Here is a 72089-nt window from a genome sequence, read left to right on the forward strand (position 1 = left end):
GTTTTCTGTGTATTATGTCAAAACCTTTTTCTAAATCAATTAAAGGGTGCAATATTTTTTCTGTTTATCCTAAGTAACTTTCTAGAACCAATAGTATTGACTATATCTCGTTCCTTGACTTCCCCGGAAACCAAACTAATTTTCTCCAGCATATTTCATATTTTTTCAATTCCTGGATTTAATAAGTTCAAAAGGACACTTCCAGAGGAAAAATAGGTGTTCGTGTTAACGTGTGCACTCAAATTTGTTCCTGGTTATGTAATAAATAGAATTTGACCTATCTAAAGTCCTTGGCTATCTCTCACATGCAATGGCCGTAATACGTTGTCATAAAATATACTTCTTGAATTTGTTTACATGGAATTTCCTTATCTCTGCAAGTATGATATCCAAGTTGCGTTTACACAACATAGCTTATCTTAAATTCTCTCTTTTAGAACGGCAAACCACTTTCTGCACCTATTTTTTCTTTAAGTTTGATAATATTTCTTCTGATATTTATATCTTCACAGGGTACTCTTTCATGCGAGCGAAAACAGCCTTATTTTCTGCCAAAAGTATTCTCCCTTTGCTTGTCACCCCTGTGGTTCCACTCATCTCTGATTATTGCAATGATGACGCCCTGACAAATAGTAATTGCATATTTTCAGTAAAACTATGAATAAAGTCAGTAAAATATTTATGTTAACCATAAATTGTAATTATATATCATGATTTTCAATCAATCATGAAGTTAATTTCGATGAAAAATATTACCATCACACGCATGTGAGCTATTATATGGTGAACTGCTTTTCGACAATATTTGCGTTTCTTCAATATATATAGACCGTTCCTTCAATATATATATATATATATATATATATATATATATATATATATATATATGCTTTCATAGACGTAACACGGAAGTGCCGAATAGTACAATACACAGTAACATAGAAACACAAAAAAAGAGAACACTCACACGTATTTTCTTGATATTTCGACGGAAACAATCCGTCTTCCTCTGAAGATATAGAAGTAATGGTAATATATATATATATATATATATATATATATATATATATATATATATATATATATATATATACATTCAAACACGAAATCCCGCCAAACGGCGAATAAATACTCATATATACAGGAACAGATATAAGGAAAAGGGCTAGGAACACATATAAAGGACGAACACAATAGAGGTGGGGAAGGCGGAATCGAACGGATCACAAGAGTAAAAATATTTCCTCAACCGGGACTCGAACACCGGATCTTTCCACTTGCCGGGCGGATGCTCTTAACCACTTGAGCTATCGAGGATAGTCCATTTATCCTGAGATCCGTGGGTCTAATATGTCGCCAAGCGCCCCGATTCTTTCAGCCAAGAGATGGCGTCAGGGGGCTGTTTCATTTCATTTTTTACTCTTGTGATCCGTTCGATTCCGCCTTCCCCACCTCTATTGTGTTCGTCCTTTATATGTGTTCCTAGCCCTTTTCCTTATATCTGTTTCTGTATATGTGAGTATATATATATATATATATATATATATATATATATATATATATATATATATATATATATATATATATATGTACTACCTTGATAAAAAAGTTCCCGGAATAACCACCGTGTGGCGCTCCCATCGTTCCGATTTGAGTTCTGTTTTTTTTCTTAAATTGGTACATCTGTTGTTGATATTCCCTTTAAATCTTAGTGTCATAACTTGACATTTGCAAAAGTTACGTAGCCAAGAGTACATCTATCTCTGTGTGTGTTGGCGATTTTTTACAATTTCAGAAATGGATTTAAATTTGCAACAACGAACTTGTATTAAATTTTGCGTAAAAAACGGATTTAGTGGCGCACGGACGTTGGAAATGTTGGAAAAGTGTTTCGGCAACGATTCTCTAAAAAAAAACGGTGGTTTACCAGTGGCACGAGCGGTTCAGAAGTGGTCGTGAGTCAATCGAAGATGATGAACGCAGTGGCAGACCATCGACATCGAAAGTCGGTGAAAAAATTGATAAAGTAAAAGAAATGTTGGTCAATAACCGCAAATTAACCATCAGAGAAATAGCGGAGGACTTGAACATTGCCTATGGATCCGCCGAAGACATTGTGGTTAATGATTTGGGTTTCCGTCGTGTAGCAGCAAAGTTGGTGCCGAAAGACCTCAATTTCATGCAAAAAAGAGACCGTGTTGACGTCGCAAAAGACATGATTTGCGAGGCTGAATCCGATCCCACATTCATCAAAAGGATCATTACTGGAGACGAGACGTGGGTTTATGAGTACGACACGCAATCCAGACATCAGGCAAGTGAATGGCGTTCACCAAATGAGCCGAGACCAAAAAAACCACGTCGTTTTCAGTCAAAAAAGAAGGCAATGCTGACGGTTTTCATGGATTACAACGGTGTAGTGCATCATGAATTTTTGCCAGAAGGCCAGACAGTAAACAAAGAGTATTATTTGGGCGTTATGAGACGTTTGCGTGAAGCAATTCGCCGAAAGAGACCAGAAATGTGGGCAGAAAACTCGTGGATTTTGCACCATGATAACGCACCGTCGCACAGTGCTATCATTATTCGTAATTTTTTGACGAAAAATGCAACAAATACCATCCAACAGCCACCGAATTCACCTGATTTGGCTCCCTGTGACTTCTTTCTGTTCAATCGAGTTAAAAAACCATTACGGGGAACGCGTTTTAGCAGCCGAGAGGAAGTAATGGAAAAATCGCAGGAAGCACTGATGGACATACCGAAAACCGAATATAAAAAATGTTTCGAGGATTGGATCAAGCGCTGGCATAAGTGTGTTGCAGTCGATGGGGATTACTTTGAAGGGGACAATATAGATTTAGATGAATAAACTTGTATTTTTAATTTTCTGAATAAATTCCGAGAAATATTTGATCAAGGTAGTATATATATATATATATATATATATATATATATATATATATATATATATATATAGACCGCTGCATTTAAGTATAAAAGATTTTGTAGAATTTTAAAACAAAACACATTTGTGGATAATGAAGGTCTGTAAGAATTTATTTCTATCTTATAATCCTGGAAAAGATATTCACACTGTAGATCACAATATATTGTTAAAAAAATTAAGAATATGGACCCAGCGATCTTTGGTTTTTTTATTATTTAAAAGATGGAAAGTTATTCACCAATATAAATAATGTATGCAGTGAAGATCATGAGAATCAGGTGTTCCTCAAGGATATATTCTTGGCCCTTTACTATTTATAATATGCATAAATGACATATTAAAATGCTGTAATTTATGCGAGTTGATATTGCATGCAGATGACTCGGGACTCATATCCTCGTAAAAGAAGCTATTCAGGGAATGGAACTCAACTTAAATTTTATCAGTAAATGGATACATGATAATATTCTCGTTTTCAATGAGAAAAATCCAAAGTCATGTTTGTGAAGCAGAAAACCTCTGACATCATAGATATTCAATTACAGATTCATTTACAATGCTGTCTACATAACCCCACCAATAACTCATGCTGGAAATTATTGACAAAAATATTAACTTAGGTGATCATATGTTTTAAATAAATAACAAATTGGCTTGGCACGTGATTGTAGAGTTCACCCAGTACTAAGACTGACGGCATGTGGAATCAGGGTAATAAGGGGGGCCAGTTCCTTTCCCTGTGCTGGTTATGGTTTCCCAGGAAGAACTGGTACCCGATAAATCATATAGCTTGGGTGGAGCTGCAGGTGCTCAGAGAGGCTTTCCCGGGAATCAAACCCGGACCCTCCGATTAGTAATCCAACGCTTTACCCTTGATAAAAATAGACGTGTCAGGCGTGATATGGTGGAATATCATAATTAATTAAAAATTGCCAATTTTCTGGAATACCGTGACCAGCACGTAACACAATAGTAGAATAGTAATAGTAAAACAATAATATGTATAAAATTTGAATATTTGCTAAATAAATCAACTATTATTTAAAATAACTCTGCATTGAAGGTGCCCTCTAAGTTAACCAGGAGAGGTCCAACTTACAGAAATCCAACTTAAAGGTAATTTTGCTCAACCTTTACTGCCGATGAATATGGATTTCCTGCCATTTTATTCTATTTCCTTTATTTTTCCTACTTATTTACTGAATACTAAATACTTTGGGCATAATTAATTACTGAAACCGAAAGCTATGGTGTTCGGTGCTAAAAATACGAGCGATAAGCATCCCTAAATGTGCAAACGCATTTCTCCCGAACAGCATGTGCATTTGGGCAGAAATATTGATTCTAAAAGGATAAATATAAATATTTTTGCATTGGAGAAGATGAACGAATTGAAATTCAACAGACTATGCAAAAGCATTCAGTTGATTGATCAGAACAGTATTTCTTTATAGGTCGTGCCACATCGCCACTCATTAGGTTTTCTCAAAACGGCCTTAAAACAGTATGATCTGAAAAAGGACACGACTACATTTGAGATAAATGAAGGTTGCTACAGTGTATGCATTACCAGCTATATTTAATTTTCTTAAGGGACACTTAAATATTGTACATTAATGATGGGTTTCTTTTCACTCAAATAATTTCATACTTTTTAAAATGACGGTGATGATAAAGACGGAATTATTTGAAGTCCCTGTGTAATTTGTTTGTTATTACTCTTTTCCGATTAAACGAGTTATCGCTTAACTTTGTTAAACCAATCCTTTCAACTCCTATCATTTTTGGGTAAACACTAGTGTATATAACAACCGTCCAATATTTTAGAAACCGGAAAAACTGGTGGAGAAATCGGACCGATTTTTATCGATTTGCTAAATGAAATAACTACACTGTTATCTCGACTCTAGGTGAATGTATATGACGAGTGGCCGAAGGAATCGAACCATTTCTGCCCAGCGAACTCGAGAGGTGACTTCGGTTACTTCTCATGTGACCAAAACTTCATGCGATCATATTTCACGTGAGTAATACTTTGAAGGGAAATATTTGCAGACGCTGCGCGCATTTCCTGAGCACACGAATTTTAGAGATGATTGAAGCCGTTGACAGTTCCGCCGGGAGCTTGAAAGCCTATCTGTGGATAAATTGACTATTAATGCTGCTTTATTTCCTTGCTTTATGACCTACTTTCATGAAAATGCGTCGAAAAATTCACGTATATGAAGTGCTTATTGGTCGAACGCAGATATATTTATGGTGAACGGATTTTATCACTTGGTCATTAATATCACATTTTATGCATTGACAGTTGAAACTAGAGAAATATTATTACATTTTCTATTAATATGTTTTAGCTTATTTTAGCGACAATTCCAGAATTTGGTATACATAATAGTAATCTTTCCTTTAATTGATAGACGTATCATTCAGAGAGCTAGAAATACGATGATTTATTATGTATAAACCTGACAAGGCAATAAAAAAGGAATTTGTTTGTCTTAGAAAAATGAGTTATGAAAATACAGCGATTGGCTGATTTAACTCGAGGAGATTTTTTCCATTTTAATATTGACGAATTTCGGGAAATACTTTCATTACTTCTCCAAATTTTTTCTGAATTATTTAGCATGAAATTTATTTCAATTTTATGCTATTATTCAAATCAAGGTAAATCAGGTAGCAGTAATCTATATGCGAAAATTCAAATTAAAGAGTTTTAGGGTGAGTCTTTAAAGGGGTTTTGAGAAAATTAAATTATATTAGGTTTTAAAAATACTTTTTGATAGACAATTTACGCGAACATTCAATGATAACATCAGACTGGTCAATTCACGATCTTGGGTGGGAATATGGCAGTTACAGGGTGCGGTGGCAATATTTGATGATTTGAATTAAAATTGTATTGAAACTCAGCAAATTATACTACTGCACACCTGAATATTCAAAAATCCCAAAAATTATTAAAAGTTTTGAAATTATTTATCAAATAGTCTTGAGATGCATTCTAGGTTTTATAAAAGAGTTAAAAGGGGTACAATAATCGTAAGAATAAGAGGAAAACTATTTTTTATGATATATATGCATCATATATATATATATATATATATATATATATATATATATATATATATATATATATATATATATATATATATATATATATATATATATATATATATATATACATATAGGTCGGGTTTCTCTCTCCACCCTTCATCCTTTCTCATTTAACCCTAATGGTGCAAATGACCTCAGCTGTCGGTCGCCTCTCATAAGACCACTAGTAATTAAAGCGTTTCGCGAATAATGTAGGATGAATATCCTTCATTCATTTCAAGAAACTGCGGGAGAAACCTTTTGACGGGGTCATCTGCTAATATGTTTTTCAACGCAACAATTTAAGAGTGTGGAAATCATTCGCCTTGCCCGGGATTCGAGTCCGCATCCCTCGATACCCGGCCGAGTGCTTTGCTCACTTAAACTATCGAGGTTTCCTCTTACGCTCCGAAATTTAGAGGGATTTAAAGGAGCACGATACTGGGACGAAATACTGTGCATACTATGTCACGGACGCCATGCGCCCACGGGGTTAATGCCAACTTTAAGAACTGAGGGTGTTTTACCTTTGACAAATTCCAAGAAACTATTGGAGAACCATTCGCCTTTACTAGGATTCGAACCCGGATCCCTCCATGTTCAGCCAAATGCTTTAGTCAGTTAGCTGATGACTCCGTATACTAAGGTACGCAGATATCTGAATTTAAAGCCACCACAATTTGGCGGTGTAAGCGGACGGACATTCGGGAATTCGGGTTCGATTCCAAGTCAAGGCGAATGGAATATACACTCTGAAATTTTTGCATTGAAATCCTTCAGTAAACATAGCTAACAATTTTTTAATACGTTAAGGCGCAAAATTAATTACTATATCTCTTTTTGATTATCCTTTGGCCACAGAACGTGTTTAAACTGCACAACAGAGGAATATGCGAAGAGGATTTAATTGAGAATAAAAATTTTTACTTTAGGAAATAATGTAATGGGTAAAAATAAGATTAAATATTACCATCGATGAAATCAAAATTAATGTGTTACAAATAAAAAAATAGTGGAGTACAGTAAGACTGACTAAAAGGGTTAACACTCCAAATTGCAAATTTATGAAATAAAATAGGATCATCCCCTTCTTTGGCACAAGCAGCATTTTGTCAAATGGCTTTCACGTTTCTGCTTCCAGAACTTTATTGTGTGATCGTAATTTCCCTCAAATATGACGGGCGCATCGTTAGTAATAATGCGTTTTTTTTCTTTAAAGGCGAGACACTGCAGTGTAGGATGTCCAACACAGGATGGCTCTTGGTCATCCTCTTTTCACTGGCGTGGGCGACCGTTAATGCTGTCACGGACGCCGAGGACAACACCATCACCGTCTCCATGGCGCCTCTGGTCGCAAAAGGTAGATGAGGTTATTGGAGTGCTAGAGGAATGTGTCCATGGAATTGAGAAATGCTATGACGGAATTTGTCAGTGAATTATTGCCAACCACTCGTTGTCTTTACTTCCACGGCATGACTCGTTTCAAGGATTACAAAATCAGTATTTCATTGAGACTTATTCGGCAAGCAGTACGACACACTTCGTTTTAGTCATTATCGCACTGCGCATTGCGAAGGATAGAGAAAAGCTAGACGCATTCACTACTTCCGTTCGATACATGTTTTAAGTTCACGTTTTAGCGCCGGGGGAGTGGGATGAAAAAGGTCGTAGAATATTCAAGGGGCGGCTCTTTCCCAGGGTTATTCGTAATTGCGCCCATATTTTGCGCCGTTTGTCTTCCACTGTTTCAAAATGAATCCGACAATAATTTGTGTAACATATTCACTCATAAAATGTTGTTAGTTTTAAATATTTTCGGGGATATTATGGATCTATAGCTTGAGCATTCTTGTTATTACATAAAGTCACACAAACCGATTTCAATCATCATAATGATAGTACTAAAGTATTAACGGGTAGGATCACGTCAAACTTCAATGAGATTCAGCAGACATTGTCAATATATTATGATTCAATTACATTTCTAGTATCAGAAATTTTCCATTTTGAATGCATAAGACAATTATTTTTAAGAAAATACCTTTTAAACAAGTCGCATTCTTTTAAATCCGTTTACCCATTAACTATGCGGTAAAAAGTGGGTTTTTAAAACAGGGATTCAGATTGAAATTTGAACGTTTTAAATTTCTTATCCCTTAACCATCCAAAAATCTGCAGTTGGTATTCGCAAGGTACTGCGAAGGAGAATACGGCGTCCCAGCCTTAAGCTTTAGGGGAAATCGACAAAATGATATTGAAAAGACCATTATAAAAGAAAATGCAAAATTTCAAATAAAATTTAAAGCGATGAATTAAATCTTAAATACATGCAAAACCTCAAAATGTAAGCTTTTTGTTCCAAATAGAATATTTTCGGGAAAATAATTTAATTGCGACACAATTTTTAAGAAAACACAGTGAATTTCTTTTGGGAAAGTTAATTTCACTGAGAAAATTAATTTAGCTATTTAGCTGTAAAAATGGAAAGGGAATAGGCTCCAAGAATGATTGGAAGACATATGGAAATAATCGTAAATCAATGATTGCCCGAGTTTCAATCACGTCTATAATATCGGTAAAATTTCAAATAGTAGTAAATGTTTCGATACTTTAAAAACGATTGAGCTCTTTTCATCAAATGTATTTTAAACACGTGAAATACTTTTCAGAACATGTTTTCACCTTGCTACTGGAGACCCGATACATACTTCGATATCAAACACGTCCGACTTCCTATATGCACTTACATGTTTACATTTAGATCGATTCCGAATTTGGCCTTAGTCAAATGAATGGTGGTACATGTAATGAAAAATAACCACAGTTATGGTTTGGGTTCGTGTTAAATCGAATTACACAGAATTAACCAATTTTGCCGATTTCCCAATATTCTAATGAATTCTTTCCTACATTTACATCTACATATACACTAGCATCTACATCTACATATAAATCTACATCTGCATATACATTTACATCTACGTTTACATTTACATTCACCGAATACAACCTTGCGATAGGAGTAATCCGAAATCATTATGTTGGTTTTCGCCTGCTTCATCTGTAATAACCTGTCCGGTTGTTGTGATTACAGCTACCAATCGGCATAAATAAATGAGCCATATGAGGCTTAGTCTGGAATAAATTATTACTTTTTCTAGTATTCTACCGATTAAGGTAGGTTTTGGATGAACGCAAGCTACCAAACAGTACAAGAACTATATCTTTGTCTCTCCTGACCAAGTACAATCAGATATTCTGCCCATATATATATAAATAAAACAGGCCCCTCTTCCATTTAACCGAAAGAGTTCCCCCCCCTGATTCTGCATAATTTCTTCATTCCGCCCAACATGCCAGCGTCCTATTCCTAATCCTTCTTCGGTATTTCCAAAATTCTCCCCTCTATCACAGACTTTTTAACATCCCACTTCTCATCAATACGAGACTGCATTCATTTTTTTCTGTCTCCTTACGATTTTTCCCCACAACCCGCTCTCCCCACCCACCCCACCCAGCACTTCATCGGTTTTTCCCAAAGTTTACGAATCTCGAAAGTGTTTTGGATGAAACTGCTCATCATTTCCGTCACCTAAAGTTTGATATATATCGATCATAACTCTTGAAAGTCGAAATAATTTCTCAATATATGAATTCAAAATTTCAAAATTTTGCTCCAAAATATTGCTTTCAAAATTAGCTCCAAACAGCTGCGCCATGAGTAGTCAGTTGCTAATATGAATAGCATTTGAAAATAAATAACCACTTAACCTTCCAGTTGCAAATAATGTTCGCTTTCTCCATCTCTCTTTTATGCAAGCAGCAATTTTCTACGTTTTACTCCTTAACTGAGAGAAAGCAATCAAAGCATTTTATTAATGAATCAAATATTTCAAGTTCCACCAATGACTTATATCAATAATGTCTTTATGCGTCTTACCGGTCTCTTAAATCGATATCTGGTGTGTTAAGATATAATTTTCCAGCCCTTTTATATTCGTACACCTTGAAATAGAACTTTGCGTTTTTACGAGTGTCTAATTGATACGTGTATATTTCGATTTCATGGGGCGTCCTTCAATCAGCGGCATCCGTATCCAATGGGAAAGAGGCTCTCGCAGCTACTTCCAAAGCTAACTACTCGCAAGCCTGCCCTGGAGGCAACTGCACCGTACACCGGGATGAAAAGCGATGGTTGTTTAACGGACCAATTGATAACCAAGAAATAGACAGTCCAATTGAGTCAAGCGACACGGGAAAAGTCGACGCGGAATATGGTGACATGGACTCCGGTAGCAAGAACAGCGCTTTCGGTCACAGCAGTCAGGAGGGCCACAGCGAATCGGATCACGTCAACGAGAATAGCGGTGATGCGGCACTCAGTGACAGCAACTTCGTTGAAAGTAATGACAGAAGCTCTGCAGTTGACCTGCCCACAGCCCCTAAAAACTCCTGGTAAGAACAATCATCCAACGTTTTGATTGGATCACTGGAGATCGCTTGTCGAGAGTCGTTAAAAATCGCGTAGCTTTTGCGAAATGTTGACCGCTGGATTCGATGAATGAATCAGGAGGAGAGCCCGTGATCCTAGAAATGACATACTTACATCGTCATTCTGTGACATCACTCTTCTATAATCATACTTCTCACTAAAATGGGTGCGCTTGCGGCAAATCGCCATCCCCTAACGCCAAGCACCATGTGATACCACTTAGCACCATCTACGTCATTTGCGTGGCAGTACTCCATTGGTCAACTCCAGTAGAGCAGGCAGATTCGTATACCAATTCAGCGGCGCGATTGAATTGGATTAAAAATTGGGAACCAACTTAGGCTAGTTTATTATTTGTGTGATTCGTAAAAATAGTTCTGGTTCCCGAAAATTTACGCGGCTCAGGCGAAGTCGAAGGTACTCAAAAGAATAGAACCCGGACCACCTGTTCAGTATTTCAAAGCTCTTCCCTCTGGAATATGTCTTGCGAGTTACAAGTTGACCGAGAAAATGCGAGATGCCAATTTATGATATCATGTTTGGGCAATTACGAGAAACTGATATATAAGGTGGTGGCTATAAGAAGGATATCTTTTTGTTACCATTGAAAGTATTTTGAATTGCGTTTTTCCGGGTAAAATTTCGAAAATTCACTATCATATCATTTGAAATAAAACTATATATTACTAATTGCATATTAATGTACATAAAATTTAAAAATAGCCAGTGACGACGACATGAATAAAAATAACTTTATTTTATTATAATTTAAATGGCAAAGTTATACTATTTGCTAAGAGAGCAACTAATCAAGCAGTAAATATGACAGAGTCATGCCGGAAACGTTTTTTTTTATTGGTTCAATTAAAATACTGAAAACTCTAGTTCCGTATTGATTAAAGATTTTCTTAAATAAATAATATTATATAAATTATAAAAATATAATAAACTAAATAACTAATATTTAAATAAATAATATTTAAATAAATAATATTTAAATAAATAATAAAGATTTTTTGAAATAAATTTAAAATAAAGATGTTTTTGAGAAAAATTGCGAATGTTTTGGAAAAATATTTGCTGATTTTTGCAATTTATGTTTACATTGAAATGTTGACGCAATATTCGGAAGTATTTTTCAAATCTCTAATTCACTTAATATACGAGGTCTGTTCGATAAATACGTGTACCGAGGCCATAAAAACTTTATTTTGTAAAATTTAGTCTACATCGATTTTGACCCTTCAAAGTAGTCTGCATTCGTGGGCTATGCACTTATTCCATCTTCATTTCCACTATTTAAAGCACCCTTGGAAGTCTTTCAGGCAGTTACGCCGAGTAACTCGTATTTCTTCCAGAGGCAGGGTGTGGCAGCACACTGCCATGTAGAGCAATATCTACTCCACGCCAAATACGCTCTTTCAAAGGAATTTTTAAATATTAAATGTGGATTAGATAAGTTATGAATCGACCCAAGAAACAAATATTTCTCTTTACTCTCCTAGCATAACATAACCACCAATTCCAGTCTACATCTGGTCACTCTTCATCTCTGAGTACTTTCTTCCTCCCTTCATCCCGTCCAACATTCCTATCCTGTTCCTGCCCTTTCCTCGTTTGCCTAACATTCTCCCCTCTATTACAGTTTTCAGCATCCCAGTGCCAGTCAATATGCCCTTCATCAATTTTTCCTGCCTCCATGGAATTTCTCCCAACAAATCCCTCTCTTCGCCCCCCATACCAAGCACTTCCTCATTTCTTTTCCTTTCGGTCCAATTCACCTTCTTCATCCTTATCCGTAACTACATTTCAAAAGCCTCCAATCTACGCTCATCATCCTGCTTCAGTGACTACGTTTTCCGCGCCGTACGCTCCATATCAAAGTTTTAACAAGTCCTTTCTGAACATCCTTACTCAACGCCCCTCCCATCAAATCCCTCCTCCTTGTGAAATCCTCTTTCCCTAATGCAATCAATCCTTCTCCTTACGTCTCTACTACTTTGACCGTGTTGGTCCAAAACACTTCCGATATACTTTAACTGTTCATGCGGCTCAATTTAATGCCTTCCCCTTTTGAAGTTTAACTTAGCCTTCCTGTTACTGGAAATCCGCAGAGCCTTTATTTCATTTACCTTTATTCTCATTCAATATCTATTGTACTGGACTTCCAATTCCATCAGCAATGCTTATAATTTCTTGATTGACTGACAAAATAGAGCTTGGTCATCGGCAAACCTAACTGATATTATGAATTACCCGACTTATCCCTAACTCTGAACACCGATTTACCCTTTTAATTCCCTTTGCTTTGACCTCTTTTTTAAAGCTATCGGTATGATCGAAATCTTTTCTTCAGTTGGTCCAAAACACTTCCAAGATACGGAAAATGTTCCAAATCCTCTCGTTTGGCCCTATTGTTTTAATTTTTATCTTAGACTTTGTCTTTCTGCAGAATCGCATTAGCTTTGTTTTATTTATAATGATTGCCATGGCATTTACATCAATTTGAATTTCCAATGCATTCAGAAATGATTACAACTCCCTAACTGACTGGCAAATTAAAGTTTGGCCATCAACGAACTGAATTGATACTATGAATTACCCGCCGACTTACATTCCAATCTTCAGCTCTTCCCTAAATTTTTAATAACCTCTGTTATATACATATACCTGTAGAACTGCCCATCCGGACTCCCCAGTCGCCTCTCAGAAGACCTTTCAGGTGAACTGAAAAACTCCAGAGGACCCATAATTCCTTTGTGCGGTTCATATGTGATTTTAGGAAATACGATCATATTTCCGACTCATTTAATAAAATATCCTGGTTAAAGCTAGAAGGCCGCAGGTATTTATATATTCTTTCACTTTTCTACGGAATACTTTCAAACCACACACTTAAATATTTATGCAAAAATTTCCTCTTCATCAGCTCAATCCACAACAGAAATACTAGGGGGAATAACAAACTTCTTGTCCCACACTATCGCACGGAAATCTATCACAAATCTTTTCATGTTACAGCATGCCGTCTGTGGAACTCTCTCCCAGATGACATTAAAAACTCTTCATCAACAACAACATTTAAAAGAGCACTTCACAAGTTCATTTTCCTCAGGTACTTAACTTAACCAGTATACCCTCCGTCATTCCACTCAGCTGTTATACAGATCACTGGGTCTACTTTTTTCCCTGCTTTTTGTTTTGTCATCTCAAGCGGTAGGAGTTTGCATAATTATTTTTAGAAATATCATGCTTCTCATTACTCCGCATGTGTTGTCAATGTATTTAATTTCTCCAATTCAATTTCAGTAACTTAATAATATGTATACTCTGTAAAAATGATTGTTACAATGTACATGTATCTTTCCTCTAATTCTTAGGGTTTTCGCAGGTTTTTAACACCCCCCTTCTCTTCGTGGGTGTTTTTCCTGCGTGGGTTTTTACTAGTTGAGCAATGCCACGCTCTCCCTAGCTCTTCCCACGATTCTCATTCTTTGCTTAGACTTTCCTTATTTTATTGTACTCTATCTTCATTGTCATTTAATTTGAGTATATGTAGGTGTATTCTTAATTTATATATGTATATTTATGTATGTATGGTTGTATATGCATGTATTTATGAATGTGTATGCATGCATGTATGTATGTTTATGTGTGTATGTGTATATGTATGTGTGTGTGGATATGTATGTATATGTGTAGGTATGTATAAATAAAAAAGTATATATATATATATATATATACTTTTTTCTTTTCGATGTGCAAATCTGTGCTAAATGAATTGATGTCTGTCTATATGTATTTATGTGTACATATGAATGTAACTATAAGTTTAATGCCTAATATAATATGTATACGACGATGGTTTAAATGGAAGTAGGGGCCATTTGGTCTCAATTTCGCCCAAATAAAGACCTCTATCTATCAATCTCACACCTGAGTAATCTTAAATGGGTCAGGTTGCAGTTTCCTCCTCCTCCTGTCCCTCCAGTCCATTTATTGATTTCGCGATACATCAATAAGTTTCTCACATTTTGCTCAATCGAACGCCTTTACAAATTTTACGAAAAAAGAAAATACGTCGTGATTGTATTCTAAATTCCTTTGGTTAAGTGGTTTCATTACTGCAATGGCATCGCGCGTGCCCCTCCCATTCCTAAACCTAAACGATCATTCCATAAGTATTCATTTAACTTGCTCTCTCTATACTTTTGTTTTTATTTATTTATGCACTCTGCAAGCCTTCGCTAGGATGTGTAGCAGGGGGTGAATACACTCGAGATTAATTTTTACACGAACATGACCCTACCGCGGTCGGAAAATGTTATCATGACGTGGAAAATGTGACACCCCTACCGTTCGTGGAAAAAATGACATCTTCAATTTATCTCTGTTCTACACTTAATCTCTCTAATTTCATCGGAATAATTTCTCCTACCGTCGTACGATGGGGCAAAAATACATTTTCACTGTCACTGCTAAAGAAACATCCTTCCAATTTATGCGAGATATCTGTAATTTAACCTGCGCCCCGTTAGTGATACTCATCCTAGTTGCTCTAATATTTGGGATACGCTACCAAGTTTATCATGGATGTTGTCTTACAAATCTAGCTTCTCTACGCTGCACACGTTCTAATTCGGCAATAATCCAACTTCGTGAGGATCTCATATTCTTGCAGCATATTCTAAATGAGGCCTAAACAACGACAGTAAATATTTCTACTTGAATTTTTCATCTTATTACCCCTTGACCTCTTCTCATAAATCGAACTATTTTTTAGCTCGTGCACTTACTCCCCATGTTTGTTTCGCCCAGGAGAGGTCGTGAACGAGGATAATGCCTAAGCATTTCAGCGAGTCCGCAAACTCAATTTCGGTGTTCCTGATGCAGTAGGCCTTCGGGAGGGAATTCCTCTTTTCCCGAAAATTCATCACTACGCATCTTTTTAAGCTACATTTTAATTGACAAGTATCGTGCTAGCATTTCATAGCATTAAGGTCATCTGATAAAGCTTCTGTGTCCTCAGGATTCCGGAAATCAGGGTAAATCACTGAATCATCGGCAAATAAACGTATGTTACTAGTGACTACGGGGTCAATATATTTAATGTTTAGTAGCAACGAAAGAGGTCCGGGGGTATGCCCTTGGGGAACACCTTCTACTTCTATGAAGCTAACTCCAGCTATCACTAATCTCCTAACCCGACCATTCAAAAAGTCTTAAATCCAATCCCAGATATTTTTATCCGCTGCATATGCTTCTATCTTTGTTATTAGTTTATTATGAGGTACTTTGTGGAAGGCTTTTTTTTAAATCTAGAAAAACGGCATCCACTGGTTAAATTCTCTCTCCCGAAATGAGAATATCATGAACAAAAAGCGCATCTTGTGTCTCGCTGGATTTACTCTTTCGGGAACCGTACTAAGTTTTCATCAATAACTCCAGGCTATCGAGATGTCACACGATTGAATTAACAACTAAATGGCCTTGCGTGACCTTGCATGATATCGATTGGAGAGAAAAAGATCTGTGATTGTTCATCCTTGCCTCAGTGTTTCAAATATTTGTTAAATTAACCATTTCCAAATCACTTGGAAACTTGTCTTCTAACAGCAACTCCTTAAAAATATTTCTAAATACGGCGTTATTTCCGAAGCTAGATCCTTAAATATAGGAGCGGGTATTTCATTGGGCCCGGAGGATTCATCAGGCTTAATATTTTTCAGCTAATGTAGTTTACCATTAAATGAGTGCTCAATTATGGGCATCGATTGATAGGCAGCATTCGGTAAGCTATCGGCGGTATTCCGTGAGATATTACCAAACACGCTTTGAGAGAAGGAACTAATATGTAAGCCTTTTCCAAACTGCTGGTTAATCTTCCACCTTTATAATTCCTGAGTGAAGAAACTGTTAAATCATTTCCCTGAACTTCTCTGACGCATGACCACAGTGCTTTCGGATTCTCTTTCCAATTTTCCCATAGCATTTTCCTTTTGAATTCACTCAACACTTCCGAAATTCATTCTTGGCATTCGCCCTTGATATCTTATAATGATAAGTGATCTCATTCCTTCTGTCGCTCAATATGTCATCCCAAACACATTTGATCTTGGTGTGACATAGCCTTTGACATGGTAATGCTTTTCTAACATCCACGTTTTGCCATCATGGTTCCGCGTTATCTTTTATAAATTAACTGAAAGTGAACTGGTTGACTGCTTAGCGCGTGATCTCAAGTAAGTGATTCCACGTACCCTCAATATTTCGGTGACTACTATTTTCGTTAAACTAGCAAATCGATTCTGTAGCAGGCACTTTAGACCACTCCAGTCCCTTTCTTTAAGCAAGCAAATTTTCCTTAAAGGCTTCTTAAATTGGACCTCATGAAGCGAAAATTCAGCATTTACTGTCCTATAGCCACTATCTCATTTGATAGTTTCCATAGCTAAGACTTTTTCGGGAATATTCGCTGCTAACAAATCAGGAATATTATCGCCCCTAGTTGGTGAAGTGACGAGTTGCTTCAATGAGTTCAACGTAAATTAATTCAATTGCGAATCGCAGATATCTTTGTCTTAACACCCCGTTTTAAAACTGTATGTGCCCTAGCCATTAGATGGGGCGTTGAAATCTCCGCCGAATAAAACGGCGCGATCGTCGTTTAGGGATAAGAGACCTTCGATTTACTGATCTAAGTCTAATATTAAATTGTCTCTTTCGACTCGTGGCCTGTAAAATGTGTATATATATAAATTCTTTTAGTTTGAGGATTTTCAATTGAGCACCAAACGCTTTCGAATCCATTGCCCGGAATTACATCAGCCTCGCCATCATGACGCAAGAATTTTTACTTCCAAAAAAAACCCCACCCCCGATTCTATTTGTTCTGCCATTTCTGTAAGTGGAAAAGGATTTTGAGAAAATTTCACTGCCAGTAATATCCGTTGATTAACCAGGTTTATGTCCCGATAACTATATCTACGCCTGTGCTTTGAATAAGGGGGCGATATTCTGCGACTTTGTTTGTTAAGCTTCGGGCATTAACCAACCAATACAGGTAATTTTTACTTGACAGGACGGTTTTTTGAAATTTCAACGATGATCGTCTTTTTACTAATATTGAATCACTTGTAACATTTTCCGTCCAATACTGTCTGACCCATGGTAAATGAACTATTAATTGCACTCGACTTAACTTCATTTAAAGCTACATAATTTGACAGAGAAGACTTTAGAGACCTACATGCTGACTTACTCTTTACTCTAAAAAAGCCTGCAGTGCTCAAATATTCCGCCCACTATTCTCCTCGCTCCCTCAGACGTGAACACCGGAACGGTTCAGGGGCTTCCTACAGGATTGGTTCGCCGGCTGAAGGCCGACGAAGGACGCCCCGATATCCCTTCAGCACTGGTAATGATCCTGAGAACCACTGAAGCTGCGTGGAAAATCACACTTATTTTTCTGTAGTACTCACATGATGAAGCCTTTACATTTACCGATAAAGGAACTGATCCCGACCTCACCAAGTCTTACGGCCAATTTCTTTCCTCTTAAATGCTACGAATTAGTCCATAAGGACAATGTTTGCCTCATTTTTTTCAAATGCAGTTCCCTACTCCCACGGCCTTATTCGAATTCATTTTTCTTCTTGTCCTTTCTATCTATGTCGAGTATGCCTAGACTTATGGTATCTTCATCTATGCCATATTTTCTTTCAATATCTACCCTTATTTTTCTAAGTTCTTTAACATGCAGTTCTCTAATTTATTCCTTCCATCTCTCTTGGATCTTTTCTCTTTAAACTATTTTTTTTCCTGACTTATCTCTGGCTGTTAGTGCAGATTATTCCTTCTTGCTTACCGATAGAGATATAACCTACATGCATTGTCCATTTACTTTTTACTGTTCCGACAGTTAGTTACATGTGCGGATTTCGATAATCTCAATGCCACTCCCTTGTCAGTCAGAGTTGTCCTTCTACATTCTATCCCTTTACTCGCCTTCTACGACGCATCTTTTTGAATCAGACGCTACACTTTATTTATTATCACTTTACTGTGACCAGGATTCGCACATGCTCCCGGGAGCCACAAATTAACCATGCCTTTCTCAAATCTGTGCATGATCATAGCATAATCTAACTGGTACCTTTCTGTTTCACCTTGCATTTTTAATGCTTAGTTAAATACTTACGCCTTTTTTGGTGTCTGAACTAAATTTAATGATCATTAATCACGTCTCCTGCAGAACTCTATTCTATTCTCCCCGCGGTCACCCCTCATGAAAGGTTAATAAATGAGACCTTCAAGTCATCCTGGCAAAACATAATTACGCCCCGAACGGGGTATACTCCAAGATTGAGTGATGATCTTATTCAATTACTAAACTTGGAGCAAAGAGTCAACATATTTCATCGCCTAACTCCTCCCCCCCCCCTGCCACACACCTTTTTGGTGGCTTGCAGAATATTGATGTAGATGTAGATGTTTATCGTATGTTTTATGATTTTAAAATAAGTATCAACATATTGAATTGTTGTTTTCAGATTTTTAAATAATTTTCGTTAATTTGTTTAAATAATGTCTAGTTCAATGAAAGTGTATACTTTCGACATTTGATTGCATGACCACCTTCTTAACATACTGCATGAAACATGGAATAAGTGGTCTAAAATACAGGGTTCGTCCGGAAAATAAGTGTACTGACTCCTGGGCTGGGCGCGCCGCTCCAGGCGCTCCCAGCACCGCTATGACGGGCTGCGATTGGAGGGGGGTATGTTTGCAAGCGACGCTGAAAAAGGCAGTCGGCTCTGAGCTGTGGTGTAGTGAGGAGCTCTGTTAACGCGAACCTCCACGCTCGACCCACGTCACGGAACGCGATGCCGAAGTTTTTGGAGCAGCGTTATTCCATCAAATTTGCGGTAAAGCTTGGGAAATCGTCTACCGAAACTGTCGGTATGATTAACCAGGCTTACGGGGAGTCAGCCATGTCCAGAAACATGATCTTTCGGTGGCACAAGATGTTCGTGGAGGGCAGAGAAGAGGTCGACGACGAGTCTTCGAGAGGTTCCCGATGATGCCTTCGCGGGAGCGTTCCAGGAATGGGAACGCCGCTGAAACAAGTGTATCGACTCACAAGGGTCCTATTTTGAGGAATATTAGCTTAAGATATGTAAAAGTGCAATACATTTTTTTTCCTGAGCTCAGTACACTTATTTTCCGGACAAACCCTGTATAACAACCTAAGTAATAATTCATGCAACCCATTCACCCAAGTCAATGTAACTCATGGCTTCATAGCGATTAGAAATGAATGAGGGACGATTGGTTAGAATCGATTGCCTTCGGAGATTGCCTTTGTGAATCCCTTAGGCACCTCTTTTTCTGGGAATTACAACTTTTTGGTGAATAAAAGTTGGCAAATTGACTGGTTCCCCTGAAGATTGTTCAATTCCACTGGTCGTAGTAGTTTTAATTCAAGGTCGTCCATATACTCATCCGAGGAAATATCATTGTATTAATTCATACGCTTCATTTCATATTGGTAGGCAACATTTCTTCATGAAATATGACACTAATTTGAATATGGTTTCAGGTCTCCATTTTGATCAATCTGAGTGTCTATAGTCCCTTGGTACAACGGGGATTTTGATATGAATGATACAATATTATCCACTTGCCCATTCCAGGAACGACGTGAGTTATGGAAATGAAGGGCAAACGTGCCACGTGTCGTACCCTCTGCCCCTGTGGGAGACCCGCGGGCTGCAGCAACCATGCGGCCTTGACGTTGAAGAGTGCCCGAGTTGCCGAGACACGCCGTACAGGGAACTGAGCGGGATCTGTAACAACGATGATGAATTGGGGGTCAGTGGGACCCCTTTCTTGAGGATTCTTAAGGCAAGATACGAAGACGGTAAGAAAAGGGTGGAGCCCCTTCCTTATTTCTGTTGAACATAACTTCTTTAAACGATCAAGTTGCCGGTATTCAGCCCGCAGATTGGCAAGTATACATTATATATATTTGGATTTATTTATTATTTTTATTAGGTAATCTGCCGGTTTAGACAGGTGTTTGGATGGGCACGGCAACTAAATAAATACTTTGTGACCCCTAACAAAACACAAAATCCAGCATTCTAATCTACATCAGGTCCCTCTTCATCTCTGAGTACTTTCTTCCTCCCTTCATCACGTCCAACATCCCTATCCTATTCCTTCCCTTTCCTCGTTTGCCTAAAATTCTCTCCTCTATTACAGCATTCAACATCCCAAACCCGGTCAATACCCCTTCATCCACTTCTCCTGCCTCCGTAGGATTTCTCCCAACAAACCCCTCTCTTCGCCCACCATACCAAGTACTTCCTCATTTGTTTTTTTTTGTCCATTTCACCTTCTCCATTCTTCTCCACACCCACATTTCAAAAGCCTCCGGTCTATGTCTATCCTCCTGCTTCAATGACCACGTTTCCGCGCCGCACATAGCTACACTCCATATCAAAGTTTTTACGAGTCTTTTCTTAATATCCTTACCCAATGTCCCTGTCATCAACTCCCTCCTCCTTGTGAAAGCCTCTTTGCCTAGAGCAATTCTTCTCCTTACATCCCTACTACTATGATCGTGTTGGTCCAAAACACTCCCGAGAAACGTAAGCTGTTCTACCTGCTCTAGCATTTGCCCCTCTATTTTAAAGTTTAGCTTAGCCTTTTTCTTTCTAGAAAATCGTATAACTTTTGTTTAACTAACATTGATCCTCATCCCATACCTGTCGCACTGAATTTCCAATTCATTCAGCAATGCTTGCAACCCCTTGGCTGACTGACAAACTAAAGCTTGGTCATCAGCGAACATAACTGATTTTACGAATTCCCCGCCCACTTTCATTCCTACCTCCAGTTTTCCAAAGCCTATTTTTCTATTCCTATTTTCGACTAAGTACTCATAATTTTTTCTCAATTCACACTATCAATCGCTTTCGAAAATCTACGAAACAGGCAAATACTTCCTGGTTGTAGTCCATATTCTTCTCAATTAATAATCTCATTACTGCAATAGCATCACACGTACCTAAACCCGAACTGATTATCCCCTAAGTAATCATTTGCACTATCCTCTATCCTTTTGTTTACGATTTTAAGAACAATTTTAGCTGCGTGGGATATCAAACTTATTGTCCTGTAGTCCTCACATGATTTAGGTACAGGGTCCAACCCAAAAGTTGTAGGACTGATTTTATTTAAAGAATTTTATTGACGATATACTTACATCGACTTAATAATCTTCAAAGTATGCTCCCTGAGCTGCTACGCACTTAGTATAGCGTTGCTCCCATTCCCCGTACGCCCGCTGAAATTTTCTTTGGGGATGCCGTGGATGACCCTCGTCGAAGCCTCTTGAACGGCCTTTATCGAATCAAAACGTCGTCCCTTGAGCTGACTTTTCATCAGGGGGAAGAAGAAGAGGTCCCATGGTGCCAGATCGGGAGAATAGGGCGGGTGCGGCAACGTGGCAACGCCGTATTTGGCCAGGAGCTGTCGGTCGACACTCAGAATTTTCGGCACCATCTTGGCGCACACCTTGCGCATGGCCAAATCCTGTGAAATAATGCGTTGGACGTTGAATGCAGACAGACCCAACTGGTCTGCAATTTCTTCACTGGTAAAGCGTCGGTCTGTGTTCAGCAGTGTCCTCACTCTGTCCACATTCGTATCGGTTCTTGCCGTCGACGGCCGTCCGGAGCCATGGTCGTCTTCAACGAGATCCCTACCCTCTTTAAACAACTTGTGCCACTCAAATACTGTGGAACGGCTTTAGGCAGTGTCCGCATAAGCCTGCTTGATCATATCGAGGGTCTCAGTTGCCGTCTTCCCGAGTTTCGCACAAAACTTCACGGAATAACGTTGCTCTAAATTCAGATTCATTTTGTTTTTCGACGCGGACAAAAAACTTGCTTCACTAAAAACGGTGTCCTCAATCAACGGCAGCCCGCAGGCGACTGAGTTTGGTGTCAGTCTGTTGCTAAAAGCCCCCTCCACCTTACCCTGCCAGGCAGACCCCCCTTCTAAGCTCCGTTCGCACCAGGGAAAATCAGTCCTACCTCTTTTGGGTCCAACCCAGTATATATATATATATATATAAATATATATATATATGTATGTATATATATATATATATATATAATTTTATATATATATATATAAACACGGATGTAGGTTTGTAGAATATAGAGACACATAGAAAGGACACTCAACAAAGTACAAGCATATAGATTGAATGAAGAAATTTTCTTTCTGACAAGCCATTGTAATACTAATTTTTGTATTTTAATTGAATTTTTTTAATAAGTGTAATATGATTAAAATCGGTACAGGCGTACTTGGTCTATAAATGGTGCAACTAAACTGTTCATTGATATTTAGAGTATATATATATATATATATATATATATATATATATATATATATATATATATATATATATATAATGGGACGGCACAATAGAACACAAATAGAATAGTAACATTTAAAAGGACACTCACACGGTAAATAGTTCGAGCTTTCGGCCGTCTCAAAGGCCTTCTTCAAGAGAGTCTCTCTTGAAGAAGGCCTCTGAGAGGGCCGAAAGCTCGAACTATTTACCGTGTGAGTGTCCTTTTAAATGTTGCTATTCTATTCTATTTGTGTTCTATTGTGCCGTCCCATTATTGTGCTGCTTGTGTGAGTTTTTCCGTACAATCGTTATATGTATATATATTTATATAAATAAATAAATAAATATATATATATATATATATATATATATATATATATATATATATATATATATATATATATATATATGTGTGTGTGTGTGTGTGTGTGTGTGTGTGTGTGTGTGTGTCAAAGAAATGATTTCACGTATATTAACTATTTTGGTGGTTACTACCTTTCTTAAAACTTTCAAATTGCCCTAGTAGGACACATTTTAGGCCATTAAAGCTCCCTTCTTTAAACAGGTAATTTTTTCTTTCAGGCTCCTCATTTCTGACTCCTTATAGGAAACACTTAGCATTGACTGCCCTGTGGTCACGTATTCCTTATCTGTTTTCTATGGTTAAGACATTTTCGGGTATGTTCCTTGCAAACAAATCAAGGATATTATCGCCTCTAGTTGGTGAAGCGACAAGTTGATTCAATGAGTACAGCGTAAAAGAATTAAGTATCTATTCGCAGATATCTTTATTTTTACCGCCCGCTATAAAAAACTATGTGTGATCCAATCAATAGATAGGACATAGAAATCTCCACCGCTGATAATTTCGCGATCGTTGAATTTGGACGATTAACTTGCTGATCTAATTCTAGTATTGAATTAATATTGCCGTCCGGTGGCCTGTAAAATGTGCATGCATTTATTATTTTGGGTTCAGCACATTTTATTGAGATCTTAGCGTTTGCCAAACAATTGCCTGGAAATAAATCAAACCTGCTGACGCAATAATTCTTAAATATGATAAAAGCACCGCCTCTTTTATTTTTTTCTGTTGTTTTTGAAAACGTAAAATAATTTTGAGAACATTCCAGCCTCGGCGATAGCAGTGGATAACCAGCTATCTCTTCCAATTATTGTATCTGTCCTTTGAATAAGGTAACGATATTCATCGATATTTTTTAAACTTCGGCAGTAAACTACTCAATACAGATCATATTTCTTTGAAAATGTTTTTTACAAATTTTCCTCGAGAATGCCTTACAAATAAATAATATCGAATCCTTGACAAAGTTTTCTTTCCATTGCCATCTGTTTCGTGTTAAAGAAACTATTGTACGCATGTATACCATTGTTTCCATTGACCCTCACTTCATTGAAAGCTAAATTGTTAGGGAAGAAGACTTTAGATGTCAACTATTTGAACAACACACATATCTACACTTTTATCTAAAAATGCCCCGCAATGATTGAATATACCACTCGCTATACACCTGAAGGCTTCAGAAATGCAGTGACCGTCAGAGCGGTTCAAGGGGTTCCTAGAAGATTAGATCGCCGGCTGAAGGTCAAAAAAGGACTCCCCGATATCCCTTCAGGATTCACGCAACCTCGGATTGATTCCTTTCAATCGGCTCCAAACCAGAGGTCCACGATCAATCCTCGGGACAATGCTGCAGATTGAGAGCGTCCCATCAACCCCATCGACACCACCCAGCCGCTTTACTTCAGAGTTTAATTCCCTGAAGATATTCAGGATATCTTCAGATCCACGGTTCACGCCATCGTTGATGCCAACATAAAGCACGACCCGCAATCTGGAGCACTTTGTGCCCAAACATGATAATGTTATTAAAATTAGAAAGGGTAAGTGTAGAACAGAACAGTAAGTGTAGGTCTTGCATAAATTGGAAGGACGTCTGTTTAGCAGTGATGTTGAAAACGCATTTTTACACCCATCGTACTACGGTAAGATGGCTCATACCAAAAAATTAGAGAAATTAAGGGTAGAACAGATAGATTTAAGATGTATGTTTTTCCAAAACGATAAGGGATCATCATAATATCGTCCGACCGCGGTTGGGTCTTGTTCTTGTGAATATTAATCTGGTATGTATTCACCCCCTGCTACACACCCTAGTAGTGGCCTGCAGGATGCAATAAAAATGAAAGATAGATTTACCAATTTAATTTTTCCCACGAACGATATGGGATCAGAATAACGTTGCCCTACCGCGCTAATGGGGAAAAGTATTTCGGGTCAAAATTACTCTGGTGTGTATTCATCGCCTGCAAAAAAACCCTAGCGGTGGCTTGCAGAACACTAAAAGCCAACCAAAAAAGCAACTCAAAATGTACCAGGTCATCAGGCCCCCTCCACCAATGGGATCATCATACGTCTAACGCCACTGCTAACCTCCCCCCCCCCTTCCCACTCGGGCGGTTCCTTCTGGATGGTGTTTTCACGGAGGCGGCGGTTGAGGCTGCAGATACCGCTGAGCTATCCTCCGATAGCGCCTGAAACCTATTAGAGACAAGGATGAGGTCTGCCATCGTGTCTCTCATCCCTCGTCGCAGCGTTAACTTCCCTCCGCTGCTGCGCGAGACGACCTTCCAATCTCCCGGTTTCCGTAATGGCGCCTCCCTCCCATCAAAAGACCAGACTCCGGGCGGCCTTTCGATCACCCCACCACTTGCTACATAAAATGACTGCAGGATATACGCTACGAAGAAAAGATATCCTGGCCATACCTTATATTCTTATCTATAAGTATCAGAACTATCCAAATCATGATATACATTTCTATCGAATCCCGGAACCCTAACTAAACTTCAATAAGTTATTTTTTTGAAATACGTATTGCCTAAGATTTTCTTAATTATTTTCTTAACTCTTCTTGTTTCTAATGTTTAAGGCGTGAGCAAGATGATCAAGTCCAAAGCCCACGGAAAACTTCCGTCTCCTAGGCTCCTCAGTGCAACCCTTTTCAAGGACAGGAAACGACCCGATAAAACGAACTCCCTCCTGTTAATGCAGTGGGGTCAAGTTGTGGCTCACGACACCGGATTTCACGTGGAAAAGACAAAGGGTGAGTGGAATGCCATTACTGCTCTGGAGGTATTTCGCGACACGATATCCCTGGACCATATTTCTAAATGCCCCACGCCTGTTTTCATTTCCAAACCCTGGTCGTGACTTGGTGTCCAGAGGACGGATCGCCGTTCGACTGCTGCCCGCAGGGCTCTCATTACAACGGGGAAGGGAGAGGTGGGCGGTGGGACGAGAACTGTCTGCCCATCAGCATTCCCAAGGATGACTACTTCTACTCCATATACAGTCAGCGCTGCATGAACTTCGTGCGCTCCGTTTGGATCAAATGCCCCAAAATGCACGGAAGTAAGAGCAGCAGCAGTAGCTCCAGTTCGGAGGAGAGCAGGGAGAAGAGCGGTCGTCATGGAGACAAGTCTGTTCAACAGGTGCGTGAGAATCCTTTCCTGGAAGGAACAAAAATGCTTCTGAGTGAGCTTCTTTTTATCATAAACCACACACAGAAATTAAATGAGGTGGAGAGGTGACAATCCCAAAGAGTAAAAGTCGCAGGATATGTTTTAACACATATTACTAGATGAATGGTATTCAATAATCAACAGGAATAGGGAGATTCCAAAGAAACTGCGGGAGATGCCGCAACAGTAACTTTTAACGGAGTCATCCGCTAATGTGCATTTCAATGCAACAATTTCAGAGCGTAAAAATCATTCGCCTTGACTGGGATTCGAACCCAGATCCCTCAATATCCGGTCGAGTGCTTTAGCCACTTAAGCTACCGATCTTAAAATTTCAGAGTTTAAGAGGACGCCTCGGTAGCTTAAGTGGCTAAAGCACTCGACCGGATATTGAGGGATCTGGGTTCGAATCCCAGTCAAGGCGAATGATTTTTACGCTCTGAAATTGTTGCATAGGAATAGGGAGCTTTAGAGAGATTGTGGAACTGCTCACTACTGTAATACTGCGTAAATAAGGGCTGAAAATGAAGCAAAACACTCTAATCACAATACTTCTTATTAAAGAAATTCGTTCTTTAAAACTAGTGCCTCTCTTAATTCCCTCCAAAATACCTGTTCTCTTCATCCCTATTACTTTTCTAGAACTCTTCCTTCATTTACCATTGCGCTGATAGGATATCAAGTCCCTATCGGCATCCTTCAAATAGAATTTGACGGTGTACTTTAAACTTCTCCAAACTCCCGCCCCTCTTCCCTTTAAAAAAGCTTAATCGTTGTTCTTTATGCCATAAATGACGGATACCTACGCTTCAGGTACTTGACAGATAGATTTTGTTGTCTCCAGCGTAAATTCAGATTGTGGAGAAATGCCACTGAGATGCATTATTGTTGAGTAATCAAACTTTCTGAAGAAAGTCATATTTTGTGAATCACTTAACTCTGTGGTTTGTTCAATAATACCAACTGCATAGAATATCAAAGGACGTGAGCATATGGAATACCATTCAACGAATACTTGCTGAGGAATGGCGCAAAGTTTGACAATTTCAACCCTAGTACTTCATCAAATTGGTTGAAAACATTCAAGCATTAGGCCTTTGGCCTGAGTGGACAGGACGTTGTAAAATCTGCAAACTTTTAATAAAGGAGTAATTTTAGTACTAATAAGCCAGGATTCATTTTAACCAGAAAGCTTTTGAATCCATTACAGAGATCGTTTTCTTCAAATCTCATTCAGCCGCTCACGTTTGAGTCTCGTGACTTAGACCAAATCACGGAGAGGAAATCAAATACCATCTTCTTTTTATTTTTTTACGCATATAGGTACAAAAAATGATTTATGACTATTCACCCTCACACAGTTGTTTTCACGGATTGGCTATTTTTGGCCCTTGGATCGCCACTGTTTTTTTTTAATTCTTACTTTTGAATTCTTTCTTCAAATACCGTGTGGTGAAAAAAGTTTTACGACAGACTAAATATACCTTCATTGTACCTATATTTGGCGATTAAACCATTTACTAATTTTATCATTTATTTGTATTTTCCGGTTGATTTTGACGGGCCAGGTACTAAATATTTCAATAAAAGTATAAAAATTTCCGCAATTAATTATCCTGTCCATAAATTAAACTCACAGGGATCCTTATTTACTCTCAATTTCCCGACTTCCACCCTTCGCAGATCAACCACGTAAGCAGTTTCTTGGACGTTTCCATCCTCTACGGCAACGACGATATACTTGGCAGTCAGCTTCGTGTGGGAAGGGATGGCCTCCTGAAGGCCAGGAAATTGCGCTCGTCGACCAAAGGCCATTACGACTCCTACTACCCTGACGAGGAAAGCGATGAGGTCAGTGCCGAATTACACGCCCCGGATCCCGAAGAATGCTTGCCCATTTCCCATCACCCAAAAGATTAAACTATTCGGCGTCCATACTGAACATTTTTCTTATGTACTAATTATTGGCCAATGCCTTGGTAACTTTCCTTCCAGGATGAGATGCATATTCTATTTTGCCACAGTTCATACCATTGCTTCATCGCCCTGCGACTTTATTTTAGATTGCCATTTCGAAGCACAGTTAAGATAATACCTCGCCAGAATAAAAATGTATCTTATCGATGATCATAATTCAAACTAGAATGGCTGTAAATTATTGAATTTTAAAAAAATTATATTGGAGAATTGATTGCTCCGCAAATGCTGGACGCCTTTCCAAATTGCTCGTCCAGAGACCAAAGGGCAAACTGGTGCGGAAAAGGGTGCTTGGTGCAACATATTGTGCTTGCATCCAGGTGACAGCCTTGGTGAGTGACGCACATGTTAAGTCTCTCAAAAAAGTTTTCGAAATCTTTTCTCAGCATAGCTTGTGTTATTCCAGCGATGACATCTGTAATTGCCTCCCTAAGAGCTTCAAAGGTGGAACTTTGTAAGCCTTAAATTTGAGGCATCCCCAAAGAAAAAACATCACATTGGATAAAACCTTGAGAGCGAGGGAGCAATGGAATTTCTCAAGGAGGTCATGCGGCAGAGAAACTGCTCTTGCAGGATTTGGCATGAACGGCGGGCGGTATGTGCCGTGGCACCATACTATTGAAACCAAAAGGTTCCTATGTCAAATTTCTTACCATACTCCTCTATTTTGGGGTGTTAAGAGTTTTCCAAAGCCTCACAATAGCGCCCAGAGTTCACGGTAACAGTTTAACTTCGAGATTCAAAAAATGGACGCCAAATAATGACTATGGAGGATTCAGCGAACACTTTGGTGCTAAACTACAGCGCCCCCTGTGTCGCAACCACAGTAATATTCTTCTCAAAGAACTCGTTTCTAGATCAAAGTCTCGATGCTCGCCAGACCACGCGTGGTGACTACTGCAAATGGTATAGTTTCTCCCAGTTAACAAAACTACTCTCACTCCGCCAATTTACCTGCGTGCTCTTCAGTGGCTTTTTGAAACTAGAGAGCTCATGTCTTTTGCTCTTGTCGTGGTATATAGTATATCTCCCTGGGTGGGATGAAATAGCTTCCTAACGCCATCTGCTAGCCAAAGAAAATGGGCACTTGGTGGCATTAACCCCATGACATTAAGATCTCAGCGAAAATTATGTTTCGTCGATAGTTCAAGTGGTTAGAGCATCGGCCCGGAAATTCGAAAGATCCGTGGATTATGTCCCGGTCAAGGAAATATTTTTGTACATGTGATCTGCTCGATTACGCCTGCCCCACGTCTCTCCTATTTTCGTCTTTTATATGTGCCCCTACCCCTTTTCCTTATTTACATCTCCATATGTATGAATTAAAATATATATGTGCATACACACACACACACACACACACACATATATATATATATATATATATATATATATATATATATATATATATATATATATATATATATATATATATATATATATAAAACACTTTTTGAAAGTCTCACGGACGTGAATAATAATGTCACGACACTTAGCACTAGTGGACACAGACAAAAACACAGAAACACACAACAGAGAGACTCACTATTTTTCGAATTTTCGGTGGTTGTTGCCACCTTTATCAAGGAAGAGAGGGACAGAACTGAAGGGAATACGAGGGCTGGAGCGATGGATGGAAGGGGAAGGTGGGGAGAGAATTCCGAAGGGACGGGTTTGGAGGGGCAGCGTTAGAAGGGTGGGGAAAATGTAGAAGGTGATGGGGGAGGAAGGGGGATGAAAATATAATTAGAGCAGGGTAATTAGTGCCTAACATTGATTCCTGGCCAGTTCCAGGACGGAAGGAAGGCCTCTACCCTATTCTAAAAAATCATAATGCCACCGCCAACCTTTTTCCCAAATGCCCCTCAGTTACTTTCAAACGCCCCGCCAACCTATCCAATCTCCTCAAATCAACAAATCCACTCCTTAAATACCCAACCCGTCCTAAAACCACTCCAACGCTATGCAATAAACCCAGATGCAAAACATGCCCTATTTTCAAAACCAAAATCCCATCCCTCTCCCACCCGCTTTTTAACTCTCTCCCACCAATTCCCTCCTCTACTTGCACATCTAGCAATGTAGTATACCTTCTGAAGTGCCAACTTTGCCCTGCCTATTATATTGGGCAGTGCACCACACCCCTTAACATTAGAATTAACAACCACCGAGCCTCATGCAAGAATTCTTCCCTAATTGATATGCTCCCTATCCCCAAACACGCCTCCGAACACAACACTCCCTTTGATAAATGCTATAGTGTATCCATCATAGCATCCCTCCCACCCTCTGATCCTCCTCTGAAACTGAAAACATTAGAGCAATCCTTCATCTGGCTCTTGGAGTCCTGGAACTTGCCAGGAATCAATATTAGGCACTAATTACCCTGCTCTAATTATATTTTCATCCCCCTTCCACCCCCATCACCTTCTACATTTTCCCCACCCTTCTAACGCTGCCCCTCCAAACCCGTCCCTTCGAAATTCTCTCCCCACCTTCCCCTTCCATCCGTCGCTCCAGCCCTCGTATTCCCTTCAGTTCTGTCCCTCTCTTCCTTGATAAAGGTGGCAACGACCACCGAAAATTCGAAAAATAGTGAGTCTCTTTTTTGTGTGTTTCTGTGTTTTTGTCTGTGTCCACTAGTGCTAAGTGTTTATATATATATATATATATATATATATATATATATATATATATATATATATATATATATATATATATATATATATATATACACACATTATATATATATACATTATATATATATATATATATATATATATATATATATATATATATATATATATATATATATATATATATATATATATATATATATATGCTTTCGTAGACGTAACACGGAAGTGCCGAATAGTACAATGCACAGTAACACACAATATAGAAACACAAAAAAAGAAGAACACTCACACGTATTTTCTTGATGTTTCGACGGAAACAATCCGTCTTCATCTGAAGGTATAGAAGTAATGACTGCTGGAATTGTTGAGGTGAGGGGTGCGAGAGAAAGGGAAGGGGAGAACGGGAGGCGAAGGAGGGGTGAAAGGAATGGTTAGGGAGAGGAAAGGGAGAGGGAGGGGGTGGAATTGACACAAAATCGGAAAATAGAACAACATGCTCACCGCAACTATTGCAACGCACGAGACCCAGGTTTCAATTTACAAAGTATTGATCATGACCTCGCAAGTCAAAACGAAGGCCACGTACACCAAAACTCATTCGGAAAAACACAGTGTCCACCCCCTGATATGCTTTGCTTCCACAAAGTAACAATTTTAGGCCACTCCCATCAGTGAACGACATTGAGGCTCGGATGCTAATAGGCCATACAGATGTAAATGAATGCCATTTCAAGAGTTTTTAATTCTATCGGGTTATCGGATGTGGGAAGGGACGCTAGGACGGAAACATTGTAACACTGGTTGAAAGGGGTATAATGATGGGAAGCATGTTTAGGGATGGGGAGACCCGCGGACGGGGAGGAGGGATTGCACGAGGCGCGGTGGTTATTAATCCTAATGTTAAGTGGTGTGGAACATTGGCCTATGTACGGGCAGAGTTTACAGGTAAGAAGATAAACAACATTCTTGGAAGTGGAAGTGCAAGAGGAATAGGGGAAGGGCGGGAGAGAGTTTAATGATGGGGTGGAGTGGTGAAAATAGGGCAGGTTTTGCATCTTGCCCTAGGGCAGGTTTTGCCACTTTCAAACGTCTCGCCAACCTAGCAGATATCCTCAAATCCACCAGGCAGCTCTCAAAATCCCCTCACATCCCACCCATGTCAAGTGGAAAGATCCGGTGTTCGAGTCCCGATCAAGGAAATATTTTTACTCTTGTGATCCGTTCGATTCCGCCTTCCTCACCTCTATTGTGTTCGTTCTTTATGTGTGTTTCTATCCCTTTTCCTTATATGTGTTTCTATATAAATGAGTGTATATATATATATATATATATATATATATATATATATATATATATATATATATATATATATATATATATATCCCCCTCCCCTGGACTACAAACTGGACGTGGTGGAAGGGCTTGCGCGTTCCGATGTCCCCTAGAGCTGTGCTGGTGGGAGTAATTATAATTGCTCCTGGTAGGTAGGGTCAGCCATGCCAGATAGATAGGTAGTCCACGCAGCGTCTATTCCTCAGTGAGGCGGCTGCAATGGCGTCTGACCCCAGTGTGGCGGCCAGTAAGTGATGGTGTCACGTTAAAAACACTATTGAGGAAGGCAACGTGAAACCACCTCAGTTATCATTCCCAAGATAAATATGATGGACGATAGAGATATTTTGAGTCCTGGCAACCACGGGGCTCGACCCAATCGGCCGTGTGTCATGCCCGGCAGCGGGGGAGGCAAGGCTTCCGCGGTCGTCATCCCACGAAACCCTTGCAAGGGAAAACCAGCAGCAGCAGGACAGAAGACGCAGGAGAAGAAGACCAAATTAGTTAAAATAGGAACGTGGAATGTTAGGAATATGATGAGGACAGGGAAATTGGAGAATGTTAAGCGAGAGATGGGAAGGGGAAATATAAATATTTTAGGTCTATGCGAGTTGAGATGGAAGGATAGCGGGGATTACTTGAGTGATAATTATAGAAAAATATGCAGCGGCGGGGACGAGAGTCAACGAGGGGTTGCCATAGTATTCAATAAAGAGGTAGGAAGGAGCGTAGTCAACATAGAGCAGGTAACGGATAGATTATTACTAGTAGAGATAAAAGCAGAACCGACATACTTGGTTATTATTCAAGTACACATGACACCGAGCAACCATACGGAGGAAGAGGTCGATAGTATTTTCCTGCAGGAAAACATTTGTCAGTGATGGAGGATTGGAATGCGACGGCAGGCAAAAGGAGTGATGGTGATGAGGTAGGAAAAAGCGCAGTCAATATTGAATAGGTAACGGGCAAAATATTACCAGTAGAAATAAAAACAGAAGAGACGAACTTGGTTATTTTTCATGTACGCATGACACCGAGCAACCATAAGGAAGAAGAGGTCGACAGAATATACGATCAGTTAGAGGACATAATCGCGTGTGTTCCTGTAGGGAAACATTTGATAGTGATGGGGGATTGGAATGCGAGGGTAGGCGAAGGAAGAGATGGTGATGAGGTAGGGGACTACGGTTTTGGTACGAGGAATGACCGCGGAGAGAAAGCAGTTGAGTTCTGGAGGAGGCAAGGGTTAGTCATCACCAACACTTGGTTTAGACACCACAAAAGACGCAAGTATACATGGAAAATGCCAGGTTACTCAGAAAGGAATCAGCTAGATTAATATTTAGCTAGACACAGGTTTAGGAACAGTGTGATTAATTCGCATAGCTTCCTGGGAGCGGATGCGGACTCCGACATATGCGGTATATAACATCCCTGAGAAACTAATGAAATGTTTAGGAAAATGTGGGTGGAAGAGGCTATATGGGCTGATTGGTAGTATTTTTGAGGAAGGAATCTGGCCGGAAGACTTTCAGAGATTAGTTTTAGTTCCTATTCTAAAAAACGTAAAGGCTACATACTGTGAGAACTACAGGACAATAAATTTGATATCCCACGCAGCTAAAGTTGTTCTCAGGATCATAAACAAAAGGATAAAGAGTGGGGCGAATGATTACTTAGGGGACGATATGTTAAGAGTTGGGAAGGGAAGGGGTACACATGAATACATTTAAGTAATGAGATTATTAATCGAGAGGAATATAGAATACAATCAGGAAATAGTTGCCTGTTCCGTATATTTCAAAAAAGCGTTTGATAGACTGATTTGGAGAAACTAATGAGTATATTTAGAAAAATAGGAGTTAATTGGAGGGAAAGGGGCCTAATCCGATCTTGTACATATCTCAGACTGCTCAGGTGCAGGAGGGGAGCGGGAATGTCTGGATTGACAGCGTTAGGAAGAGGTGTAAGGCAGGGTTGCCCATTATCACCGTTGCTGTTCAACCTGTGTGCAGAGGAAATGATCAAAGAGGCATGGGAAGAACTCGAAATAGGAATGAAAGTGGGCGGGGAATTCGTAAAATCAGTTAGATTTGCTGATGACCAAGCTTTAGCTTGTCAGTCAGCCAAGGGGCTGCAAGCATTGCTGAGTGAATTGGAAATTCCTTGCGACAGAAATGGGATGAGAATCAATATTAATAAAGCAAAGGTTATGCGATTTTCTAGACAGAAAAAGGATAAGCTAAACATTAAAATAGGAGGCCAAAAACTAGAGCAGGTGGAACAGTTTCCGTATTTCAGAAGTGTTTTCTATCAACTCGGTCAAAGTAGTAGGGACGTAAGGAGAAGAATTGCGCTAGGCAATGAGGCTTTCACAAGGAGGAGGAAGTTGATGACAGGAACATTGTGTAAGGATATTAAGAAAAGACTCGTAAAAACTTTGATATGGAGCGTAGCTATGTACGGTGCGGAAACGTGGTCATTGAAGCAAGAGGATAGACGTAGACTGGAGGCTTTTGAAATGTGGGTGTGGAGAAGAATGGAGAAGGTGAAATGGACAGAGAAGAAAACAAATGAGGAAGTACTTGGTATGGTGGGGGAAGAGAGGGGTTTGTTGGGAGCAATCCTATGGAGGCAGGAAAAGTGGATGAAGGGGGTATTGACCGGCAGTGGGATGTTGAAGACTGTAATTAAGGGGAGATTATTAGGCAAACGAGGAAAGGGAAGGAACAGGATAGGGATTTTAATGGGATGAAGGGAGGAAGAAGGTACTCAGAGATGAAGAGGGACCTGGTATAGAGTAGGATGATGGATTTTGTGTTTTGTTAGGAATCACAAATTTTTTTTCAGCCGCTGCTTCATCTAAAAACCTACCTTAACCAGTAGATAATCTAATAATAGATATATATGTGTATATATATATATATATATATATATATATATATATATATATATATATATATATATATATATGTGTGTGTGTGTGTGTGTGTTTGTGTTTGTTTGAGTGTGCACATAAGTTTCCCTCTTCATTTTAATGTCAACACAAAAATGCCTCCTTGGGGAGAAGTGGCTGATTATGGGTCGCTCATATAAATGCCAATCCTAGAATTTTTGTATTTCAACAAAAAATGCTGATGCGAGCCAATGTCGCGAGAAAATTTATGCAGACCAATATTTCCTATTTATCCCAACGATTTTGACCTTACCTTTCGTATGAGGAGCAGTAGGAATGTCAGTATTTGACCGGACGAATTGCTTTCTAGTGTTTTATAATAAATTCATTCGATCCCTTTGTGAAAAAGCTTAGAGAAAATTATTCTATTGTTGTCATAATACTTACCTCAAAATTACTGCCTTCTGCCAAAATTTGAGTATATCGTGAAAAACGATGAGATAACCTCAAAAAATATCGAAAAGATTTTTTCTCGTTAAAAATGAATGCTGTCGATGATGAAATTGACGTCGATATTATCGATCTCATTGTTAATCGATGCAAAGATTTTTCATAATGGTCCACTTGGTGGTATGAACGGATGTACATAAAGTCTGGAGAACCCAATTAATAAACAGCTCGAGATTCGGTGACTCTATAGCATAATTCGATTTCCATAGATTCACCTTCTAATATCAGTCATTTTCATCACTCACATAGGGAAGAGACGAGTGCGATTAGGGGACAATTTCCGTTTTCCCTTATCATCCAGAAGGGCAATCGACGTTATTTTGCATTTTACGGTATCTCTGTTCCCCTCTCTCTCAGGTTTTATTCCTGATCAAACCATTTATTTATTATTATAGGGAAAGAAGTGGATAGTATGCTTTGGAAATGGTTTAATGTGACTATTCTGGAGGGAAAACAATTTCTCGACCGGATTAGCCACCAATTGTACTATCTATCAATGAGTATGAGGTCATTAGTATCCCCCATAAAACAAATGTCACTCGTATTATGTTGATTCAATGTACACAGTTGCTTACAGAGGTTTCCTTCAGTGGTTTAGTAAGCTACCTATTATTAGTGTTGGGGATTAACCTCGGGGAAATCAATTATTTAAATGAAGATGTAGTAAGTTAGATGGGATATTAAATGTTCCGGCTTTGAGTCACGAGGAGAATATATCTGTTAAAAAAGAGATCTGCACTATGTTGCAGTGATTACCATTCTTCAGTATTTATGTCACATGAGGTTCAAGTTGAGTAAAAAATATGTTAATCGAATTAAATTGTTATATTGTCCAATAGACTTAGTTATTTTATGCCGTCAGACTAACAAATATTTAGGCATTCATTTAACTAAGGATCTTGGGTGGGGAGTCCAAGTAGATAATTTGACACAGAAGGCATTTAAAGTGTTGCATTGGGTGATGAGAAATTTAGAAGGAAGTGGCGTAGCCACAAAAGAAAAAGCATATAAGGCACTGGTTATCCCTATCCTAGAATACTCCTCCATAGCATGGGATCCATAAGAGGTGGGACGTATTAAAAAGATAGAAAAAGTTCAAAGAAAGGCAGCAAGATATGTACTCGGAAGGTACAAAAGAACAGATAGTGTCACAGAAATGTTAGATATACTGAAATTGGAGAGTTTGAAAAATAGAAGAAAAAGGAGTAGGTTAGGTGCGATGTAGAGAATTGTTAAAAAGGATGAAGCGTGGGAAGATTTATGGAAAGAGGTAGAAAAGCCTAACTTTAAGGGGAAAAACGACCATAATTTCAAAATAAAAATAAGGACTCAAAAAACAAATAAGAAAATATACTATTTTTTAAATAGAACCATTATTGATTGGAACCAGCTGCCTGGAGGTTTGTTTGAGCCCTTTCCATCCAATTTTAGAAGTTTTAAGTATAAATGTAAAGCAGCCACTGGGTAATAAACTTCATTGTAGTTATGAAAATATTGTTCGTATGTGATGTGGACGACATTTTGTAAGTGATGTGGAAGTGTCATTATGCAAAAATATTTTGTCTCTTATCTGTTATAATGTGTTCGTATGTAATTTTCGTCGTAAGAGTTATCTTTGACCTAACTTGACCGTTGCCACCAGGAAATTTGCCTAATTGCAACGTAATTGTGTAAATAAATAAATAAAAGACGTTTGGGTATGGTCGAAAATTAATTGGCTATGCCTGTAATGGAAATGAATGCATGGATAGGATGGATTGACTCAATCTCAATAGAAATCCCGATAAATGGATCTCCTAACTTCATCCCACTCTCTCTTTCAACTAATAAGACTCAAGGAAGTACATACGGGCAGGAATGGCAACGCAGTTTGTCATGGAGCAGACACGGTTGCAGGCCCGGAAAGGTGAAACGACCGTATGCAGACGGCCCGCAAGCAGACGGCTCGGATGTAGACGGCCCGTATACAGACGGCTCGGATGTAGACGGCCCGCATACAGACGGCTCGGATGTAGACGGCCCGCAAGCAGACGGCTCGGAAGGAGGAACCTGGAACGGCGACGGCCTTGACAGCGGGTTCTCGCCCAAAGGCCTCTTTTTCGGGAGTGGAGGTGGCGCTTTCGGTAGCGGAGCTGGAAGTCTTTATGGGCACAAAAATAAGGATAAAAAAGATAAGAAATGGCATAAAAATTTTGGACAGCAGATATTCGGACTTTTCAGAAGCTTGGAGGAGAGTCCGTCGCCGAGCGAATCCGGCGGATATCCCAGGTTGGAATGGGAGGAGGATAGTCATTATGATCGCCAAGAGTTCCTACCCCTCCTCTGGGAGGAGGCCCAAAGCTGTCCTGGGCATCCTTCTTCAAGTAAATCTGCATACCTAACGGGTAAATATAATGCTTTCTTTATTAGGGCAACTAAACGTTTGGTTAAGTTTTCGTACACACACAATGTCCCCACAAATTATCAGATATCCTCAAATCAACACTCCTTAGATCTCTGCCCCGTCCCAAAACCACTGTCCCATACCCTGCAATAAACCTTAATGCAAAACATGCGCTTTTTTCGAAATTTGAACCCCATCTCTCTCATACCCACTTTTTAAATCTCTCCCACCAATTTTCTACTTTTCATGTACTTCCAGCAATGTAGTATCCATTCTGAGGTGCCAACTATGCTCTGCCTTTTATATTGGACAGAGTACCACGCCCTTCAATATTAAAATCAATTACCACCGAGTCTCATGTAAGAATTATTCCCTGTTTGGGATGCTCCCAATCCCAAAACACGTCTCTGAACACAACACTCCCTTTGACAAATGCAATGTAGTTTCCATGCTAGTATCCCGCCAACCCTCCGATCGCCAAATCAACCCAAAGCACTCGTATAGCCTCTTAATATCCTAGAATTAGCCAGGTATTAATATTAGGCCCTGATTACTAAGTCTCCAGATATTTTCATCCCCCCTCCGCTCCCAGCTCCTTACATATCAATCCCACCATTCCCTCGCAATGCTTTCATTACCCTCCCCTTCCAACCCTTCTCCCTCGTCCCTTACTATTGAAACCTTCTTCTCAGTTGCTTCTCTCTCTAACATTCGGAATATCAGTGAGTATTTTTTGTGTGTGTTTTTCGTGTTTTTGTTAGCTTGTGCTATCTTGACGTACATTTTATATGTACTCTCAATCCAGTAGCGGAACTGGTTCGCCCTCTTCTAATATTTTTACCAAAGCCAGCTTAATTAAGGTACTTCATATAATATTTGATGCAGAATTGGATTAAGCTATGCTATTTTTGTATGACTAAATAAGTGAAATTAGAGCAAAACATTAAATTAACGCAATATCCAGCAAGATGTATGAAAAAGCGTTTGCCTTTCACTTTTAAACCAACCTATACACCTGCTACACACGCCTAGACTTCTATTCTTTCCCCGATTCTTAATCAACTTCTCTCCCCGTAAGCAGTGTCCTCACCTTCCTTCTCTCTCTTTTCTCCCTTCTCCCGTTTGGCACTTTCTTCGATTGCGGTGAAAGGTGACGAGCGGGTGGACATTCACCCCTGGCTGGCCTCGAACCACGTGCTATTGCTCAGGGAGCACAACCGGCTGGCGAGGGAGCTGAGGCGAATGCACCGCGATTGGGATGACGAGAGGCTATACCAGGAGGCACGGAGGATCGTGATTGCGCAAGTGCAGCTCATCACGTACAGGGAATACTTGCCCAAGATAGTCGGTGAGTGGAACCCGGGGCAGAGATGAGAGCAATGGAGCCATCGACTGTAATATAATCCCTATAGTGTCCCCGGTTATTAAGGGGATCACGTTGATTCAGTGTCTTGGGTTCTGGCTTTCCAACCCTGTGTGGCAGGGTTCGAACCCTCTTGGTTACCAGGCATCCAATTATATCCCGATCTTCGAGTACTTTTTGGAGGCAAAAGAAAATGGAGTATGTCGTCCGTCAGATCGGCCGCTCAATTATTGTGCCCTTCGGCAGCACTTGTTATGAAGTTGCTAATGACAACGACGTGTCACTGCCTTTATCTTTATTTATTCTTTTTATATCCTTTCTCCAGCAAAATGGTAACATATTTACCAATAGCGAAGATGACTTCAGGTTTCGTGCCCTTTAGTATTCTAATTCTACCCTTTCTCGATAATGTGCTTACAAAAGTCGGAGGGGATGGGGAATCGACAAAGGATACTCAGAAACCTGCTTTGGGTCAGTTGGTAAGAAACAAATATGAACAAGGATAATGGTCAGATTACGTGTGCTATAGGAGAGTGAGAGTGGGTACATACACTAAGGTTTCGAGGGTTTAAAGATACTTAGAAATGTCATATGTGCAAATTATAAAATGAATTAAAATAAATTTTCTTGAAAATACCATTTTTACAACTTTGATAAACAAATCCGCACTGTAAAATCTCGAGTTTAACATTTGATGAATATATTATTACTGGTGATCTACCCCTTAGGTAGGGTTTTTGATGGCCGCAACTACCAAATAAATACAGTCTCTCTTCACCAAACATAACCCAGTATCCTTCTCTACAACGAGCCCCTCTTCATCTCCGTTTACTTCCTTTTTCCCTTCATTCCGTCCAACATTCCTATTCTATTCCTTCTTCTTCCTTGTTTGCCTAACATTGTCGCCTATCTCGTAGTCTTAAACATCCTTTTGCCAAACAAACTACTTTGCTAGCATTTTTTCTTTCTGCTAAGGATTTCTTTCCACTTTCCTCTCTTAGCACTGCCTCATTTGTTTCCCTCTCCGTCCGCTTCACCTTCTCCATCCTTCTCTACACCCACATTTCGAACAACTCAAAACAACCCCGAACTGTACTCTTAATTAATAATGTAATAGTGTCAATTGAGAGTACGGCTGGGGTTGATCTTTCCCATAATACTTATACGGCCGTAGTTACAGTTCCTGTGTCCAAACTATGTCTAACATCCATCTTCAGGGACCATGTCCCCGAGCCGTATATATCTACACTCCATATCCAAGTTTCTACGAGTCTTTTCTGAATATCCTTACTCAACGTCCCTGTCATCAACTCGTGGGTGTTTTTCCTGCGTGGCTTTTTACTAGTTGAGCAATGCCACGCTCTCCCTAGCTTTTCCCACAAACCTCATTCTTTGCTTAGACTTTCCTCATTTTATTTTACTCTATCTTCACTGTCATTTAATTTGAGTATATGTAGGTGTATTCTTAATTTATATATGTATATGTATGTATGTATGGGTGTATATGTGCGTAATTATGTATGCAATTATGAATGTGTATGTATGTGTGTGTGGATATGTATGTATATGTGTAGGTATGTGTATGTATATATGTATGTATGTGTGTATGTGTATGTATGTGTATATATAATTATATATATATATATATATATATATATATATATATATATATATTTATTTATTTATTTATTTATTTATTTATTTATTTATTTAACAACCAGCATTACAAGTAGGCGATAGCCTGGTGGTAATGTTCTTGATTACGAGTCATAAACCACTTAATCCATTCATTACACATTAAAACATACAAGGAAGTACATATGGGTTTATCACGTACATTTCTCACTCCCACGTTACAGTTAATTATTTTAATTATTTTAAGGAGAGCATAGACCTCGTTTTAAATTTATTCAATGAAAAAGGGAAGGTCTTAAAGATATCCTCAGGTAACTCATTACATTCTTTTATTCCACGATTGAGGAAGGAGTTTTTTTTAATGTTTGTTTTGTGCCCTCTATGTTTTATTATGAACTGATGGTCCTTCCGCCCAATGTAATGAGGTTTGTCTATTCTTTCTGAGAGAGCCTCCCACCCCTTCTCTTATTTACTCTCTTGAACATCCCACATAGCCCATTCAGCTTCCTTCTGAGTCGGAGCGGTGTCCATCGTAGTGACTCTAACATTTCTGTCACATTATCTGTCCTGTTATGTCTTCCTAGAGTGTACCTAGCTGCCTTTCTCTGTACTTTCTCAAATTTATTTATATGCACCTTTACCATAGGGTCCCATATTGTTGTTGCGTACTCCATTATTGGTCTTACAACTGAAAATTGCTATTTTTAATTAAAAAGGATATAGAGTAGGGCAAATGATTACTTAGGGGATGATCAGTTTGGGTTTAGGAAGGGGTGAGGTACGCGTGATGCCATTGCAGTAATGAGATTATTAATCGAGAGGAACATAGAACACAATCAGGTCGCATTTGTCTGTTTCGTAGATTTCGAAAAAGCGTTTGATTGAGTGAATTGGGGAAAACTGATGAGTATTCTGAAAAAATAGGAATAGATTGGAGGGAAATGAAGCTAATCCGCAACCTGTACATGTGTCAGACTGCTCAGGTGCGGGTGGGAAACTGGGAGTCAGGATGGGCAGTGTAAGGAAGAGGTGTAAGGCAGGGTTGCCCATTATCACCGTTGCTGTTCAACCTGTATGCAGAGGAAATAATCAAAGAGGCATGGGAAGAACTCGAAATAGGAATGAAAGTGGGCGGGGAATTCGTAAAATCAGTTAGATTTGCTGATGACCAAGCTTTAGCTTGTCAGTCAGCCAAGGGGCTGCAAGCATTGCTGAGTGAATTGGAAATTCCTTGCGACAGAAATGGGATGAGAATCAATATTAATAAAGCAAAGGTTATGCGATTTTCTAGACAGAAAAAGGATAAGCTAAACATTAAAATAGGAGGCCAAAAACTAGAGCAGGTGGAACAGTTTCCGTATTTCAGAAGTGTTTTCTATCAACACGGTCAAAGTAGTAGGGACGTAAGGAGAAGAATTGCGCTAGGCAAAGAGGCTTTCACAAGGAGGAGGAAGTTGATGACAGGAACATTGTGTAAGGATATTAAGAAAAGACTCGTAAAAACTTTGATATGGAGCGTAGCTATGTACGGTGCGGAAACTTGGTCATTGAAGCAGGAGGATAGACGTAGATTGGAGGCTATTGAAATGTGGGTGTGGAGAAGAATGGAGAAGCTGAAATGGACAGAGAAGAAAACAAACGAGGAAGTACTTGGTATGGTGGGGGAAGAGAGGGGTTTGTTGGGAGCAATCCTATGGAGGCAGGAAAAGTGGACGAAGGGGGTATTGACCGACAGTGGGATGTTGAAGACTGTGATAGAGGGTAGAATGTTGAGCAAAAGAGGAAAGGGAAGGAACAGGATAGGGATGTTGGACGGGATGAAGGGAGGAAGAGAGTAGTCGGAGATGAAGAGGGACCTGATATAGAGTAGGATGATGGATTTTGTGTTTGGTAGGAGTAATAAAATATTTTTTTGGTAGTTGTGTCCATCCTAAAACCTACCTTAACCGGTAGATTACCTTAAAAAAAATATTCTCATTTAATGTCTATTGCAATGCAATTCCAATTCCATCAGCAATGTTTATACAGGGTTCGTCAGGAAAATAAGTGTACTGACTCCTGGGCTGGGCGCGCCGCTCCAGGCGCGCCCAGCACCGCTCTGACGGGCTGCGATTGGAGGGGGGTATGTTGGCAAGCGACGCTGAAAAAGGCAGTCGGCTCTGAGCTGTGGTGTAGTGAGGAGCTCTGTTAACGCGAACCTCCACGCTCGACCCACGTCACGGAACGCGATGCCGAAGTTTTTGGAGCAGCGTTATTCCATCAAATTTGCGGTAAAGCTTGGGAAATCGTCTACCGAAACTGTCGGTATGATTAACCAGGCTTACGGGGAGTCAGCCATGTCCAGAAACATGATCTTTCGGTGGCACAAGATGTTCGTGGAGGGCAGAGAAGAGGTCGACGACGAGTCTTCGAGAGGTTCCCGATGATGCCTTCGCGGGAGCGTTCCAGGAATGGGAACGCCGCTGGAACAAGTGTATCAACTTACAAGGGTCCTATTTTGAGGAATATTAGCTTACGATATGTAAAAGTGTAATACATTTTTTTTTCCTGAGCTCAGTACACTTATTTTCCGGACGAACCCTGTAATCTCTTGATTGCTTTGACCTCTTTTGTAAAGCTCACCAATTTTCCCCTTCTGCATCAAACTTTTAATTTTATACTACTGAAATGGAATGAAATAATTGAGTTTGTAATTCCACTTACCTTGTTTAAAAACGCGGCCCAGGTTTTAACATTGAGCGTCATCATCAGGTGATCCTCCTAAAAGTGAACTTGGAATACATACCTTCCGATCAAGGGAGAGGGGGTGGGTCAGAGAGGGAGGGAGGGTGGAGGGGCAAAAAAGGTTACAATGTAGCTGGGAAGAAAAGAGAATTACATCTTTCGTTATTAATCGTTGGAAGACTTGGAAGGGTGGTAGAACCAGGATTGGGGAGTGGGAGGGATACAAATGCCCTATTTTTTTCAATAAAGTGGGTGGAATCAAAAGTCAATTATTCCATTTCATTTCAATATGTTATGCAAATTTCATTAAGTTACACCTGGGACAACAAATCATACTACTACTATGTCAGCCGCTCCTTTTCCGCCCCATTTATTACCCATCCAAGTTTATCATTGAACTTTTTATACATCCTGTATTTCCTGAACTCTCTATTTAAAGTCTTCCATTTCGCTTCTTATCTTTCTATTTACAGCGTCCGGGATCCATGGCTTCCTTGTTCTTACCCTGTTAACGTGACTCATTAACTAAATAATATTGTAAAAAACTAGTTGAGGTCAAAATTGTAATCGTTGATTGGAGAAGGTTTTCAAAGTGAATTCTCCAGTTCTCACATATTTATTAACGCACGATTTGTCATGGCGACCATGCAAATGCCTCACTTTTGCTCAGCGGAAACTGTGTGCACATATTACCGTTCGATAAATCAGTTCCTTTGAAAGAGTGAGCCAGGGCGCATGTGGAACATAGACATTCATATTTAATTAGGAAGAATAAAGGAAATCTGCATGGTGGAGTGTTTCTAATTTGTAAATATTTTAACCGTCTGAAATGCACTATTTTTATGCTAAAAATGAATGCTTATCAGTTATCCTGCCAAGATCAAGGAAGCATATGACGTCCTGCTTTGTAATGAAGAAATTTGCACAAATGTATATTAATGTTAATGTTTGTCCGCTGAAATATCAGCCAAAATTGGATTCCGCCAATGCTATTGATGGAAGGGGCCGCGAAAACATCTGCTTTTTTATGAACTACACGAATGAATGTTTTTATCTTTGGAAAACAGCCCTTATACGTCATATTTTACTAATTCTAGTCCATTTTACCCTCATATATTTTTCTATATTTTGTTGCCATGGGACCAAATCACCATGCGGTATCTCAGGTCTTCTCGATAAGATTGCAATTACTTGGTATATGGAGTAGAACTCTTGTTTTAAAGTAGTTTCTGTTCTGATCTATTCGCCACTCGATTCTCATATCGTTTTCGTACCAGTCTATGTTTGATACCCTAGGCAAGGAAACTTGTCCCTTGTACTCGATTTTTTTCGTCTGCTTTGTCATGTTTTGATGAACATCCAAAGTGTTGAACTTGATTATTATATTTCCACAGGCCAGGGTATTTTAGAGAAGATGGACATGTTGATGGATTCCAAGTGGGCAAAGAAGGGAGGCACTTACAACGCCCAGGTCAACCCCTCCACCATGCTCGTGTTCACCTCGGCCGCCTTCCGGTACCTTCACACACTCATCACGGGCAATATCGAGTGAGTCGCCGCTATTCTCCACTCGTTATATCTATGCATAATACCCCGCAAGCCGTCGCAAGGACGTGTCGCATGTTGTGGTGGGTCACCAGCCATTATACATATATTCCCACTATTTCCCACTGCACCTGACACTCCGAGCTCCACCAAACCCACGTGGAAAGGGGGCGGCCGAACACCAATCACGCAACATTCCTACATAGAAGGTCGACTGAAAACTAATGCACACATGCTTGTAGACCACAAACAAAATGACATTAAGAAATACTCCTGGTGGCATGTGGAAGTAACATTCCCCCTCAACACGCATGCGGAGGTATGAGGTCGTTACATTCATCCAGTGTATTTTGAGAAGCTGAAGTATGGAGGCGTCCTCTAGTGCTATGTCAACGCGAGTCAAACAGCGTGATTTTATCGAATTTTTAACTGCTGAAAAAGAAAACTTCGACTTAGATTTATCGTCGTTTAAAGTCCGTTTATACTGATGATACTGTTGATAGATCTACTGTAAATCGATGGGTAAAAAAATTCGTGATTGCGAGCCAGGAAAAGCTATAATTGTTGATGAAAGACTTAGTGGACTTCCGATCACTGCCACAGACGATAAGCAATGGAAACTCTTCGAAGATGTGTTTCAAAATAACAGGCGAATCACTCAGAAGCGTATCGCAAATCATATTGGGATATCCAAGGAAGAAGTTTGTCGTGTTAAAGGCAGCCTGGCGCCAATAATCTAGCAACATGGACTACGCTCGTCCACACGCCACGCGCGCGCAACTGGAGAGGCCCTGAGAAACCTGAAATTTGAACCGATTCCACATCTTCCTTATTCCCCCTATCCTGCGCCTTACGATTCATATATTATTCCGCAACTCAAGTGACACCTTTAGGGTAATCATTACACCTCGGACGATGAGGTGATGGCAGCTGCCAAGTCCTGGATTCGAGAAAATTCGGAAGTTTTTTCAGTGCCGGAATGAAAAAATTTGATACACGTTGGGAGAAATGTGTTAGCCTTAACGGTGACATTGTTGAAAACATAATATATGATTTTGAAACTTAAGATTTGTTCTTTAATGTAGTTTTGTTGTCCATTATTGCTAATTGTTTTTGTATGTGGTCCACAATAATGTGCGCATTACTTTTCAGCCTACTGTCGTATGTTACGAGTATTTAATGGTCAGCAGCTATTCCTATGCCTAAACAAAGAGGGCAAGAAAATGCATTAAAGATGCCAGGCACACATTAAATACAGACACTAATTACCGGTTAGTAGTCTACACATTTCCTATGCAAAATTTAATGCACAATATTGTTTCAATTTCTTTCTAAAATGACTGGTTTGAGAGTGACCTTCTAATGTAGCGGACGTGCTCACTCGAAGACGCGCTATGCGCATTGCATCGAGTAGAAATGATCCGTGTGCTCTAAATGCCTCCCAAGTGTCCTTTCCTTCTGATAGACTCCTCTAAAAACCCAAAACCACCAAAATTGCGGATGTGAATTGACAAAATTTCAATCCATGTTAGTGGAACTTGTACGATATGCATAGAAGTATTCTCAAAATTAAGTTAGTGCTCTGCGACTGAAGACGTGTTGAAGCAATTTCGGTTGATTTCAGTTGACCGCTGAGAAAAATACTACGGAATAATTTTAACCTATTTTTCCTAATTTTAAATTATTTTATTACTACATTCTCTTCTTTTTAATTTGATGAGGTCTTTAGAAAGTATTGATTGAACAAATTTCCCTAAAGATCTGGTGTTTTTCCGTTGAATTGAATTGATGAAGTTTCACTCGAAACCCTGAGTACGATATCAGAGGTAACTGTGAAAATGTTGGCTGCTGATAACTTTACCTGGCTGATCTTCATCTAAATTTTCTTAGATGCGATCTCGGATTCCTGAGAGGTTTTCTCTGCTGGAATGCAGAAACACAATATTTACACGTTTCTCCAATATTTACACGTTCAGTGATGCACCCTTAGATATCATTGGGAAAGCGGTGAAAATTCCACCGCAATCGTGTTCCGGGAAAACACCGAATGCTTTTACATTTTGCAACAAATTGAACCATGGTGGCCCTAGGACCGGAAGCGATTCATTTGGGAATTCAGATAAACTCCTTAAAAGCTATCGATACGTGTTACGCGAAGCTTGTTAAGGCAAAGCCTAAACCATGAGTAATTGTCGCTATGCACATGTATCGTGCAAAACCAAACTCCTCAAGCACTATTGTGAATATAATACGTTGTAAAGGAATGTTTTTGTAATCAAGCATGAAAAAATATTAGATCAGTAGATTCGAGATTCGTCTTCCCTATAATATATGCCAAAGGAAAGATGTTATCGCCTGAGATCAATAGCTGGAAAATGTTTACAATGACAATGTACAAGCCGAAGAAAGGCAAAAAAACTAAATGTTCAATGAAATTAGCGTAAAATGACAAGAAAATGATGTATGCGAAGGATTATATATTAAAGCAGCGGAAAGCGGAGATATCTGTCTTTTTCCAAGACCCTTGCACAATAGGTTCAACTCGATCGCGAAAACTGAACTTTTGAGGCTGACAAACCCTTTATAAACCGATGCTGAGTGTGGATTTTACCATCGGGTCCCCTCAGTCATCCTGATTTTTCAAACGTGGTGTGAACGGGCGATTTAAGGAGCAGAAGTGACCATTTCAGAGGATGCTAATTCATATCGCTCCTGCCTCACAATTTCCGAAATCACATCACGTAAAAACCTGGTAAATTTCAAATTTTAATCCCTCTCATTCAAAAAACCGGGAATTTTTGAATAGTTGATTTTACTTCCCATTCCCATTGGATGTGTGTCATGATTTTCGCCTCCCGTCTATCCAATCCCGCCTTCCTTTCTATCGCAAGGAACACTAATCTCTCCATCCACCTGTGATTGACTTCCATCCTTTCACCGCAGGACCCAGAGTGAAGGGAGATGCCCTCTTCAGAATTTTGGCTTCAGCGATCTCATATTGCACGCAAACATCATGGAGAAGTCCAAATTCCTGACGTCCATATTTCGGGGGCTGACCAACCAGCCGTCAGGAGGCGCAGACATGTTCGTCACCGAGGAGGTCAGTCCGAAGAGAAAGGGGTCAGCACCTCGCTCACTTGCCAATGCCCTCTCGCAGGCACAAGGCCATTGACTTGGGGTTTGAAAGTCGATGCCTGAATAATCTCGATACCTTCTATTTTCACGCGTAAGAGTGGTGTAATAAAATCATGTGTGTTTTAGCCCCATAGAATATGGTGGGAGACGGAATCAAGCGTAGACTTTAACTCCAAAGCTTCATTTTCATGATATATTCAGGACGTATTAGGATGAGGATACAAGACTCATCCACCTTTCCAAATATTCTGCATCATTGAAGGTATGAAGATAGCATTTTTCCAACGGGTAACTGACAACGACCACGCTAGGGAAATAATATTCAAAGTAATCGAATTCAATGTAATTATGTCTCCAATCCTTATTATAGTGTTTCTCTCATTGTCATCAGCTGAACTTGAGTGCAGAGAGTACCACCTTGCTCATAGATTCCGTAGTTGGTGTAGTTGCGGTAAAAATATTTCCAATATTTAAGTTATTTAACATATGCATGGGAAAAAACAATAACTTAAACCTCAACTATGATGTTACAGACCCGGCTTACTATTAAAGCCCCCTTACACATACTCCAGGGATTGCGATAAATTGGTTTCCATCACGATGCTGAATCTATGATGTACGCCATACCATTACTATAATTGGTTTTCTCTCAGTTAACGTATGTTTTCAGTGGACACAGGCTACTCAACGGTGCAACTACTATTCCCTGCCTCTCACACGAAACAAAATTTGACCTTCAACATCAAATATAATTCTTAAAGGGCAAATGAAGTATGTTCCCATAAAATATTTGAAACAGAACACGGAACCTGCCCTCGACAAATAGTATTAACGTGGAGGACTCGTATTTTTTGAAAAAACATAAAGAGGATGAGGAAAAATAATTCAGTGGGACCGCATAATATCTCAATTGACATTCTAAAACTGGGTGATACCGCAATTGCTTTGTACCTGAGTCATCTATTCAAAGTAACTTTAAATAATGATGCCTTGCCCAATGATTGGAAAAAAGCTAATATTACACCAATTTTCAAGAAAGGGGATAAAACAATAGCCAACAATTTTAGACCGGTAAGCATAACCTCAGTTGTTTACAAAATAATGGAAAAAAGAATCGCTGACTACATTCGGGAATGGTGGACAAGAGATGGATGTTTAAATGAATATACTTTGTAACTTCCACACAATTTTTATTCGTACTACCGGTTTCAACGCAACGGCGTCATCATCAGGTACCACATACCTGGTACCTGATGATGACGCCGTTGCGTTGAAACCGGTAGTAGGAATAAAAATTGTGTGGAAGTTACAAAGTTTATTCATTTAAACGAATATGTACCTCCACAAAGTTGAGCCCGAGACCATAGAATTCATCAAGAGATGGATGGCTATTCAAACACCAACATGGGTTTAGAACGGGATACTCGTCTGAAACGCAGCTTTTGGGGTTTAGCCAATATATCGGCGACGCAATAGATGAAGGAAAAAAGTGGATGCAGTAATTGTTTTTTTTTTCGGCAGCTTTTGACCGAGTGCCTCACGATAAATTATTGTTAAAGTTGGATTCGTTACCATTGGACTTGAGGGTAAAACAATGGATAAAAAATTTTCTTAGAGGGAGAATTCAAAAAGTAAAATTAGGGGATACATTTTCAAATGAGGCGAGCGTTTTAGCAGGAGTTCCACAAGGCAGTGTTCTAGGGCCATTTCTATTCCTTATTTACGGAAACGATCTACCAAACAACTTACATTCCCAAATAAGACTCTTTGCTGATGACTGCATTATATACAGACGGATAGAGCATTTAAATGACCACGCAATACTACAAAATGACATCGATCGCCTTGGTGACTGGGTAACAAATAATAATATGGGCATTAATAGAAGTAAAAGTAAGCATATAAATTTTTCAACCAAACAGAATGCAAAAAAGGAAATTTATACTCTCTTTGGAGAAAGAATCCCATGTACCAGTCAATGCAAATATTTAGGCGTTTATTTAACTAGGGATCTTGGGTGGGGAGTCCAAGTAGATAATTTGACACTGAAGGCATTTAAAGTATTGCATTGGGTAATGAGAAATTCAAAAGGAAGTAGCGTAGCCACAAAAGAAAAAAGCATATAATGTACTGGTTATCCCTATCCTAGAATACTCCTCCATAGTATGGGATCCACATGAGGTGGGACATATTAAAAAGATAGAGAAAGTTCAAAGAAAGGCAGCAAGATATGTACTCGGAAGGTAAAAAAGAACGGATAGTGTCACAGAAATGTGAGATATACTGAAATGGTAGAGTTTGAAAAATAGAAGAAAAAGGAGTAGGTTAGGCGCGATGCATAGAATTGTTAAAAAGGACAAAGCGTGGGAAGATTTATGGAAAGGGATAGAAAAGCCTAAATTTAAGGGAAAAAACGACCATAGTTTCAAAATAAAAATAAGGACGCAGAAAACAAATAAGAAAAAATACTCTTTTTTAAATAGAACTACGATTGATTTGGAACCAGCTGCCTGGAGGTTTGTTTGAGCCCTTTCCCTCCAATTTTAGAAGTTTTAAGTATAAATGTAAAGCAGCCACTGGATAAAAAACTTCATAGTATTTATTAAAATGTGGAAGTTCAATTGTATGTGATGTGGAAGTTTCATTGTATGTAAGGATATTTTGCCTCTTATCTGTTTTTTAGTGCGTGTATGTATGTAATTTTCGTTGTAAGAGTTATCTTTGACCGAACCTGACCGTTGCCACCAGGAAAATCGCCTAATTGCAACGTCACTGTAAAATAAATAAATAATAATAAAATTGCGCCCCACATCAATTCCGCTTACTTCTTTCCTGCGCCGAAACCAACGCCCCTATCCTGTTTCTTCCCCTTCCTAGTTTTCCTAACGTTCTCTTCTCTTTCGATCACAACCTTCAGCATCTCATTGGAAATAAAAACGCCATGCATTCATTTTCCCTCCCAGCAATCCCCTCTCCTCACCCAACTTACCTGGACCTTCTTCGATTGTTTTGCTTTATGCCCGTTGCACCTCTTCCCTTCTTCTCCAAATACATGTCAAATATCTCCAATCTACTTTCTTCATCTTCCTTCATATACCATGTTTCTGCTCCGCACGAAGTCATGCTCAATACCTAAGTTTTAACTCATTGTGAAAGCATTTTTTCCGAAAGCATTTCTTCGTCTTATTTCAATAATGTCTTCACCATTTCCATCCAAAACATATTCGAGATTGTTAAACCGTTCTAACTCCTCTTGTTCATTCAACCTGCTATTATAATATTTAACATAGTTTTCCCTATCTTTAAACCCCATAACCATTGTTTATTTAGATTCATTTTATTCCCACACATATTGCGCATACTTGATGATACTTGACAATTACTTTGCTGAACAGATTGCAACCCCTTGACTGAGTGACAGATTAAAGCTTGATCATCAGAAAACCTAACTGAAGTTATGAATTCTCTGCTGATTATCATCCCTATGCCCGATTACTCACCTTTTCCTGTTTTGTGTTTTCTCCACATATACAATGAGAGGCATGAGACATAAGTAACATTCCTATCCTACTCCTCTTCGAAGCACTTTTCATTCGGAATCTTCATTTACCACTCCCACCGATTGAGCTGTATTAGGCAATTAAATGTTGTAGAAAAGCCTCCTATTCCTCCAATCTACTCCTACTTTCTGCAATAGATTCATGAACCACATACGATGCACTGAATAAAATGCCTTCTCAAAATCCACGAAACAGGCAAAACAATCCTGAATATTTCTTTCCAGTAGTAACGCCTTTGCTGCTATGGCATCACGCGTAAATCTCCCCATCCTCAACTCAAACTGACCATCTCCAAAGAATTCGTTTACGCTGCTCTTCATTTTCTCATTGATGACCCTCAGCACCATTTTAGCTGCTTAAGAAATTTAAATTATTACAGCTCTTCCTAAAAATTTCCAGATCCATGGATTCATTTTAGAGATTTTTCCTTGAATGTTTTCAATGTTTGCAAAACACCGTTCTCACTTCATGGCAGTGCTTCAACACTCCTGTACATGGCACAGATTTCGCCCTTCCTTTGTGAACGTCCCATATTTTCCAACAGTGTCTTCCATCCTACGCTTTCTTCTTTACCGTATGTATTTCCCGGTAGAGTTTATAATTTTAGTCTCTGTACCTCCCTCTTACTATCTCCGTGTTTAAATTATTCCATTTCCTTCCGTTATTCATTTTATAATACTCTTGTCTGCAATTCATTCCCTCCTTGTCTTTTCACTTTGTACTCTTCCAATAATTTTCTGCACGGCTCTCAATAATCCTGATATTCCTTCCAATTCAATCCAGTTAATGCTTCTAAATTCCATTTCTTAACTCACGCACTCTGACTTATCTTTTTGAATTCAACGCCACACTTCATAACAACTAAATTGTGATAAGAGTCCACATCCGCTCCCGGGAAACTACAAATTAATCTCGTTCTTCCTATATCTGTGCCTTACAATAATATAATCTAACTGATACCTTCCTGAGTCACCAGCCATTTTCCATGTATTTATACGCCTTTTTCGGTGCCTTAATTGTTGGTGATGATTAAACCCTGTCTCCTGTAGAATTCAATTGCTTCCTCCTCATAGTCATTCCTCGTGCCTAAACCGTAGTCCCCCACCTCATTACCATATCTTCCTTCGCCTATTGTCGCATTCCAATTCCACATCACTATCATATGTTTCCTTGCAGAAACACACGCTATTATGTCCTCTAACTGATCGTATATCCTGTTTACTTCTTCCTACACAAGGTGGCTTGGTGCAATGTGTACCTGAACAATGGCCAAGTTCGTTGCTTCTGCTTTTATCTCTACTAGTAATATTCTATCCGTTACCTGTTCTATGTTGATCACTCTTCTTACTACCTCTTTATTCAATATTATGGCGACTTCTCATTGGCTCCCTTCCTTTCCGCTCTATACGCACATAGTATTACTCTATAACTATCACGCCAGCTATCCCGGCTATCCTTCTATCTCACCTCGCATAAACCAAAAATATCTACATTTCCCTTTTCCATCTGTGGCTTAACATTCTCCAATTCCCTTATCCTCATCATTGCCCAAGCATTCCACGTTCCTATTCTAACTAATGTGGTCTTCTTCTCCTGCGTCTTCTGTCCTGCTGCTGCCGGTTTTCCCTTGCAAGGGTTTCGTGGGATGACGACTGCGGAAACCTTGCCTCCCCCGCTGCCGGGAACGACACACGGCCGATTGGGCCGAGCCCCGTAGTTGCCAGGACTCATTACTTCTGTACTGCACCTCTTATAAACTTCGAAAAAATACAACTGCCCTCAAACAACATCCGCAATTACGTCCTCTAACCGATCATGCGCCATATTAATACCTCTTCTGTTAACGCTACTCCTACTCTCGGATTGTTAAACCACTCTGCTAGATTCATTCCATCTTCTTCAGAACGGAATTATTCGTAGGAAATTTTAGGTACCTTACTTACTTTTTTCAATGGTCCCAAGTGAAATTATTTGGAAAATCCCTTCTATCATTTAGTACCCATAGCCTCATTACTCTTCGATCATAGTGTGCTAAGATTGCTGATAGTAATACTCTTCTCAAGGCCTCTTTTTTCAACCATTTCAATTTCAGATCACGAATAAGCTGATGAAGTCGGGTCAACCCTACGGAGTGGATCTGACCAGCATAGATATCCAGAGAGGAAGGGATCACGGTGTGCCCAGTTACAACGACATGAGGAAGATGTGCGGACTTCCCAAGGCCAAAGAATTTAAAGACTTCGCGGACGTCATGTCTCATAAGGTAATTGGTCCAACTCAAGTGTGACCAAAAGGCATTTTTCGAAAATGCTGATATAAATTCATTTTGCATAATTACTCCTAGACACATTAAAATATGTGCGGAAATCTTAAAAAGTGTCCATATGTGATTGCACTATTCATGAAAATATCTGGAGAGGTGCATGATATGCTCGATGCCCTTAAGAGAGAATCGTTTTTAGACTTGGACCCAAGGGCTCTCTCCAACCCTTCGGCATGGACCAATACGATTAAAATGGTCATATATGCACATTAAAATATAACACAATGGTGGCTAAAGTGGTTTAGGGATTCTGGAGGGAATCCTGTTTCAGGTCCTATCCTTGGCGTATGATTTTTACGCAGTAAACATTCTGCATTTCGATTCTCATTGTTAGACATCCTTAAATAACTGCCACGGCAATTCCCACATTTGAAAAAAAACTATGATTTATCATGGGGGGGATCAATTTCCATACACTGTCTGCACTCAATCGACCCAACTACAGGTTTTGAGGATATTTGCAATTTTCTTTCCATGAAAGCGACGTTTCTTCTCCCCGACTCATCCACCTCCTCATTCATTGAGCGACCCACAGTTTGTCGCCGAAAACGCTGCATAATATGTCGGAAAACATGAAAACACAGATATTCTTGTCTCCTCCAAAAACAGAAAATCCAGCAGCTTAAGAACCTCTATGACTCCGTCAACGACGTGGACCTTTTGGTTGGTGGGTACATGGAGGACTCCTGCTGGGGAGCGTATAGCTCTGGCATCGTGGGCCACACTTTCGGCTGCATCATCTCCGAGCAGTTCTACCGCTGGTGGAAGGGCGACCGGTACTTCTTCGACAACGTCAATGGACCCGGGAAGTTTACAAACGGTAATAGCACTTGGAAAATTTTAAAAATATCGGAAGCATTTCAATATAACCAGTCTTGTGTAAAGATGAGGGCCACTGTAGCACATTGTGGCCAGAAGACTGTGACCCGGGGGACTGAATCGATTCTGGGTGACACATCTGGGCATTTGTAGCTTCACCCAAGCTGTGGTATTATTCATGGGGAGCCACAGGAAGCGTAGGGAGAGGAACTGGACTCTTTACTCTTCGTTATTTATATTAGGTGGACTGAACACACTCCACCCTATGTATCATATTTTGAGTGGATTAGCATGGTTTTGGTTTCTATTATGTCCTCATCATCAGTATTCCAATCCTAAGATTAGTTTACTGTAGCCCTCCATTCTTCTCTATTTAGTATTAATTCCCCCACCGTCAGATAGGTTCCCTGTTTCACGAACGACCATCGTCCGAGGCATAATGATAGAGTAATCATTCTAAGCGTTCGGAGCAAAGTTCGTGAAATGATGGAGAACCTAGGAAAAATTTACTCACTTGAACATTGCCCGCCTAGAATAAATCAACCCTTCATTCAAGAGACAGGTTGTCTGAGTCATTTTAAAATAAAAGTCTGGTCAATAAAGATCAAAACTGATTTTTTTCCCTATTTCCATGAGATTCCACCTAGTGAACACTATCACTGTCACTTTTTTAGGAGATTTGTTTGGGAAGGTATGCATTTAAATACGTGGTTAATAAAAACCCTTTTCAATCAAATCCCTTCACTTCAAATCCCCACTCGTCGATTCCGTAGGCGCAGAAGGAAGTAATGACCCGGCCAAGAATAACTACCAAAGTGGATGCCTGATTGAAATATGGTGCATTTTATTTTTCAGGTCAGTTCAAGGCACTACTGAAGGTCTCCCTGTCATCTCTGCTCTGTGAGAACCTACATGGCCTGAAGTACATGCAGGAAGACGCTTTCAGCATCGTCAGCGATGAGTGAGTATTTTTGGGCCCAGCACAATATTGCTCCCTCTCTCGAAAGGAAATGTCAATCGAGCAACATGGTGCCTCATCAGAGAGGGACTGAGTTGGTTGAGACAATGAACAAACAATTAATTCCTTGATTCTCCTGCTAATTCTAACTCTAATGCTAACTTAAATGCCAATTCTAATGCTAATTTTATATCTAATTAATAAATGCAAAATTCAAGTGAAATCACTGATTTCGAACAACTTTTTCAGAGTTAGTGTGTGGTATCTCATCCCCTTTTACTGTCTTCTCTTTGTTTGGCATACATGACGTGATCCAATTTTACCGAGGAAGGCGACAATTAATTGGGATGTTGAAAAGACATTAATGAGAATTACGGCTTGATGACAAACAGATGGAAAACGAAGGTGATGAATGTTGCAAGGAGATGAGAAAATAAATATTTCAATGGAAGGAGAAAGGCCGAAACAAGTGGAGAAGTAGCATTGTATGGATGCGGAGGCAGCGAAAAGCTGACAGATTGATAAAGAAATTAAAATAAGGATAGCAATGGCCAAAGAAGCTTACAGGTTGGAAAGGAAAAGCGCTACTTAGCGGAATGGATATTGGACTGAGAAAGAGATTTGCGGGGATCGAGATGGTGCGGGGGCTAACGTACTGGCTTCCCACCCTGAGGGCGCGGGTTCAAATCCCGGCGGTGTTGAATATTTTTCAGAGGTATCTCGATCCCTACTTGAGGTGCTTTGTGGAGGGCACTTTGAGTGAGTACGCCGTCCGTCGGATGGGACGTTAAGCCGCGGACCCCTTGGCGCCTTTCGTAAAGAGTAGGCTAATGCCGACGCCGGGTTTATCTCCACCCTTCATCCTTTCCTGTCCTTCCCCTATGGCGCAAATGACCTTAGCTGTCGGTCGCCTCCCCTCAAAACTACTACTCCAAGAGATTTGCCAAACGTCATGCATGTTATTGACACGTCATATATATTATGTTATACGGTGTTGACACATGAACTAGGTTAAAAAATGGGCCCTGGAAAGATTGGAGACATTTGAGATGAGGATACGAATACAAATACTGAAGATAAAATGGATAGACTGGGCGAGGGATGAGGGAGTGTTGAGAGGAGAACTGTGGAGGGGGAAAAATCGCTGGAAACATTCAAAATTGAGGAAAGTAATCGGCTTGGACACATGCTCAGAGGGCACTGCCTCTTCGAGGAGATGCAGCGTGGAAAGGGGGGAGAGGGTCGAAATGACGGGCGATGTGAAAGAGGGTGGTGGGTATGTGTAAATGAAGAAGGGGGTACAGGAAAGGAAAACATAGTGGAAAGCGGTCTCTTTGGATCTACCAACTATCATGAGCCATGATGCTGAGTAGCGCAGTAGGTATGAGTTTCATAATCCGAGTGGATATTGAGCGAGGAGGTTTGAAAAAAAAATAAACACCCGAATTTTTAATTTCCCTCGATGAAGCTTTACCACCCAAGCTTTATCCTACCTGTCAACAAATTAAATTGTTCCCCTGTCCATGCTCGGTTCTCGTTGTTTATTGTCCTGCTGTTATGGCATTTTCTCCTCTTTCATGTTTGTTATTTAGTCCTTTCTAAATTCGCACTGCTGCTGTGGCTGAATAATGTTTTAAAATAAATAAATAAAGTTTACTCGGGTCTTCCACCAAATCAGGGGTTCCATATTGGCCAAAGTTTCGATGCACGAGCCGAGCGTTGAACGTCGGCAAATATGGAACCCCTGACCCGACGGAAAACCCGAGAAAACTTCATCAAGCAAATACGCCGGGAAAGCGCCAGGTCTTATTTTAATTTCCCTCTTTAATCAGCCAAATTGGCCCGTTCTATATATTCTCTTCAGCAAACGATCCCTTTTGCCTACGCTTAATACCCCTAAGCCACCATTCCTTGGGCCCCATTCGGGTCCCAGCCTAGCGGATTCGAGACCCCTGCGAACGCCGATGCTTCATCAAACTAAAACCTTTCTTTCTCTTTCAGCAATCCTCTGAGGAGATGCGGAGATATCCCTCGGCTAGACCTGGACCCATGGGTGGACTACCACCCGAAAAAGAACTGCACCAAGAAGATGAATAAACATAAATATAAGAAAAATAAGTATAGTGATGAGGTCGACCTGCAAGAATAGTGGTCCGTGTTGACAAAGCAGTTCCCGTAGTTGCTGACGACGCCGGCCGGCGCTGGAGGATGGATTAGTGACTCCAGAGATGCAACAGTCTACCGAATGACCATAAAAATATGAATAATAAAGGCGATGCGAGCATTTAAATTACGCCACCGTTTTCGGTTTCCAATCGATCGGTTGTACCAAAGAATATTTAAATTTTCTCACGTGGAAATTTGCTTTTTCATTTAATTAATGACAGAGATTCCGCAACGTTCCCGTGTAAGATACTAGCTCATGCCTAAATATTCATGAAAATAAATCCTCCAAACTCCCACCAATCACACGCAAGTGAATTCGCGTGGATCTGAAAGTCTGCATGAAGTTACTATTTTAAATTCGGTTTACTTTCCATTGTCACCTTACCTGCAATTATAGCCCGAAGTAGTCCGACATTGATATCTCCCACACTGCTCGTTACTATTATCCTTCAGAGTAATGAAGACATCACTGAGAATCGATAGAGACATTAATTCCATTTTAAAAATCGAAAACCGTTGGGAGGTTAATCTCGATTCACAACCCTCTTACTTCCAATAAATAATGTAAAAACAGTTGTTCGCTCTTCATCCAGATTCTCACGCGAAAGAAGCCTTTTGTCATGTCCTTCGGATGACGAGCTGTCAACGGCACTTAATAGATCATTGTGCGCGAATGAATATATATTTTTAAGATTGAAAAATGATTAAAAAAATAGGAGGAGGAGAGGAAGAAATGCCTTCCTTACCTCATGCTCATCGATCAGATGAGCTTGAGGAAAGGAAGAGGAATGGAGTTGAGTTCCAAAATGGAGCGTCGACACTTCGCAAATTTCATTTAATAAAATTTAGCACGAAGCAATAACCGAGATTATAGGACCGGAGGCCTTGGGGCTGGCAAAAACTTCACTTGTGCTTTTGTATTCTTCCCTGATAAAATCATGAACTGGTGACCTGGTCAAAAAATGACCTAGATTCTTTCCTCAATGCAAAATAAAATGTATTTAATTCAAGTGAAAATAAAGTAATCAGAAAAAAACGTTGTTCTACTAATGTCTTTCTTTTAAATTTTAAATTCAAAGGATTCGTCGTCAAAGTGCGTACCGAGTGAGAATTGGAAGTAGCATTCATATATAATAGCAGATTGTATGATTACTTTCAGGTAGCTTCAAATTGAGCGAAGCATGGGTTTCATCGAAGATTTCTTTTCCTTGTGAGAATTACTGCCAGGAAAATCACATGAGGGAGAAAGAACTGGTAAAATGCAGAGAACATTAATTGAAACCAAGTAAAATAAGAGTTTATTTTGAAAGGTTATCGGAATCACCACCAGATGTCAAAGCTGGTGCAAAGAATTTCCCGCGTAGCAATATTTAACCTTTTGCGAGTGAAAACGCGACGCTTCGATGCTTTGGGAAGAGATCTGTGGCGCGGATGCCTCTTTGCTCCTTTTCCCTTTTGTAGTGGTTTGTTGAGACAGAAAATATTGATTTTCGAGCTGTTATTAAATACTTCATGAAGAAAGGTGAGAAAACAAAGAAAATTCATGCCGAATTCCAGAACACTCTGTTGGGCCCAGCTCCTTCATATTCAATTGTTGCCAAGTGGAAATACGAGTTTCGGTTTTGCGGGGACGGCTAAGATGATGATCTACGAAGTGGCCGAACAAAATGTGCCATTATCCCAGAAGGTATTGCAAAAGGGAATGAAATAATCATGAAGGATCGCCGACAGGAAGTAAGACAAATCACTGAAACTATAGGGATGTCACCTGAACGGGCATATTACATTTGAACAGTGGAATTGGATATGAGATAATTATCTGTTATTTGAATGCCGCGACTCTTGACCAAGGATCAAAAACTTATCAGAATGGATATTCAAAGCAATATTTGAACCGTTTCACGAGTAACCAATTAGATGTTCTGTATCAGTTTGTGAGCAAAGATGAAACTTGGGTCCATCATATAACTCAGAGAAAAAAAGAGTCAAACCAGTGGAGACACGCTTAATCATGACCAGAACAGGAAGCAAAGGCAATATGGTCGCGCGGTAAGTTCATTTTTCAGTTTTCTGGGATACGGAAGGGATTCTACTGCTAAATTATCCTCCCGCTGGCCAAATAATTACTGGAAAATACTAGGCTAACCTCCTAGACAAACTATAGCAAGAGATACACAAAAGAGACCAGGTTTGCTGAAGAAGAGAGTCCTCTATCATCAAGACAATGTACACCCACACATAAGTGGCGTACCTTGGCCGAATTGCGTGAGGTAACACGCGAACTGTTGCCACACCCGCCTTAATAATTTGATTTGCCTCCTCCATCCATCTCTTCCTTTAGATCAAAATAATCTTCGAAGGGCGGAATTCCCTTTAAATAGAGAATTCACAGCCAAGGTAGCCGGGTATTTAGCAGGCCAGAAGGAATCTAATTTTCGAGATGGCATTAACACATCGCTGGACCAAGTGAATCACACTTAGGGAGATTACATTAAAAAATAGGTTGCACTGAAGTAAGTCGTTTGTTTCTATTCCTATCCAAGAAATTTTCAAATAACCTTGCATTAAGCTATTATATTTATTTATAAAATATTTTTTATACGCGTATGTGTAATAATGTATACAAACGCTTTGACATAAAATAAAATGAAAATTCATTTCTGTGGGCGTTCGTACGCCTATTTTTGAACTGTTATATTATTTTACTTATACTGTGTATTTCTGCATTTTAAATCACATTATGATAAAATTTATGCATATTTTTGTAACTATTTTAGAGTAAAAATAGTTTCAAGATATTATTTAGTAGAAAATGTCGAAGCCGCGAGAGAATGCCATTTAGTACGTTGGATTGAAGAAAGTGTGAAAGATACGTCACTTCTTCTTTTCCGGGGTGTTGAAAGAATGATGCGAGGAATGAATCAATAGAGTGACAGATAGACAGCAATTGGTCGTTCCTAGGATGCTGACCCGGAAGGAGACGGCAAAGAACTGAGGAAGAACTTAAACGCTGCTTGCGGAAAAATAACCAAGGGATCACTTGATTTCTTAAAAATATTCCGGAACATTAATGTGGATGAATACATTCACACTTCAATGACAGCATTGACATTTTTGCAAATCAGCAGGACCTATGAATACACTGAGTGCAAATCTTGACCGAGAAGCAGTCGTTACATCTAATCCTCACGGTTGAGCGACGGTGTCAGGCGAATATTAAAATGGTGAGGATTGGATATGAATTAAAAGGAAAACTAAAATATTCCAGCACTTAATTAGAAAGTAGTATGTAATAAAGTCGAGGAGAAGATTTCAATCTTTAGTTCCAATTCCGATTTCAATTGTATTCTTATTCACACAAGTGAGATAATAAATTCAATTTCATTATACGAGTAAATCAACATCATTCATTCGAGCACTGTGAAAACGAATTAGTTTACTGTTTTTCAGTTTCAAATTCACGTTAATTAGTTTGAACAATATTAAATATTTTCCATCATCTTGTTTTCAAATGAAAAATTCAAGTTCACCTTTGACAGAACTTCATTACGGAAGACTTTTACTTGTGGCTCTGCCATTAATTCACCCGGGGTCCAATGAGGTGTCCAACCGAGATGTGAGCGCAGCTAGACTCGGTTCGTTTCCTCTCCTCGGCGAACCAGTATTGACTTTGGAATCATTATATTTTACTCATTCGAAATTATTTGCCATTGCCATGTGTACTTGCTTTTTACAGATATTTATTCAAGCGAATTACGATTCTCTAAAGCGGGAAATATCTGAATTAATAAATCGCGCCCTTTGAGTCTCCCGAATTTTAAACACGGAACCAGAGAGAATTATTTTATTTCCACCAAGAAAGAGATTTATGATGAGGATTGCGGGCGCACATTTAACTAATTATAAAAGAACTGCCACTTTTTCCACGGATTCAATGTGCTTAAATTGTCATGAATGCCTGTTTAACCTATTTATTTGCGCTCTGTGCCTATGGTACACCTGTGGAATCATTTGTATGCATCTACACAATACCCAGCAAGTCGCCACGAGGGCGTGTGATGGGGAGTATTAGGGATCAACCCGTTAAATAGATGGCAGTTACATGTAAAACGAAAAATAAAACAATTTTAATACATCCAAACAGACGAAAACAATCATGGAAAATTTATTTTAACCTACAAAAATACAAACGCAGACTACTAATACACGCATGCCGATGTACCTCTGTATTCAATTAATGCCTAAGCAGCGTTTAAACTTGTTATCGCTTAAAGTTCAATTTTTTTACTTCGATTTTGACCAGTATGATTCCCGATTGTCAAAAGAAACAATGAATGTTCCCAATAGTGGCCATGTCGTTTGCAAAAATCAAGTGCCTCCTTATACGCATATTTTTTCACCAATTGCACTTCAATGAGGCACACCCGTGGTCACTCGTATAATATTAGCGCCGTCAAGGACTAACCTTTGCTCCCGAACTGATAAAGAGTCACTCTTACCCGCTCTGCTGGGCGCTGTTATTTTTGCTTTCAACCATTTACGATTTAATATTATTGATATGTAATATATATTTGGATTTATTTTTAATGAAAAGTATAATTATATCAAATTATATGATCAATAAAGTGAAAACGACCTCAAAAGAACGTAATCATAAATTGCAAAATGGCTGCAGATTCTACGGAAGATACTTTATAGTACAATTTACACAGAATGCAGAATTATTGATATAAAAAAGATAATGTTAATGTCCAATAATATTGAAATATCTCTATCGGAAAAAAATAACTCATTTGGTAATAAATAATTTTTCAAACAAGTTATATCTGCACACAAACCAGAAAACAAAAACGAGACTGCGTTTACAGTATATCATAAATCCAGAAATAGAATTTTCCTGCGTAATTCGTCGTTCACGAGATCTTTTTAATGAGGAACCCACTCAAATAATGTTCACACATTGAAATTCACCGACGCATGACTAAAAATAGTGAGGAATTGTACAAAGAGGCACATTGACACCGCTTTGTTGTCATCAAGATTCGCCGATGACGGAGCATGTGAAATGGGGATCCATGATTTAACGAAATAGCATGTGAAATTCAAAAGTGCTGGGTTCTTAAATAAAAAAATGGAAAAATGGTACTTTTCCAGTGATATCATTTTGAAATAAAGTCTAGTATGCTTGGGGGATTCAATCAGTCCTCACCATGATGTTTAAAATGAAAATTTATGTCAATATAAGAATTTTATTCTTCGATATAATCGCTTGTGATATTATTATAAGTCATCATTTAATTTTCTCGTGCCATTATCCCGTCTCTGTTATCGTATTATCTCGTGTTTTTCCGGAAGGTAAATATAACACTCCGCAGATATAACTTTACCTAGTTCGAGATAGCAGATCTACGGACTTCCTTTCGCATCCCAATAAAGCGATGCCATGACCTTCCTTGTCTTTGGCACCATCTTGGCTTCTTCAGCGCAGAGGAACCGCCCTCTTTCCAATGCGTGATTCGATTCAAGTGTGAAATGGCGAACTGTGTTTTATCCATCGTCGCATATGGACGCAGAAAATAAATTTTGTTCTTCGCAAAGGGCGCCAAGCACTATTCGGAATGTCGTCCGAATACGTTATTGATTCAGGGGGAGTACGCGCAGGCCCATATTGTGCTAGGTCTTGTCTTGTACAAATCCTCCAGCAAAGTGTACCTGATAACTTATTCTGGTATCGCTAACATCTTTGAAATTGAACGCACCTTTCATGCAAAAAATTATTTTGTGCCTTTTGTTCAACGTGCCCGTAGTGATTGCAATTTTCGGACTTCCTTCAGCTGGATCGTCTTGGAGGGTTTCACGGCCACGTTTAATCTCGAAAATTAGAGGAGATTTGTCCTCACACACGTATACTACTCTCGAACGAATTTTGATCGGAACTAAAACTTCTTTCATTAAGAATTTTTTTCACTGCACGGCACTTGATTTTGCCCAATTCTAACACCACACGCACCGCAACTAGTTAAAACGACTGCCAACAGCGAGAGGAAAGATAGAAAGACTTGCCGTAGTGAGAACACGATAAAAGTAAATCATGTGGGCAAAAAATACATCTATGGGCGAGGCCTAGAGCTTTTCTGACCACTGACTAGTGCCATAATATCATGTCATTACTTTTAGGAATTCTGAACAGATTTTTACGATAAATTAGCCAGAATGGAAGAATTTGACAGGAAGTCTTTTGGTGATAAAGACTTCGCCTTAGTATTATAAAAGTAACTCGTTTCCGTTTATATTCAAAGGATGACCAAGCGATATCCTTGAGCTGCGCATCAGGTTCCACTTCAGACTTGTTTAGTTAAAAACTGTTTATTTAATTAAAAAACTGGAAAATCCGGCAGGAGATAGTGGCAAAGATTTCCAATAAACACGATCTAATAAATAGCGACACCCTCGCGGTAACCCTACAGTTCAAGTGATTGAAAGCTGCGAACCACTTGCGTCTCAGGATCTCGAGAGGTGACTTCGGTAAGAGCAGGTGAGTAACGGCTCCAGGCGCGGGAGTCATCCATGCTACGCTCACATCTATCGGTATGCATTTTCTATGGAAGTGGAAGCAGATCGGCTTTCATTCCTTGTTATACCTATTCAGGCCGAGTATATTTAAAATTAATATTGCATATTTTGTTGCAACAATGCAATTGTTGTAAAAATTTTCATGTAACTGAGTCTTAGAGTTCATGCATGTGACATATATGGATTCAGGAAAGTGAGTCAAAACTGCTAGTTCGCAAATGTTAATCATTGTCATGGGTATTAGTTTGCACGGTTATTCATGCCAATATGATCTTTTGAAATATTACATTGCTATGCAATCGCATGCAGCTGCAATGAGATGGGATATGGACCTCACAAATACGTAATTTTATGATCATGAAATAATGTAGTTGCGGGAACAGAAGAACATGAACAGTTTGGCATTTCCGGCATGAATTTTGCGTTGGATCCAGCCGTGGATTTTTAAAGACCACTCATTACGTCGTGTTTTCGATGCATTCTCTCTTTTATCCACGTAGGGCGGTGGTTAAATAAGGCTTTCTTTGCAAGCAATAGTAGATCAAAAGTATTGTCTGCTGCTAACTATGCCTTCCCGATGCTAGGCCTCCTTATTCTAGAGCCCCCAACGCCTAAAGTCTAGAAGGGAAGAATTAAAGCAATATTTCTATACCATACTTACTTCTAACCTAATGAAACCTTGATTAAGATGTCTTTTACTTTCATCGCATGGACAATACCTCCATCGAATCAGAGAAGAATCAACAAAGAAGAAAATGATGAAGGCTTGCATCTTTCTGTTGCTCATTGCGTCCGTCGCTCTTGGCGTCAACGCTCGTGCAACTATGGCAACCGGAGAACATGGTGCGAGGGAGACCCGGAATACAGACGCGTTATTTGCTCAGGAATTTCTTGCTCAATTAATGGGTATGTATACCGAGTTTTCTTTTTTTAAACGAAATATTAACGAACTGGCATATCTGAAGTATTTCAACTCATCAAATATATTTTTTGAATAAAAAGCCTCAAGTACAATAAAAAATAAAATTAAATGCAGTATACATATGCATACGTACGTATATACGTATGCATATAATTTTGCATTCTTCTATTGTCTATGAATCGGCTAGAAATATATACTTGCTCATTTACACAAAGATAAAGCTGATATGCACCTCATAATATGCCCTACCCTGAATTTCGCTCACTCCCTTACTTATTTTATCCCATTTAACAGGCTATTCTACTTCTTTCCCGTTTCCCTCATATCTTCTGGCCTCTACCTCAATTTTGAAAATGCCACTGTAAATGAAACGCTCTGCATTAATCCGTTAACCTCACTTATTTCCTTTGGATTTCTCCCAATAGCGCCCTCTCCTCCCCAAGCATGCCTGACACTTCCTTGTTGATCTCTTCTTGACAATTTCGCCTTTCTCATCCTCCTAGATGCTCACACATTTTATAAGACTCCAATCAACCTCTGTGCCCTAATTTCAACGACCATGTTTCTTGCATTTATTCCCTCGGGAATGCTGTCTACCATAATTCCTCGATTGATTAAATTCCGTTAATGCCCTTCCTTTCTGTCATGCAGTATACCTGTACATAAGCTACGCTAATCTATATGCTATTCTTTTTTATATTATTTAAGCTCACCGGCCTAATGTTTTTTCCTTATATTTCCCTTGCAATTATCTTTCATCTCTTTTGAATCCTAACTGGATCAAGTATTACCTCTCCTCACAAATCTTTGATTATTTCCACGGATTCGTTCCTATTATTACCATCCCTTCGCTGCCATTTTTCTTCTCCGCTTTGCATTACTCTATAGCAATCATTTCAATCATTCCCGCCATCACCCTATCTCACCTCGCCCTTCACTGAAACGTTTATATTTCCACTTTCCATCCCTAATTTCTCGCTGCTCGACCCAACATTATAAACTTTCATTCTAACTGCTTCGCTTCTCTTCTGTGTCTCACGCCCCTGATATCGCTTTCGCTTCGCAAGGATTGCGTGAGGTGACGAAAGTGGAAACCGTGCCTCAGCCACTGCCGGGGTCAACAAACGGTCGAATGGGCCAAGTTGCCAGGGCCCCATCATAAATGTCATGGAACGGATAATTGCGGTGGTTTCCCTTTGCCATCCTCAAGAGTGTTCTTAGTGTAATGTCATTACTCAACGGCTGCCCCAAGGGGTCCTAACGCCTAAGCAGACGCCAGAATGAGGAACAGGCACTGTGCGATCTATCAGTTGATCGGTCAACGGGTAGAAGTCGGACGACTTGTGATATGACCACCACCTGTTCCTCGGTAGGGAAATGATAAGTCATTTGACCTCTTAGCGCAGTTATTTGATGGATGGTGTCATGCAATGAACACCGTTGAGGCTGTCGACACTCTGCATATGAATAATGGAGAAGGGTTGTAGTTGTAACGATTATGGAATTGTATATGCTTTTGAGTAATATTATTTGTAAAATCTGGTAATTGTGCGATTCAGTCCATTGGAATATGGTGCGATATTCAGCAGGAGGTTTCTGTGGTCTTCTTTTAAATGCCCTCAAAGCCATGTATTCCCAGCCTTAGCAACATATATTGAACATAGTACCAAACCATGAAATATTAGAATTCATAATCACCTTGAACCCAGTCTAGGATGCCCCTATTTCCAATGCATTCCTCCAAAATCAAAACTCCCTTTGGCAATCGCTACAGCACCTATTTTATCATCCCATCTGACATTGACCTTCCACTTAAACTCAAAATAGTAGAATAGACATATATCTGGCTCCTTTATTCCTGGGTTTAGGCCAGGCTCAATATCAGACATTACTCTAGCCCTTCCTCCAGATATTTTCATTCTCCTTTCTCTCCTGGTAACCTTCCATTCCAATCCCTGTCTTCCAAATCTTCCCCTCCTAGATCTTTCTTTCCCAAACCCCAATCAGGCCTGGTCCTCCTCAGTTGTTTCTGTCCTCCCAGGAAGATGTTACCTTCACCAAAAATTGATTGCAGCAAGGAAATAGCAATAGAGATTTCTTAAGTAGAAGTGATTAAATCATGGCCATCTCTTGGTTCAAGCACCATTGCTATAAATGAGAATTATAATAGGATATTACTCATTGCTATAAAAGTATACTCGGGCTCAGAAAGATCGGTTAGGCCAAATTTTTATGTTTTAGGCACATTGGGAAATTAGAAATGGCATAATCAAATCATTGTCCTTGTAACTAAAGTGGATTCATTTTGTCTTGCAAATGAACTGTGGCATCATATTCAAAATGATAAAAAAGGTGGGAGAGACGAGGGAATGAAATTCAGAAGCATGAATTTGGGTGAAGAGGAAGATGTTCCAGGAGGCAGTGTGAAAACCAACGACCGTTGGTATTTTTGTTTGCCAGTCGACCAATGGGTTGTAGCAACTGCTGAGACTGTTAGAAATCGAATATGATGGACATGGGATGAAAATTACTTGAAACCAATCAGAGTTTCTCAGGTTTCAATTGAGTAAGGATAAATGAAGTATGCTTCTGATTGCACGCTGAGAGCAAGAGAAGCATCAATAGTAATTTTTAGGGGAGACATCCTTTCCTGTTCACCCCTAATAGTGTAAATCCCTTCAGTCATTTTCACTATTAGGGGTGAACAGGGAAGGATGAAGAGCAGAGAGATATCCAGCGTTGGCTTGAGCCTACCTTTAACACAAGTCACTCATTAGCTAAAAGCTTAATGTCCCATCTGATTGATGACGTTTTCACTCAAAGAGCTCTCCCCAAACAACCTCAAGGTGGGATCAGGGTACCAATGAAAAACATCTGAGGGTGTCATCCCCTTGTGCATAGCTGTGTATGGTTATTCCTACTTTGCAAGTGTTTTGGACCAAAATGCTCACAGAAAGAGGGACTTAAGAAGAAGATTTCACAAGCAGCACGTAGCCAATGATGGTGCCATGGAGTAATTTCAACAGCCTTCCTTTCAAATGTGTCCTGGAGCATGAGTTAATGACGGACTAAACTTTCTTTATTTTGGGTGTAGTGGGGCTGATTGAATTGGTTGCGGGATTAGCAATTTAATCTAATCTTTGCTTTCTTTTGCAGCGAGTTTGGTGGAATATGTTTGCGAAGACCATTCATCACTGCCCATCTGTAATATGGCATAGCTCTTTTCCTGTCATCAAGAAAGGGCTGAAGGATCATAGCTAATCCACAACATATGGAGCCAGTAGTCCACCATTGCTGGCATCTTTGTGGAATAAATACCTGGAGATACAAATTGCTAGATGGGATCACAAATGAAACTCTCCTTTGATTAGTTCAATGCATTAAAATCTGTTAATCATTAATCTTCACTCAATCACATTTACATTTTTTTGATACTTAAGAGATGGAAGAGACTACTCACATTTTTCAAAATAAATGAATTTAGAATATAGCCGCATATTGTTTTTGTTTTTTCATTATTACCTTCGGCATTAACCCTTATAATATTTTAATCAACCTTATAAAATTTAATCTGGTAACCTAAGATATCAATAAATCAAAAAATCAAATATTCATAGATTAAATGTTGATGGAAAGAATGGTTTTGCTGTAACCTGCGCGAGTGTCTAGACCTACAAAAATGAAAATGATGAGAGCCCTAATTTCTGAATTATGAGTTTTATGACATTGCTAAAGAAAGGAAAGACTTCTGGGTAAGAAGTAAAACAGACAAAGAAGTCCTAGGCATGATGAAGATGGACTTAGGGTTTTTGAGAAATATCCAAAGAAGCACTGAAAAATGGATGCAGAATAATTCGATTGGGCATGGAATACTGAAGAGAGTTGTAGAGGAAGCCAAGTGTAGATGGGCCATGAATAGGATTAGTAGTTTGCCTCAAATGAGGAGAGATAGAAAGCATTCAGATTACAAAATATTTCTTTTCAATATAGTGAGCAAGTTTGTTTCAGGAGGAAGGGTAAGTAACTCAATCATGTTCTACTTGTTTTCTTTCAAAGCTCACTTATAATGGTAGACTTACAACTATTTATCACAATATTCACAGCATAAATGGATATTTAATTGAAATAAAAAATTCTTTAACCAAAGTTAACATTTCTAATACACAAAAAGCTTGTTTAAGTGCATCCAATCTATTCATAACTAACCAGCTCAATTAAAATAGCTTATTAAAATTTGGAATTATTTGTTTATTTTGTCAAAGTACAGCTTTCTTATTTGGATTCAGTGTGATTCTTAAGAATGTAGCTTTTCCATGCCAAAATATGACTAGAAATTTCCTCAAATGGAAATCTATGGAGAAATGTACAGTTTAACAAATTTAGTTTACAAAAATTTAATTGTAAATATGAATGACCAATGGGTACTCATTGTCTACAGGGAGCTCTGATCAATATAGTCAACATTAAATGTCATAAAATAAACAACGAAATAGAAGGATAATAAGAAAATTTAACCAGGAAAATAGGTACTTGTTATTTTAGGATGGTACTGAGAGTGGGGGAATTAAAATAAAATATTGGAAAATGGAGAGATGAATTATAGATCCGTTTAAGGATATGCAAAGTGAGATGGAAGGTAGCAGAGATTTCTGGAGCAATTATTATAAAGTAATAACAAGAGTAATAATAACATTTTATTCATTTTGAAAAATGTATAACCATATTAAATCTCATCAATGTAAATATTACTTAATACATACATGAGTTCTCCAATGTGATGAAGATTGTCACATTTATAACTTACAGTCATAAGAACTATATATTTCACCAACTCTCAAAATTTCTCATTTGAATTCACTCATTGCAAATATTCTAGAGAGATGCTTCATGATATCATCAGGTGACATCATTGGACAGCATTGGGGAAGGGTGCCCTTTGTGGTGGGGTGATAGTTTTAACACATAGGTAGAATGAAGTATATTAAGCATTGATTTGAAATGTTACATAAAAATTTGTTATGAAAACCCTGAACAAATGAGCTAGGCCATCATTCTGGTATGAATTCCACAGTTAAAATTAGAGGGGAAAATATGGGAAATAAGCGTATGGCCATTTGAAAGAAACAATTATATGTGTACCTAGGGGGAGACAAGAATAAGTGATGGGGGATTGGGGTATGATGCTGAGCAAATGGAAGAATGGGAGTGAGGTAAGGGACCACTCTATATATAAATGAGGAATGACAACAAAAGGAAAGCAATAGAGTTCCGGGGCAGAATTGATTTGATCATGACAAAAACTTGGTTTGCACTCCAAATTAGTCCTTGGTGTGTGCGGAAAATGTCATGGGATTGAGAAAGTTTAGTAGGGCTATATTATTTTCCATTCCTCAAAATTAAAGAATGGCACAATTAATTTATCTTTAAGATGCAGGATTCAGTTCATATCAAAATTGAAGTGTGGTGTTTGTTTCAAAAGGATAAAACAAATTACACAGAGGCAGAAATGGAATATAGAAGCATTTATTGGGATGAAGAGAAAGAAGAATCAGGAGGCATAGTTAATACTGATTAGAACTGGTCATTTTTTTTCTAGTCAGCCAAAGGGCTTGTAAATGTTTCTAAGACCATAAAGAATTTTTTATGATAGAGATTGGATAAAAATTGAAATTAGCAAATCAAAATTTGTGAGTTCATTAGCACAAGAAGTTAAATGAATATAGTATGCACCAAGGTTGCAGGTTTGTCAAGAAGAGGAGGTGCTCCCTACCTTTAAAGTTTTTGGGAACAAGATGGCCATAGAGTAGTAGGGACATGAAAAGAAGGATCTTTCTCGTCCTAAAGGAAGTAAATGATGGGACCAAAGTGTACAGGTTTCAAGAGTGGAATAAAAAAGCTTCAATGAAGGGCATGGTTTCCAACAGTTTGATAAATTGCCATTGGACCAAGATGCCGTACATTGACTGGGGTCTTTTCAGACCTGCATGTGGGCAATATTAAGAAAAGTGAAATGATAGAGAGGTAAACAAATGATGAAGTACAGGGCTAATGAGAGACAAGAGGAATCTTTGACAGAGATCCCAAGGATACAGAAGGCTGGGTA

At 39.2% G+C, this 72089-nt stretch overlaps 1 protein-coding gene and 1 non-coding gene across 2 annotated transcripts; one reads left to right on the forward strand and one right to left on the reverse strand.

Moving 5' to 3' along the window:
* Nucleotides 1-1241: 1241 nt before the first annotated feature.
* Nucleotides 1242-1317, reverse strand: TRNAA-GGC (transfer RNA alanine (anticodon GGC)). Its single transcript has one exon. It is a non-coding gene; the product is annotated as a tRNA-Ala (tRNA).
* Nucleotides 1318-10331: 9014 nt separating this feature from the next.
* On the forward strand, nt 10332-58474 carry LOC139695228 (salivary peroxidase/catechol oxidase-like). Its single transcript, XM_071593912.1, has 14 exons — nt 10332-10504; nt 20237-20463; nt 25932-26105; nt 26225-26493; nt 28207-28374; nt 28758-28832; nt 38081-38264; nt 39414-39611; nt 45380-45533; nt 48474-48630; nt 54318-54488; nt 55158-55368; nt 56223-56328; nt 58327-58474. Exons 1-14 carry the CDS (start codon nt 10332-10334, stop codon nt 58472-58474), a joined length of 2415 nt encoding a protein of 804 aa, XP_071450013.1.
* Nucleotides 58475-72089: the final 13615 nt, after the last annotated feature.

Source organism: Hetaerina americana, unplaced genomic scaffold (genome assembly GCF_022747635.1).
Source record: "Hetaerina americana unplaced genomic scaffold, ioHetAmer1.1.p SCAF_6, whole genome shotgun sequence".
Classification (NCBI taxonomy): Eukaryota; Metazoa; Arthropoda; class Insecta; order Odonata; family Calopterygidae; genus Hetaerina; species Hetaerina americana.

Coding starts and splice junctions, on each gene's coding strand:
- LOC139695228 (XM_071593912.1), top strand. CDS start 10,332: ATGGACTCCGGTAGCAAGAACAGCGCTTTCGGTCACAGCAGTCAGGAG. Junction 10,505..20,236: donor ACAGCCCCTAAAAACTCCTG/GTAAGAACAATC, acceptor TGCCCATTCCAG/GAACGACGTGAGTTATGGAA. Junction 28,375..28,757: donor CTGACGAGGAAAGCGATGAG/GTCAGTGCCGAA, acceptor TTGCTCGTCCAG/AGACCAAAGGGCAAACTGGT.